This window comes from Hypomesus nipponensis, chromosome 21, assembly GCF_054491055.1.
Source record: "Hypomesus nipponensis isolate SF chromosome 21, ASM5449105v1, whole genome shotgun sequence".
In the NCBI taxonomy this organism is placed as follows: domain Eukaryota; kingdom Metazoa; phylum Chordata; class Actinopteri; order Osmeriformes; family Osmeridae; genus Hypomesus; species Hypomesus nipponensis.
In genome coordinates this window covers 12,566,500-12,637,527 of record NC_140381.1, presented here as the reverse complement: position 1 = coordinate 12,637,527, position 71,028 = coordinate 12,566,500, and the positions used below count along the sequence as shown (strand labels likewise).

General features: G+C 40.4%; 5 protein-coding genes and 1 long non-coding RNA gene across 22 annotated transcripts in view; 3 read left to right on the top strand and 3 right to left on the bottom strand.

Annotated features, from left to right (window-relative positions):
• aars2 (alanyl-tRNA synthetase 2, mitochondrial (putative)) overlaps window positions 1–6,376 on the bottom strand; it is a 19,546-nt gene extending 13,170 nt beyond the window's left edge. For 3 of the 4 annotated variants that reach the window (XM_084685370.1, XM_084685371.1, XM_084685372.1), the window contains exons 1-13: window positions 6,094–6,376; window positions 5,558–5,746; window positions 4,956–5,101; window positions 4,337–4,528; window positions 3,853–3,997; window positions 3,540–3,685; window positions 3,009–3,117; window positions 2,793–2,831; window positions 2,335–2,449; window positions 1,498–1,625; window positions 1,141–1,279; window positions 765–934; window positions 568–681 (exon numbers count right to left, since the gene is read on the bottom strand). In XM_084685370.1, coding sequence (XP_084541496.1) covers window positions 568–681; window positions 765–934; window positions 1,141–1,279; window positions 1,498–1,625; window positions 2,335–2,449; window positions 2,793–2,831; window positions 3,009–3,117; window positions 3,540–3,685; window positions 3,853–3,997; window positions 4,337–4,528; window positions 4,956–5,101; window positions 5,558–5,746; window positions 6,094–6,348 — 1,887 coding nt within the window. In that variant the 5' untranslated portion in view covers window positions 6,349–6,376. The remainder of the gene's footprint in view (window positions 1–567; window positions 682–764; window positions 935–1,140; window positions 1,280–1,497; window positions 1,626–2,334; window positions 2,450–2,792; window positions 2,832–3,008; window positions 3,118–3,539; window positions 3,686–3,852; window positions 3,998–4,336; window positions 4,529–4,955; window positions 5,102–5,557; window positions 5,747–6,093) is intronic. The other variant, XM_084685369.1, reaches the window with a different exon arrangement.
• Window positions 6,377–9,657: 3,281 nt separating this feature from the next.
• c21h6orf120 (chromosome 21 C6orf120 homolog) lies at window positions 9,658–17,268 on the top strand. Of its 13 annotated transcripts, none has more exons than XM_084685684.1 (4): window positions 9,727–9,744; window positions 10,921–11,042; window positions 11,825–11,942; window positions 14,739–17,268. In XM_084685684.1, exon 4 carries the CDS (start codon window positions 14,797–14,799, stop codon window positions 15,352–15,354), a length of 558 nt encoding a protein of 185 aa, XP_084541810.1. In that variant the 5' UTR covers window positions 9,727–9,744; window positions 10,921–11,042; window positions 11,825–11,942; window positions 14,739–14,796; the 3' UTR covers window positions 15,355–17,268. The 13 variants fall into 13 exon arrangements, with proteins under 13 accessions (XP_084541817.1, XP_084541821.1, XP_084541813.1 ...); XM_084685689.1 differs by having other exon boundaries at window positions 9,728–9,822; window positions 11,825–11,939; XM_084685693.1 differs by having other exon boundaries at window positions 9,728–9,822; window positions 14,811–17,268.
• Window positions 17,269–22,913: 5,645 nt separating this feature from the next.
• On the top strand, window positions 22,914–31,731 carry LOC146238047 (uncharacterized). The gene is made up of 2 exons (XR_014740608.1): window positions 22,914–22,959; window positions 31,563–31,731. It is a non-coding gene; the product is annotated as an uncharacterized LOC146238047 (long non-coding RNA).
• Window positions 31,732–34,103: 2,372 nt separating this feature from the next.
• Window positions 34,104–35,402, bottom strand: LOC146238046 (uncharacterized). The gene is made up of 2 exons (XM_084685361.1): window positions 34,818–35,402; window positions 34,104–34,549 (listed from the first exon to the last, which is right to left on the bottom strand). Exons 1-2 carry the CDS (start codon window positions 35,382–35,384, stop codon window positions 34,427–34,429), a joined length of 690 nt encoding a protein of 229 aa, XP_084541487.1. The 5' UTR covers window positions 35,385–35,402; the 3' UTR covers window positions 34,104–34,426.
• A 30-nt stretch (window positions 35,403–35,432) lies between these two features.
• Window positions 35,433–43,430, top strand: LOC146238045 (uncharacterized). Its single transcript, XM_084685360.1, has 2 exons — window positions 35,433–35,773; window positions 41,514–43,430. The coding sequence occupies exons 1-2, from the start codon at window positions 35,581–35,583 to the stop codon at window positions 42,872–42,874; spliced, it is 1,554 nt and encodes a 517-aa protein (XP_084541486.1). The 5' UTR covers window positions 35,433–35,580; the 3' UTR covers window positions 42,875–43,430.
• Window positions 43,431–55,522: 12,092 nt separating this feature from the next.
• Window positions 55,523–70,439, bottom strand: LOC146238044 (uncharacterized). 2 transcript variants are annotated; one of them, XM_084685844.1, is made up of 3 exons: window positions 70,021–70,439; window positions 59,554–60,754; window positions 55,523–56,181 (listed from the first exon to the last, which is right to left on the bottom strand). In XM_084685844.1, the coding sequence occupies exons 1-3, from the start codon at window positions 70,211–70,213 to the stop codon at window positions 56,160–56,162; spliced, it is 1,416 nt and encodes a 471-aa protein (XP_084541970.1). In that variant the 5' UTR covers window positions 70,214–70,439; the 3' UTR covers window positions 55,523–56,159. The 2 variants fall into 2 exon arrangements, with proteins under 2 accessions (XP_084541970.1, XP_084541971.1); XM_084685845.1 differs by lacking the exon at window positions 55,523–56,181 and having other exon boundaries at window positions 59,550–60,754.
• Between the last annotated feature and the right edge of the window lie 589 nt (window positions 70,440–71,028).

Sequence of the window (71,028 nt, the reverse complement as noted above, 5' to 3'; positions counted from 1 at the left end):
ATCTTGTTGTTATTATCAGTGACCTATGCACTTTGTAAAGTTCTCTCTTGGAAGTCGCTTTGGCTAAAAGCGTCTGCTAAATGAATAAATGTAAATGTAATGTTAACTGTCACTAAATAGAGTTAGCCAATTACAGAGACCGCTACATTGATTGACATACAGAATGACCATTTGTTACAGTGTGCATGGATGTTCTTTACCACTCTTCCGAACGACCTGTAGCTTATAGCCTACGTGTCCTTATGATGTTATAACGTTATGACAGGTCACAGAGTACTCTGTTTTGTACAGAGTACTCATGTTTTGTACAAACTAAATAAATTGTAACCGCCATCTGACTATTCAAACTATACAGCACCGTCAGCATTTTCCTTCACACAATCAATCTGCTCTTATAATTCAATCAGAATGATAATGATCATATAAATACATATATATTTGTTTGTTTCTATATGTTTCGATACCTTTTTGTCTTAACATATATACACAAATTTGAACAAAGTGATTAAAACACATATGAAGCATATCTAGTTATTACAACATGTATTTACAATACATACACTGTACCTCATCAACATACAGCTGAACTTGGTCTCCTTTCCTGAGGACTTCTGCAGTGGTGACTTGATGGACTACATACCCCCCTGCGAGCTGCACCGACTCCACAGGGTACAAGACGTCCTGGACAGGGAAGGAACACAGACTGTTTGTTCTCCCCACGAGCTTAAGCTTTCACAATTCTGCCAAAGTTTGTGTGTACTGACCTGCAGTCCTTCCCTGATGAAGTAGCCATGGTCATGTGACTGGCCTCCCTGCTCAGAGTAGAAACAGGTGCGGTCCAGCAACACGCCGCAGCGCTGCCCCCCCCCCACCTGAGACACCAGAGCCTGCCCACAGTACAGCGCCTGCACGGTGGCTGAGCATGGATGGAAGACTGTGGGACAGGGAAAAGAGTACCCTTAGCACTGCAGTGCAGGTAATAAAGTATCTTTGCGGGTGTTGGAAAAATACACTTGTAGAATGCAGCAAGAATATAAGCTATTATTTTCAACAAATACATAATGCTATATTGCATGTTAATTATAGGGAGAACCTAAAGGCGGGTAATAAAACCCTGGCAGGACATGCCCAGTTTCCTACCATATTTGCCGTGGCTGCCAAGGCTGTAGTTGTATTTGGGTGAGTCGTCTGTGTGAGGGACTGCTTGCCTCTGCAGTTCAGCCAAACTGTGGACGTCCAGGGGGGCCTCCCCATCAGAGGCCTGGGTCTGACATGTCAGCTGCACAGGGAAGATAATAAACTGTTACTAATAATAATAATGTTATTTTCTAATGTGGGTTTATTGTACTCATATCGCTAAAAAGGATGAGCAGAGGGTTGGAACAAACATTCCTATTTTGTGGTCAGCGCTCACAATAGAAAGCTGGACTAGAGAGAAAGATGGGTAAAATGATAAGGATCCTAATTCTTTATCTTAAAAGCAGTCTCCGTGTATACCTTTTTGTTGTTGGTTGCCAACCCGTCCAGCTGTTTCTCGTCAACAGTCACACCCCTCTCCTCCAGCATTAGCTTGATGAGATCGATGGGAAAGCCAAGGTTACGGTGTAGGGACCAGGCCACATGCGCTGGGGAATATAAATCATATTTTACATGCAATGTATTGTTACTGTTTCTAGTGATAGGGAAACCAAAACGCTCTGGCTGGACCCCAGTTTCCATTACTGGTGAAATATCACGACTATAGATCAACCCTAACACAGCCATGGGGGTTGGGTTGATGTGTGTCCTATTTATTCAATGGCATTAAAGTTTTATCAAATCTAGATATAAAATAGGATATAGGCTCTACAGGATGTTTTCTTTCCTTGGAAACTATCATGTTTCCCCCACAAAATTAAGTACAGATTTTAAGAAGTTCGATAATCAATTTAGCCTTTTTCATTCTCCAAAACTATTTTTCTAAACTGTGTGCAGCTCACCCCAGTTATGTTCAGTGGTTGTCACACTTACAGCAAACATTTGTAAGGATTTGTAAAGCAAGAACATTTATATTTTTCTAAAAACAACTGTATCATGGAAGATTCAATAGCCTAGCTGCCCCTCAGGACATGTATTAAGAGTAGTGTCTATCTGGCTAACATCTTATCGCCCACAACAATATTGGCGATGACCGAGCAGAACTAGTATGGAATCTTGGTTAAGCTTTGACTCTTTTAGTCTGCCACGGTCAATATATGACTTCTACTGTTATCGTTTTTTGTTAGACACCCTTATTGGTAAAGCTTTTGTTACAGTACATATGGTGAGGATGAGAGGACTTGAAGACAAACTGACCTGGAAACAGGTTGTCGCTTGTCTCTTTCCTCTGAAGAGTCCTGTCAATCACCCTGCGCCCTTGCTGCAGAGATGACAGGAACTGGGCCTCATTCTCGTTAATTATATCCATAATCTGTTCAAAAGGATCAATGGATAACCTCTTGCAGGTGATTTCTATATTATGAGCATCACAACAAAAAAAATATGAAAATAATTACTACACTTTATATCCCACTTATAGTGCATTCTTATACATGCACTGTGTGCACGTGTATATATAATGTATATACATTAGATATATACATAAACACATTAAAACTGAAACAACTTACATGTTAGTGTACAAACATTTTCTTTGGTGTCTTATTGTTATTAACAAATTGTATTTAAACCAGTAAACAATGAAAGCCATGGCTTTGGTGTCTTAAAAATCCCTCTGGTCCAAATGCTACTGGTCTGCCATGACATCAACTTACTCGGCTAGTCTCTTTATGAAGCTCAGGATAAGCATCACCCTGTGAAGGAGAGGAAGATAATCCACTATAATGGAACCAGGTGGGGCAAGAGGTAAAGACTAATTATCAACTAAAACGTCAATTTGAAGGTTGTCAAGAATTTTGTTTTTGTATTTTAAAATGTTTGAATCTTTGATGGTTAGTTTGATGTGATGGTGAGTAGGTTTGTGTTCTCACCAAGACGAGGGCCACAGTGGGGACCAGGCCTGCCAGCGACCCCTCCGGAGCCTGCAGGATCTCTGCACTGTACCTCACAGCTCGCCTGAGGATGTGGCGCAGCACCAACCTGTAGTCAACACGCACACACCACTCAAATCAGCTTAATGAGATTTTCAGTGGATTATATTGTACAGTGTATGCGTATTTTGTGTATCCAGTTGAAAAAAAAATGGCAATTTAATCCATTTTGAATTTAGGGTCTCAGTCAACAACAAAGAAATCTCTAAGTATACTTTTTATTGATGCTGTACACATGTGCTTTAAATAGCCACCATCGGAGGTAGCAGCATTTGCTACTAGAGCCATGGAGCTGGGTTTAAATACAAGCTCTCAGTAGGCTACAACCTACAAACTTGAGTTTCTTGCCCAACCTACCATGGTGTGCTACAATGTGCAACCAGAATGTGCTAGAACGTGAGGCCAGAACGTGGTCGAACGTGTGACCAGAATGTGCAAGAAGGTGAGACCAGAATCAACAGTGAGACTCACTCTGCCCCAGACATGCCTGGGTAGACGCCATCGGCAATGCAGACTGAAAGGGTTCGAATGTGATCTGCGACCACACGGTAAGCCATGTCCACTTTCCCCTCATCTGCCATGCCAACTCTTCCCCTGTACTCAGGGCATTTAGAGCACTGAGCAGATCACACACAGAAACGGCAGTCAGAAACACAGTACTAGGAGAGATGGTAGACCACACTGACCTTATATACAACAATATTTCATATTTGAAGTGAAGGAAATTATGAATGAAAATAAAAGGTCCAAGAGGAGAAAGGTTTGAAAACCATTCTAGGCCAACCTGGTGGATGGCAGAGAGCAGGGGGCTAAAGAGATCAGTGTCATAGTTGGAGCGCTTCCCCTGGAGAACTGCCAGCAGTCTTTCGAGTCCCATCCCCGTGTCCACACTGAACTGAGGGAGCGGCCGCAGGCTGTGGTCTGCCTCTCTGGAACATGTCAGGGCCCAGAGTTACGTTTAGGCTGGTATAGCCCACGCAATCCACACATACCATGTCCATATACAACATTGGAATTAAATGTATTGTTCGTATGTTTTTTAAATTAATGGGTTTAGTCTGGAAACTGCTTATTAACTGTGTTAATTGTATTCATCCATTTATATCAGGCTGCATATCCACTGAGCACAATCATTAACATAAGATACCTGGAAAATGCCACTTTTCTTTTTAAATATTGAACATTATTTTACCCTAGAGTACTCTAATATATGTTGGTACTGGCCTAACTTTGTTAGCATCGAGGAGTTTATGGGTATCTGGCTTCACCTGTTGTACTGCATGAAGACCAAGTTCCAGATTTCCACCACGTCAGGGCTGTCAGTGTTGACCAGTGAGGCAGCATTACGGCCACCAACATGGTCATAGTGAATTTCAGTGCAGGGACCACAGGGGCCCGTCGCTCCCATTTCCCAAAAATTGTCCTTCATCCCAAAAGGCAAGAGGTGATCCTGAGGCACCCTGTCACACAAAAATAACAGTGTTTGGAACCACAAAGTATAACCTGTGTATTTTAGACAACTAAAAACACAACAAATGCCTAAGGTAACCCAGCAGAGACAGGGTTTTACCCTGTATGTTATAAGTGGGTTTAAGCAGTGTCAGTTCCATTCACTTAACTCTACAACAACGCAACCTTGTCGTGTCTGTTCATACAACACACTTTCAGCACACAACTACCCTGTGTGGTTTCAAAGTATGCTCAGAAGCCATGCAGTGTCTAACATCGGTTAAATCCACTTCCGTAAATCTAATCAACAGTTCACCCCGATTTACCTGTACCAGTCCATGAGTATAAAGAGTTACTAGAGAAACAAATACTTATTTCCAAATTGTTGTGGAACTGGGCGATAGAAACCAGTTGAGGGACAAGATCTAGGACACATACCCGATGCTCAGCCAGATCTGCCGTGTTTCCTCATCTGCAGGTAACCCCGAGGTGGCATCGCCAGCAAAGTAGGAGATGTAAAGAAGCTCCGGAGGTATCCCATACTCCTTTGTGAGCAGACGCCAGGCCATGGCACAAGCTTCCTCCTTCATGGTGACGGGAATGTTTATTACATGAGCTGAAGTTTGTTACTCGATAAAGTTTTACAAAAATGCTAACTCGCTCACTACTATGGGTATTTAGGGTTAAGTATTTAGACTGCATGTTACACACTGAAACCTATTGTGTGAAACCATGTGTAACACAGTCTTACGACCTGTTACACATGCATACTGATCCATACTTATCTCCAAACTGAAAGAAGCTACGTATGGATCAGTATGCATGTGTAACAGGTCGTAAGACTGTGTTGCAGGCTGTAAGGGTTGAAAACATTGCCTTGAGAGAGGCCCGGAGCTTTAATCTACAGATGATTTTCAATCCTCCATCCTCAGTGTCTGCTTTCTTTCCATCTGACTGAAGAGAAAATGGAAGCAAAGGAACGTGGACTACCACGTGTCCAAAAAAGCTAAAAACAGATTTAGGTTACCACACTTTCACACCTTGAAGTAATCCCCAAAGGACCAGTTTCCAAGCATTTCAAAAAATGTATGATGGTAGACATCTCGGCCGACATCCTCCAGGTCATTGTGTTTCCCCCCAGCACGGACACACTTCTGACTGTTTACCACACGACGGTAAGTAGCCATTTCACTACGAGGGTCCACTGCTCCCAAGAATATGGGTTTAAACTAAGTGAGGGGGAAACAATACAAACGTAGTCACCTTCCAAGAAAGTGTCTGTAATTAAATAATAAAAGAACTTGCCCCTCACCAAGGTTATGAACATACATATGTCATGTCATTACATTGGGTGTTTTGTAGAATCAATTAAAATCACATTTTGATTAGAAAAATGACTGGGCAGAGAAAGGAAAGAGAAACAATGACTTGACTGATCTCTCCACAGTCAGATTCTACTAGGATTCAAAATGTATTTCAACTTTGGCATGTAGCCTACTATTGATTTTTTTTTATACCATTTCTGGCTAAATCAAAATGATTGTTTCAATAGGTAGCGTTAGTTAAATAGAGTTACCTGGTTCATGCCTGCGTTAACGAAAAGAAGACTTGGGTCGCCCCTTGGTCGAACTGGTGAGGATGGCACACATTTGTGCTGTTGATGTACCTCGAAAAAATCTATAAATGTCCGGCGCACTCTTTTAGATGTGAAATATCTTGTATTCGGAGAGTATGACCTTGGTATGCATTCTCTTAACCTTAATAAATGGGTTAAACTGACGTTTATGAATGCATTACTACGGCACTTTAAAATTCTCATGTGCGCCGCCATCTTGGCTGGTTAAGGTCAAAGGGTGAAGTCTAGCGGTAACAAATCACTCTTTTACCATTAACAAAATAAAAAAATATTTTGGTATAATTTAATATACACACAGTACAATACATTGCAAAAAGGATGTTTGAGTGAGGAATAACGTGGTCCCGGTTCTTGGCATATGTATATGGTTATTGGGACACCACCGGATATAGAATCAGGAAATGACGTACTCGAATGAAGAGAGTTCTTACAACTTCGGCCCAAGCCCCCACCCTTCGCCCCTCGGCTTGAAGCAACGGCCCCGGTGGATGTAGGTGGTATTGCATTACGGTTAGGTTTCCGACTTTTCCGGTCGTTTTTATTCTATTAACTCCAGTCAACATTTACAAAACTATCTCCCCCAATAATTTTTGTTCGATTCTCGAACCTGGCTCATACTACTAGCTTTTTCATAGAATAATTTATCCCGATTTTTGCTAAGTTTGAGACCAATCCGAAATGTGTAAACTAGCACCCCATTTATTTGCCTACGTCAATAAAAGTTGCCTGCAAATGTGCTTGCGGATACTAACAGGGCACGAGCACAATAGTTCACATTGGCCGATAGCCGATTTACATGGAGCTGAATGAGCCATAGACTTATATTAAATGAGCACAGGGAGAACTGGCTTGAGTTGCCTGCCCTGTTGCAGCAAGTTAAGCAAATGTCACACATACATGACATGTTGTTAATATAGTTTATTCCCGTTATTTTAAAACAGATTTGATTTTTCGTAAAAACGTTCATGACATGATGGCAAATATAATATGTTAAGCGCGAGCATAGATTGTTGACGTCTATCTGGAGCAAAGACGAAGATTAATACTTTAACCGGTAACCACAATAGGAAATTATATAGGCCTATATTTAAATAATATTAGTCTTGCCTTCAGAAGCTTTTGTTAAACACACCCATTATTCTTTTGTTGATCGTGTCATCAAGCCAGACTGCTTTTGTGGGACAATGAAGGTCCTCGGTGACTAAATGTTTCACCCCCACTTACATCTGATGGAAACGTCGTGTAGCCTATATGGTTCTTCGAATATTCCCCTTTCAAAGGCAAATGTCCAATAAAGTATATTTTAGACACAGTTCTCAAGCTTTAATTTATTACATTATTACCAAGTCTTGTTAGATCACATTATATCCATTAATAGGCGTTTGGTTAGGATGAACATATAAAACACATGGCCATATTTCTACACTGATGTTAAATTGAAGGCAGTGTGAAGAAAGTAAGCTATGCTAAGTCTGCATTATGGAAGATTTCGGTTACCAAAATAACTAGAAAGCTTTCTTTGCCTGGCGAGAACAAAGACGGAGCTGTTCATGCTAACAGTTTATTTCATCCGATACAATGCGTTGGAAATCATACTTATATCACAAAGAAGAAAAGCAACCTATGTGATGAGTTCCATCTAGAATAGCCCTATATTTAGCCCTATAGCCTATTTCTAAAAAACAAGTGAAAGGAATACTATACAGTGACAGAATACATTTCCGTTAAGTTTGCATCATGTGTCTGATTCTTATCGGACTTGTACCCCATTCTGCCACTGCAATGCCTTAGCTCACACGCTCGTAACATAGGCTCGTAACCATATCAATCTATGCTCGCGACTGGTTGTCGCAAAGTATGACGTGTACAGCTAATTGCAAGCGTGCACGAGGTCTCGGAGCTAGGCTACTAAAGGAGATAGACAAATTGATATTCAATTTCATCTGGAAAAATAAGACACATTATATAAGAAAGACTGTTCTTATGGATTCCTATGAAAATGGTGGACTAAATGTATTGGATTTCGGTACTTTAAATAATACTTTTAAAATAAATTGGCTGAAACAGTTTTTTGGAAACCCCTCTTCAGTTTGGAATTTGATACCTCTCCATGTGTTGTCTAATCTTGGTGGCTTAGACTTTTTTCTTGCTAGTGACTATGACATTGACAAAATTCCTGTGAAATTATCTGCGTATCACCGACAAGTTTTTTTGGCTTGGTCTCTCATATACAAACACAATTTTTCTCCTCACAACTATTTGATCTGGAATAACAAGAATATTTTATATAAACACAAATCTCTCTTTTTGGAAAATTGGGTCTGTAATAATATCTTGCGGGTAGATCAATTATTTAATGAGAAGGGTCGTCCTTTCACTTATGAGGAGTTTCTTGCTAAATACAGGATTCCAGTCACACCTGGGGATTATGCAAAAGTCTTTGGCGCAATACCCTCTGGTATTTGTATGCTTTTTAAATCTCAGCCAAGGGTTACACTCCAAAATTGTCCCCTTGTGCATAATCCTGTTACAGACTCCCCTATAGGCAAAACCTGCTTTTCCAATACTGGTAGAAATAATAATAGAACTATCTCTAATATCTATTAGAACTTTGTTTCAGAGAGATATAACTACGGTGTCTTATGTTATTCCTTACTGGAATCGTTTTGTCAATGATATTGTTTGGAAGAATGTATGGCTTTTACCTAATCTATATTTAGTCACAAATAAAGTGAAGGAAATTTATTTTAAACTTATCCATAAATGTTATCCAGCAAAAAGCTATATTAAGAAAAGATTTAAGAAAGACATTGATGTTGTTTGCACTTTTTGTAATGAATGTGAAGAAACGGTTGTGCATTTATTCTGGCATTGTCCAATTGTAAAAGAATTTTGGCAAAATCTTTGTAAGTTTATTACTGAAAGTATTGAGGCTGATTTTTGTTTATTCTGGAAGTATGTATTGTTTGGGCTTTTTGACAGTTCCAGGAAAAACAACTGTGTATATATAATTAATCTTATTATTATTATGGCCAAGTATCATATTCATAGATGCAAATTCATGGGAAGAAAACCTTGCTTTATTGCCTTGAACGGAGAGCTCAGACAGTATATTTTTTCAATAAAAAATTCTCTTAAACAAAAGGCCATTAAAACAGTAAAAATCTGTAGTAGTTTAAATATATTAATGTAATGGTTTATATCCCCTAGCGTGATTTTTTTTTTTTATGTTTACTCCGAACGTAAATGATGTTTTTTTTTTACTTTTTGTATCTTGTAAACTGCAATGCATTTGACTTTGTTGAAATTGCTAATAATTTTTTTTTTTTAAAAAGGTCTCGGAGCTAGAGAAAAAAAGAGCCACTGTTTAAAGCTAGACCGGAAGACACGGAAGTGGAAAGATGGCTGCGTCCAGTCTCGCGGTCTCGCTTGCCTCACTGCGCCACTGAGCACTTTTCATAGAAATGAATGGGGACGCCATCTTGGAAGACAGAAGTAGCTGTCTCTAGTTATATTAACTCTATGGTTGTCACCCGCCATTAAACCGAAGAAGAAGACACTTCCTGGTCCGGCGCGCACTGAAAAAAAACAGTAGGGTGTTTAACTATTTTATATTGTGTTGACGCAATTGAATATGTATTAATAACACAAAGTACGCAGTTATTTACGGTAAGATAGTAAACAATTTGAAGTTTAGATCAAGTTTAAATCAGAATCCACCACGTTACGTAATTTTTAAAAACCTTATTCAAATGCCAGCAAATGTGCCAAGCTTCTTCTAGGTGGTCGTTTAAGTACTAACGCTACCGATGGAGCTAGCTAGCAGTCTGATGACTCGTCTAGGCTCATTCAAATGTACTGGTAGGCATACGTAACCATGTATTTGAATGATATGCAAATCCTGCATACTTTTCATGTATGTGAGCTAGATAGCTGGTGTCAAAACTATTGACAGCAGAACTAGTTTAGCCTACTATAATAATAGTGCCAACGTGCTCCTGTAGTCCTAGGCTAGTACTAGCTAGGGCCCTACGCGTGAAAGTTTGGATTTACAAACCTCCCCCTGTTAATCCTCACTGTACAAATGATTTACATACATCGTTGAGATGTACAGTAACGGGTCAGATTGAGTTAGCTAGCGCTCGTTATTTAGCTGAGGTTGCAAGTTTGTTTTCCACCCGAACTATTTTGCATCAGGAGGTCTAATAATCGCCAGAGCAGATTGCGCTAGTTAGCTCTAGCTTTAGCCAAGTTAATGCTAGCTAGCAATAGTTTGTTTTAAAACCGATCTGTTTTGAATCAGGATAAAGGAATAAAACATTGCGGCTGACATTCTTTTTAAAGCTTGTTGTCAATCGAAACTATCCTTATGACAGTAATTCAAGCTGACTGTATAAAAAAATAAAAAATCTTACTACAGCCACACAACACTAACTCATTTGAGCTGCTCAACAAATATTGTGGAATTTACAGTCATTGGCCAACTCATTAGAGTATCATAGACTATGATTGATCCATCAGGGGAATTGTTATACAGTACAAGACTACCATGAACATGAATACAACATAAATCTACATTATAGAATAGTGTTAAAGCTTCATTGGCATGCTTATTAAGTGCTAAGACATTAAGGGAATGTAAAACTGTATTTCTTAAGGTATGTTATTGCCACTGTCCATACAGTGGTACGACCCTCATAGCTGGCTCAGGTCACAAGTTTTAGCAGTGTCCCCACAAAACATGATTGTTTTTATTTTTTACTTTAGGATGGCCACTTACTAGCTAGGCCTACATCAAATAACTTTGTGAACATTGGAACAAGTGAGTGATGCTCTGACTGCTTTACTAACTGCCGCAGGGAAACATCACTGGCCTTGTGTGCTGAATGGTATGCATTAACAATTCAATCGACGTTTCAAATGCAAAACAAATGCTCAAATGATACATTACTGTCTTATTTTATCATGCTTAAATTCTATATATCAACATCATCCATTTTTGTAATACAGTTATTAAAGGAAGGGTAGGCAATGTTGTTGAGAAGCACTTTTTGTCTTATTTGCCTAAAGTAACTTCACGTCTTGATGGTAACCAATATATATCTATCTACCTCTAAAGGTTTGACGGTAATATTAAATCATCTGTGGGCGTTGCAATACTGTAATAAACACGACCAATCATTAAGGGGTACCCTGACTATTGACTGGACGGGCTACATGTCTGTCTACCTACCGACCTGCGTACACTCTGCCCCTCCATTCGATACTCCTTACTGTAGTTTTGTGGGAGTGGCTTTTAAGGAAGAAGGTGGGATATTTTGGTTTGAATCGTGTCAAAAATAAGCTAAAATAGCTAGCTTTGCACAACTTGCCTACCCTGCCTTTATTCTCAAAATATATGCAACATAAGTATAATCAATAGCAATATACCATTTATGATTCAATAGGAAAAATGACTGATAAATAGAAAAATAAATGGTATCTAGTACCTCACTGGCAAATTAAAATAAATTGTACACATGATACCTGATGTGTCAATTGAGCAGTCATTTAGCAGTTGAAAATGTGTCAGAGTTGTAAGGTGGTGCAAAGTGCTGTCTCATAACATGCTGTCTAATGATTTTAGAGGCATTTTATTGGATTTGAAGACATTACATTTTTTCATACCCAGGTTACATCCCCTCCAATCATCAGCAGTCACATCAATGAGGACAAGTGATCTTGTTCCAGTGGCAGCAGGACATGCCCATGTGATAACACTACCTCCACCATGTTTCACAGATGAGGTGGTAAGCTTTGGATCTTGAGCATGAAAAATGTCCCCCACGTCCTTTCTTTTGGTCACTCCATAGGGTTATACAGGGGTGGGCAATACATTTTTTTCAAGGGGCCACATGAGAAACCTGAAGTGTTTTGGAGGGCCGCATCAACGATAACTTGAACTTAATTCTGCTCGCTATTCATTTTCTCCCATTGTAAAAAGCAGTACAGTATATATTTTGATTAGCTGCTACTGGTTATCAGAAGAATAAGGATATTCTGTATATATATTATTTATATAAATATATGAAATTGTGGTGTAGGTCAAATAGTAAAAGACTATAGTAAGTAATAAACAGTAAAAACAATCATTCCATCAGTAGGGATGGGGATCGATACCCGGTTCTCGAAGGACCCGGTTCCAAATTTCCCAAAACCCAAAGATCAATAAGGTTATTGAGACTAGTGGGTAATATAATGTAACATTAACTTATGAAGGCCTGTTAAGAGATGAGTCGTGTCATTTAATCAAATCACTGGTGCACAAACGTACATCGATTGTTTAATAAAATTACTAAATTCAATTGAATTGCCTGCCAACTGCCTTTAAACTAAACAAATAATTGATTTGCCTGACGCTTTACTTCGCTTCATTTCTCATTTTGTTGCTTGCTAGGACGGTTGAACGTACTAACTAGCGGTCACAGGCTTGGCTACATTTTAATCGTTGACAATAATAAGCCAATTCAGAGCTCCACAGTGCAACTATTTCACTCGCATATGCCCCTAAAATTAGATACGTGCGCAAACCGGAAATTTTTTTACGAGCTGTGTGCGAGTAAAGACTATCCTCCCCCGCCCCGCTGCTGATCATTCAAAAAATAGTCACCGGGAGCATGGCTCTGTGGGCTGCTTAAGCAGCACGTTAAACAAAAACAGAGACAGAAGAAAATACGGATAAGATAAGGAAGGTTTGGTTAGCTAGTAATTTAGGTATATCAGGTGCCTTTGGTTGAAACGTGTTCAACTTTTAATAAAATTGATCGTCAATGTCACTTTTCGTCAACCGACCAATCACAGTCATTTAGTTACTCATCCAGGTTGTCGATAATACATCTGCGGTGGACAGACACAATATGTGTTCCTTTTAGCCAGCCTCCTCCTGAGAGAAACAAGTTCCCCTTGTTCTATTTTACATCTGTTTTACTTAAGTTATTGTTAAATAATAGAAAAGTATCAATAGTGGTATTGATAAAGACTCGAATCGTTAAGCAGTCTCAAAATTGTATCAATATAAAAAAAAATGAACGATCCCCATCCCCATATATCAGTGTTTAATTTAATTTTTAACTAGTTAATCTTCACAAACACTGAAAAGGTGTTTTGCAGTATGTTAAAGATATGCAATTGATCAACTTTATACAAAAAGCAATAGGCATATGCTTTTTTTCAGTTCATTTTGTTCAGTGAGAGAAATCCAGTCTGGCTTGGGCTTGAACAAGTGCATCGAAATCTGACTGAATGTCTGAGGTGGATATGCGAAGGACGAAGACAGGTGATCATCGGGGTCTGCAGATTAACTAGCAAACCATCAGCAGCCCGCGCCCACTGAATCAGTCAAGCGTGTTTAGTCCCTTAGTGCCGATTCAGAATTAATAAAATATACAAAATTCAAAAATACAAAATGAGACAAATATAGAAGTTGGTGTCGTAGCCAGGTACATTAAAAACATTTACATTTTAAGGAATCTGCCTCTAGCTCTTTAAAATGTAAATGTTTTTAATGTACCTGGCTACGACACTAACTCCTATATTTTGTCTTCTTTTGTATTTTTCTAACTATATTTGTATGTATGCTGCTGCCGGTCTCCCTTGAAAAAGATTCTTAATCTCAATGGGTCTCTCCTGGTTCAGCATCTTCGGTGACATGCGGTAAAGAGATGGTGTCAAGTGCCAGTTCTACACATGTCATTTACTAGTTATCAATGTGACAGTTGACAGATTTTGATTTTTGATAATTTAATAATTTATTAGGCTCTGCCAACACAAAATAGTTCAGCAAATCCAATGGACCGTAGCCAAGCAACACAAACCTTTTCCGGCACAAATGTGACTAGTAGTAGGTACATTAGGTAGACATATTATAGATGTAGTATAGATAGATAACTAGTTATTATTATTATTCTTCCCTGTTCCACTATGAAAATTCATATAAAAATACAATTTGAGTTGTTTTTTAAATGACAAAACATTGAGGTGGAAATTAATATAATCTTTAATGGGTTTCAACATAGTGAGCAGTGATAGCTTTGGACATTCAATGCAGATGGAAAACCTATGCAATGTGTTCAAACCCATTAAGGATCGTATTTATTCTGTTCAGGAAATCTCACTGCAACATTAATTGTATGACTGTGATTGTTCAATCTTGATCAATGACATGCTAACAAATCTTGTTCAGTATACTCTCATGTGCCACCTGGCTGAATATCCTGGTTGCAATTCATTCAGACAGGGAGGGGGAAATTCTGAACAAATTTGTGCATCAGATTACAACCCGGTTCCAAGTGAAAGTACAATCGGTGTTGCCACTGTCTGTAAATGTAGGCCACAGCTGTAAAGGTGTTATGTCCTAATTGTTTCTTATATAGGTCCCACCATAGCAATGTTCTTTAACAATCAAAATAAAACTAGCAGCAATAATTGGCATTGATCACCATTGCTGATAGTTAAGAAATAGGGGATAAAAGCTCAGCTAGTTTTTACCTTTTTATATCTAATTAAATATCTCATATTTCAAATGTCCCTTTTATACTGTTCTCCAGGTTATCAACAAATGCTAGAATAATGGTGATAACCTGTCGGTGATTGAACATCTCCACCATGGTGTTGTCCAGCTGTCTCCTGGCAGTTGCTGTCTTCCTGTCCCAGGCCAGGGGATTCCTGCATCCTTCCGAGGAAGATGCTGTCTCTGAGGAATGGCTGCTGCTGCATGTGGTCCAGGGCCACATAGGAGCTGGTAACTACAGCTACTTGCGTCTTAACCACGATGGTAGGATCATTCTGCTTTTGCGTAGCCTGAAAGGAGATGCTGACCTATATGTGTCTGACAAGACCCTGCGACCAAGTTTTGACACTTACAAACTGCAGTCGGTGACATGCGGTAAAGATGCAGTTGTGGTACCCAGGGATTTTATAAGGCCAGTTGGGATTGGAATCTATGGACACCCATCCCACCAGGAGAGTGAGTTTGAGATGCGTGTGTTTTATGATCAGACTGCTCCCAAGGTTCATTTTGATAAAAGCTTTTACACCTCAGAGGACAGAATAAGGCCACAGAAATACCGCCAAGGACCAGATGAAGACTTTGAGGAGGAGGAGTCAATTTTCTGGACTATTTTAATTGGACTTTTGAAGATTATTCTTGAAATTTTGTTCTAAAGAACTGTAGTTGCTGCTATAATGTAAGAATCAAAAAATACGTTTCGGGAGGAGATTCAAAATGTAATAATAGTGTATTTTCGGTAATTGGTAAAATCTGAATTTTTCTTCTGAGTTTGTGGTGATGCAATTTTTTTCTCTATAATTTTACCAATACATTCTGACTAGTAACAAGAGTAAATGCCATGTCATACAAAAAAGCCTCGTCCAATTTATTCCTTTTCAGAAGGAATTCTCAAATTGAGAGATGACGCAAATGGATGGTCCTGCTTTTTCCATGAAAATTTGATTTTTAAATTACTCTACAAACATTTAGGAGAACATTTTCCTGAAAATTGTTTTAAATGGGTCATTATTTAAGAGCATTTCTGGAAGCTTCGAAAACGATTGGGCTGTACTGAGAATCATCTGTCAATTGAAGATCAGGATGAATTTATGTAGGAAGTAGTCCCACCATAGCAGTGCATGTCAAGATGTATGTATATTAGTCGGTTTTTGCCAGAAACGTTTTTGGCGGTCCAATCAGCGAACAGAGGGAGTGGCTGAAAACGATGATGTTGATGTTGTGCGCTAGTTTGAGGAGTAGTTCAGTAATGGCGGTGGAGGAAGATGTGAGCGAAGCCATTTGGTCCGTTGTGGCAACGCTGCTGACTATCCAGAAGTTAGTACAAGCAAGACCGTTAGTCCATAGCAAGAACAATCTTTGTTGAGTTTTGTTGGTGGCCATGATGTTGTGGCCCTCCTACCCACGGGGTTCAGGAAAAGTTCGATTTTCCAGCTACGGCAGCTAGCTGCTGGATATTCGGCAGCATTGCCACAATGGACCGAATAGCTTCGCTCACATTTTTCTCCACCACTGAACTACAACTCAAACGGGGGCACAACATCAAAGTCATCGTTGTCAGCCACTCCCTCTGTTCGCTGATTGGACCTACAAAAATGTTGTTTCCAAATAACGACTAATACACCGAAATCCCAGACCTAGTACAGAAGCAAAATGATAATTGAGCAGAAGTACGTAGGAGGGCAGAGCCAGGCTACATTAAAATTACCTTTTAGCAAGAATGTGGCATTACATTTTATCATTGCAATACAAGTTTGTGTGATGAGCAGCATATACACTTAGTGTGTGGGCTGCTAAGAATTTTGTTTCTTAGTTAAGAAAAGTATTTGTTATGGTTCTGAACATCATTTGTAAAGATGAATCAGAAACATTTTGTTCATATCTGCCTGCTTTAAGAAGAATTACCCATCTATAATACACATCTATGAGATTCTTCAATTATGCAAAAAAAAAGTTGTAAATGTCCCTAATGAACCAACATGTTCAGCAGTGCCTTAGATGAGATTTATTGGGTGAATGGCAATGCAATTTTTAAATAAAGATTAGCAAATAACTTTGCAAACTTCCATGTCAGACTGTTGCTTTCTACTCTGCCTAAGACGCTTTTCTAACCTAATCCTTTTTGTGTAGGTTTCTTAAATTAAAACCTTTTAAGTTTATTTACTGCAGGGTAGGGGTATAGCAAGATATTGTGGCAAAATACTTCACAATGCAAAATTTTACAATATGTATGATAGTAATGGGAATATTTTTTACAATATGACGTCTGTTTTATTCTATTGGTTGAGCTACCAAAATGCAACCAACTGCACCTGCGTGCATTCACAGAAATCGCTTGAACTGAGTTGACTAAGTTGAATGAACAAATACATCTCTTAATTGAATTTCAGTAAAAAAAATAAAACTCACACATATTATGATAGGTATTGTATTGTGAACCCAATATTGTAATAAGTATCAAATTGTAAGATGAGTGTATTGTTACACCCTTACTGCAGGATTGACAGTTTTGCTCTGAAATATTGATGTGGGTTTTGATTAGCCATAATAAATTATAGATGGAACTGTAATTACGGTGTAGTCTGCATTATGTTTTTTTTTTATGCCTAAACACAAGACAGTGATGGAAGAATCGTCTCAACTTTGACTGAAGAAAAAAATGTATACAAAACGGTCTGTAACTGTGTGCTCACCATCCTAAAATCTTTTCCATGCAGGCACATGTGAAAAGGGACGAGAAGGAGCCAAAACAGGAGATCAAAATGGCCGGTACATTGCAGACAGAAAATCTAAGGGGAAGACGCACACATATACAATCAGACACATCAGGCATACAGATTAACATTTTGTATAATTCCGTACAAAGGACTAGGGTAGGGTGTGTGGAGGAAAATTTGATTTCCTGTGTACCTATGGTATTCACTAATCAACAGAACTCTCACAAATCAATATGACTAGTCATTGGATACTAGTAAGTATACTATTAAGTATGTTCTCATGTGAGTTTGCCATTTATAAGAGTAGATTGTGTCTATTTGTCAGGTTTCATAGATGTTCAGGGACAGGAGAAAGTACTGGGTAAACGTCTCTTGTGATGACTACGGGGAGAGCTCCACCTATGAGCTCTCTCTGCCCTGAGAGTGGAGCTCAGCAATGCTGGCTCACATTCTGCTGAGTGTTCAGTCACAGATAGAGGAATTGGTGTGCAAATTCCCAAACTGCGTTCAACAAAAAGCTGTTTTGCTCCTTATCTGCCATGAATGGCAAGCTATATCCCAAGCCCCAGCAGCCCACTACTAGACAGTTTACCTTCTGTAAAAGACTGGGACGCACCAAAATGCGGTTAGATTATGTCGCACTTGTCTAAGAAGTCTCAGTCTCTGCAATTTCCCCACTGCGGGACAAATAAAGGATTATCTTATAAATGTGTCAAAAAGAGTCCAAATGTTGGGATCTGAGAAAGGGTCCTCCATTTTACATGTAACCTGGAGGCTACATCAAGACAAACAAACCTTAAACTTTTAAACGTGATTACATGCAATTCTAACTCGACTATCTCTTACTCTCTTATTTACTTAATTCGGGGCCAAGTTGTGAGATTGCTACATTCCTGTATTACCCCTGTTTGTTCTTTGATACAGTTAAAATAAATGGTAAGTTGTGGTTAATTTATTCGTTGAAGTATTGATAAGTATTGATAACCAACCAGCTACGAAGAGGCTATGTCCATGCGCTCCATTGTTTAATTTTTTTTGCAACCATATTGCTTGCAATGGTCCAAAAGGCAAGTTGGTGATCTGGAACAAAACTGAGCACCTAGAAATCGAAGTACCCTACGACCAAGGCTTTGTCCGGGGGCATATCATAAGGCTGCGCACATTCTACTTTGCCCACATGCTCCCGAAAAATTGTTGAGGATTTTGTTGAGGGAAGGTTACAGTTCTGCAGAAAATATCTCAGCATTTTAAAACCAAAATAAACTGCCAAATTTAAGTCATGCACACAGGAGCCAACAGATGTTCATTGTTTACATAATGCACAATTTACATTATCTCTTTATGCTGTGCAATATATCAGTGTGCCTGTACTGTTTCAGTAAAACGTTTTTATGTTCCTAAGAGTGCTACAATTTCATCTAACACAGTCATTATCATAGCATAACATATCATATCATCATTCATAGTAAGCTCATACTGTATATAAATAACACTGGATGAATTAATTGTTTTGAGGAAACTAAACAAATGGCTTCAACAAGAAAGACTGCGTGTTTAATCCTAACATAAGCGGGATCTCTTGTCGTTGTCTGTCCTTCACTAACCAATCAGCATTAATTAGCAGAATGCTAGCGTGTTATGGGCAACAACGACCCTGTGAGAAATCGAAAGGAAATAAGTACTCGTTCATTCAAGTTTTGACCTGTAATCCATGTTGAACATGCAAAAACTACAATCAAATCTGAGATTTATCAACGACAATCAGGCGAAACAGACAAATTTAGCCGTTTAGCTCCAGAGACTCCCATTCATTTTGCACTCGACCGCGATCACTCCCAATGGAACTCTGGTGGAACTGCAACAAAATTTGGTACAATGGGGCAGGGGCGCAAAAAGTGGGTATGCGCTATATGCGGCGCATAGGGGCGCCGCACCATGGGGGCACCAAAGCAATGGTAAAAATGTATACATTTAAAAATATTAAATCTTTTTTTGGTATTTTCTATTTATAGCTGCTGTTGTGCGTTTCTGCATTTCCTCAATGTTATAAAACATTTTAGAACCGCTAGGGTAGGCGCCCTATCTCATAAGATATAATTTTGACATCTAGGGAGCGGGGGCGCCATGAGCGCTGAGCGAGCAGTTACGAGTATTGAGTTGTCGTCTATGGAAAATGATGGATTAATCAAAACAGTTGTCGGGGGCTAAAAATAGAAAAAAATAGAGGGAAAAACAGATAACATGTTAAGGGATGCAGCAGTAGTAGTAAATAAGTGGATGGTTAAAGGCAACAGGTAGGATTTTAAGTGTGACGTTTGTGCTTGGAGGCTTGCAAATATTCATGTTATCAGACTAGCTAGCGTTTGCTAACACTGGGAATGTAGCAGCCAAATTTGGGTTTAAGGCTAGTTTAGAATATGCAAAACCGAGGTTGCTGAGCTGAAAACCGGAAAATATAAGGTAGCATGTACAATAAATGACAAGAATCTGGAAAACATAATGCAATAACTCTGGTTTACATCAATCATGCACAGTGTGCCATCATGTATAGATTTTCTACCAAACTTGGAGACTTGCAAATATTCATGTTTTCAGACTAGCTAGTGTTTGCTAACGTGAGCTAAAGTGGGGTTGCTTACAGATGAAGTATGATTAGTTCTAATGCCAAATCGAAATAATTTAATATGTTTTGTTATAGGCTAAGCTAATCTTGCCATTGCAAATGAAAAATGTATTTCTGTATCAAAACCCTGCATGTGGGAAATATAACAATTAGCCTATGTCTGACAGTGGGGACGTAGTAAACAAATCAGAACGCACATTTAAACATCCGCAAAGCATATGCTCGAATGCCATCAATGATGATTTATTTGTAATGAAAATAAAGTACATGAAAAAAATAGGCTACAATAATGTGGTTGCCAGGGGTGATGATTTGGTTACCACTTGTCACAATATGGTTGCCACAATTTGTCTAGCCCTGAATATACCTATGCTATATATAAATATATAATTATTTATAATTATTGTAGGCCTACAGTGACTGATATACTTTAAAATAAACCTTTATTATTTAAAGCCTATACATGATGATGTCCGGCGCACTTATTTATTTTTTGGGGGGGTGCCAAAATTGTTGCTGCATACCCCTCTGATACTGGGTAGTTGCACCCCTGCAATGGGGCTTAATAGGGAGTGGGCAGGCTCTCCTTAAGTGACTAAATGTAGTTATCTGGGTTCAGATTAAATTCCACTAAATTGGCAGAACTACGGCACCTGCTGTTCAAATGTGTACCTGCTCAGTAGCTGTAGCGCAGCATTTAATTCCTCATAGCAACGGAGGATTTTCAGAAAGGTAACGTAGTGAATGCTTGTGCAGGACGCTATAATGTAAATAACGTCAAAACTGAATAATTTTTAAATGTTGCATTAAAGATACATGCCCATGGATATTTTGAACTATTAAACGTTACCAAATGACTCGCCATTGAAATCATCAGCATTCTAGTTTTGTCTGACGTTCTTTGTGTGATAGACAGACGAAAATGTCCAATGATACTACACACAAAAATTGCTATATTTGATTGGCTTAGATGGTTTTAGAAGCAATGTTTTTAAGTTTTTTTTTTTTTACAAGTACACAAATCTTTTTCTTCTACGGACACACAAAACGGTTTTTTTACAAGTACACAAATATTTTTCTACGGAGACAATTTTTTTTTTACCATTACACAAATATTTTTCTTCTACGGAGACACAAAACCTTTTTTTGCAAGTACACAAATCATTTTCTACAGAGACATATCTTTTTTGCAAGTTACAAATCATTTTTACAGAGCTCGCTCTCCTGGCACTAATTTCACGCCATATTCCGGGGCCCGTTCGTCGTAACGGTGCGTGTCCACTACAGCGTTTTTTAACGCTCTGCACCGCTAGCCTTCCTGCAGTACACCACGCTCGGGGGCGTGTTAGAAAAGTTAATACAGAGTTGTAGTTCTCTACAGTCACTGTTGTAGTTTGTGTAAAACGGTGTCATGGAGAAGTGTGCAGACTTGGGTTCATGTAGGCTACTTACAAGATTGATCATTATTGATATGTATATATATATAGGCAGGGGCGCTGTATAGGGGGGGGGGGGAAGTTAGGACGATTCTAAGGGCCCCTGACTGACAGGGGCCCCAAAAAATAGGCAAAAAGTAATATTATATTATATAAACCATCATCAAGTATATAATACATTTAAAGTAGTGCTGTCAAATGATTACAATATTGAATCGCGATTAATCGCATTAATGTCATAGTGATTAATTACAATTAATCGCACATTTTTATCTATTCTAAATGTCCCTTGATTTCTTTTGGTCCCATTCTTTTTCCAACTGCTCTTTAATGCTCTTATCAACATGGAAAAGTGGTTTGGATTGCTTCGTGCAAATATTTTTTTAATTGAAAACAAATTGCAATCACCTGGCTTTGACGAGGGGGCGGAGAATTCGCATCAGCTGTGTGCTTGGCCATCAAGTTGTATTTCAGACTGGACGTGCTGCGATGATAGCTCAGTTTACAACGACAAAACACACAGATCACTTTGGTCTTGTCAATGGAACCATTTGGCAACTTTTTAAAAGTAAACGATTCAGAATCTTATTGGCATCCATTTTGGCGTCTCGCGCTCGCCACCCACTCAAAACGTAACGTTAACTTACTACCAGAGAATGTCTAATATCCGTAAACGGGCTCTGCTACTACACTTAAGCCGGCTCGCAAGCCAAGCAAGTGTGTGTGGCGTGCCTGTTGTTTTGTTTCCGGTCTAGCTAGATCCGGTGTGGTGTTGTAGTTTTTCTACCGTCGGTAGTTGTTGCAACATCATGTGAAAAAAACTACAAAGTTTGCTTGGCCAAAAAGAGCGTTAATCGCGCGATAAAAAAATTGACGCCGATAATTTGGGTTTGCGTTAACGCCGTTAATAACGCGTTAAACTGACAGCACTAATTTAAAGTATAATAATACAATGAATTATCTCTTTGTCTTTACTTGTGTTTGGCAATAAAGGTTAAATATCCCTATTGACCAAAAAGTAAACATCCATATTGACCGACCATCCCCCTGTATCTGCATGAAATGGTTTGATCCTGCCTTAGCGCACTTATCGGTGACGGTGGTCTGTGAGTGGTATTAACCTGTTGGTTTAATGTCCATATAAGCTAGGCTATCTAGCTACCCAACAAACAAGGGACGTCCTGGGGACGTCATTTTGTTAGCTAGGTACAGTGTCATCACCACCACCTTTGAAACAAGCTGAACCCCCTTGAAACAAGCTATTCTAACAACGTTGTCACCGGCAGTAGTCTATTACAATTAGATAGAAAAGCGATTGAAACAGTACCATCTGGTAACTGAAAATATGCCCCCAAAAATCGTAAATAAGTTTGACATTTATTTATTGGGAAATGGCTAATTCAAAGAAGTTTGCTGGATCAGTAATGCCAAATACGACCATTTGATCTTCGACTAGAGCCCTGCACGGTGGAGAAGCTGACCTGGGTAAATTGTGCTAAGCTAGACTAGCTGCTGTTGCTATAGCCAAACTTAAAGGTGACATGACATGCTGTTTTTTGATGCTTTTATATAGGCCTTAGTGGTCCCCTAATACTGTATCTGAAGTCTCTTTCCCGAAATTCAGCCATGGTGCAGAATTATGTTTGTGTCACTAAATCAAATGTATTTTTGAAGGATGGTTAAAACCTAATAGGCTTTAAGGTGATATGCCTCTTAAGTACCTTGCAAAATTTCACCTTGATATGTCAAAATATGACTGAATTACAGCTGTTTGAACTTGGACCAAATCTGACAATGCTCGCCATTGGAGAAATAGAAATATAAAAAACTACGCCTCTCAGTAACCTAAGCCAGGACACATCCCCACTGATGCTAGGCATGATTTGAAATTCCCTTCCATGACAAGTTATGGCACTCCAAACAACCTTTAAAAAAAAACTATAAGTAAATTATTCTTTACAGCAGCAACCCAGTCATCCTGTTGTCCCATTTTCATAGGAAATGTACAAGCAGTTTAAAATTTGGCTGATCCTAACAATGCTTACCACAGGAGAAACAGCTTACTTTTTAAAACAGTAACTGAACATGACACTATTCAACACTGACAATGGCTCAATGGGCTGGGATGGTGACCTGTAAAGTATAAGGTAGTAGATTGCAGGCCCTAGAAGCGCTTAGTCGAAAGTTGTGAAATTTGGCACACTCATTAGGGACAGTCCCCTGGTCCAATTCACAAAGTTTCATGTCCCATACTTTGGCACTCTAGCGCCACCAACGGGTCAAAGTTGGAGTTGTGTTTACACACGCAACCTTTGAACCGTATGTCCCATTTTCAAAAATGAGGTACCATTGGATTCCCTGGATCAATGCGAGTGCAATGCACACCATGGCAACAATTTCCGGTTATAAAGATTTTCCGCTATTTCCGGTTTTATCAAAAACCTCTGAAAGCCTACTCCTCCTACAATTTTTGTCAAATCTTCTTCAGAATTACCAGAGATGATCTTCAGACCAAGCGTCACAAAAGTTATCGAAAATAATTTTGATGCTCACAACCGTTTGTCCGGTACAGCCAATCAAATTCTGCAGAAACGCCGCCAAACAGGAAGTGAAGTCATATCTCAGCAGTTCTTTGAGGCATTGACACCAACGTTGGTAAGCCTACTCGGAACTTAATTCTAAGGATGTCCTCCAAAAATGGTGTCATGTGACTAAAAGGGGGCGTGGCCGGAAGCATAAACGTGTTTTGGCTAAGAACTGTTGAAGTGTTTACCTTAATAAAGTAATTTCTTTGTCTCTTGATGTCTTGTGTGATATCAAGATTGAGCATTTTTAATATTTCATATTAACCGAATTGCCGCGGCCGCCATTTTGGATTTAATGGAAAAGTGTAAAAACCTTTTACACGCCCCAAATTTTGTCCAATGTTTACAAAATTTGGCAAGATGATCTTCAGACCAAGCTTCACAGAGTTGTCAGATGGATTTTCCATTTTCAAAACCGTTTGTTCGGTAGAGCCAATCAAAGGCGGCGGCGAAGCCGCAAAAGACACGTGAGAGCGTAACTCAGCAACCATTTGTGCGATTGTCACCAACCTTGGGTTCCATCGTTCCCACGAGGGGCAGAGGAGGCCTGTGGTGTTATACCAGAAAAAAAACAGTTTGAAAACTTGGTGTGTTGCAATGAGTGCAACAGGTTATTGTGACTTAATTGTTGCGCAAGTGCTATGGAGGCCATGTCCTGCTCTGGACTGCTTGGCCCCTCCATTGCTGCTTGCAGCTATATTTAGGATTCCTCCGTAAGGAGGAAACCTATTGTTATTGTTAGTTTTATTCTTTTTTTAATTTTTATTCTTGTACCATGGAAGTCAATGGCAGCCCCTAGAACCATATGGTAACTTTTTGTGAAATTTGGCCAGTCACTTCTACAGTTACACCAAGTTTCATGTCTCCCATTAGACCACTCTAGCGCCACCAACAGGCCAAAGTTGGACTTGTGTTTACACATGCAACTTTTGAACCGTATGACCATTGGTACCATTGGATTCCCTGGATCAAGCCGAGTTCAACGCACACCATGGCGTCGATTTCCGGTTATATAGATCTTCGGCTATTTCCGGTTTTATAAAAAACCTTTGAAAGCCTACTCCTCCTACAATTTTATTTCAATCTTCCCCAGAATTGGCATACATCATCTTCAGAGCAACCCTCACACAGACATTACTTTTATATTGGATTTTCAAAACCGTTTGTCCGCTACAGCCAATCAAAATCGGTAACAAAGCAACCAAAAAGGAAATTGGATCAAATCTCAGCAAATCTTTGAGATGTCAACACCAAACTTGGTATGATGACTCGGAACTCTATTCTGAGGATGTGCGCACAATTTGGTGTCATGTGATCACTGGGTGTGGCCGCAGGAAGCAAAAATGTGTTTTGGCCAATAACTATTGATTTGTTTGCCTTTATTGATTGATTCCTTTGTCTCATGATGTCCTGGGACATCCCGTGTGTGACTCATAATAATTTGTGATAATAGCCGAATTGATGCGGCCGCCATTTTGAATTCATTGAAAAACGTTTTTTCTCTACTCCTCCTACACATGTTGTCCAATCTTCACCAAATTTAGCAGAGATTATCTTCAGACCAAGCTTCACAAAAGCTAACACATGGTTTTCTGATTTTCGAAACCGTTTTTCCGGTACAGGCAATCAAAATGTGCCATTAAGCCAGCAAACAGGAAGTTGGGTTGTATCTCAGCAAATCTTTGATGGATTCACACCAAACTTGTGTGTACTCGATACCCTCTGGTTCGCAATTTTTGGAGGAATCCGCCATTACTGCTTGCAGTTATATTTATTCTTGTAATTTATCTCATGAACACATTGGTAAAAAGTTTTGAAATTTGGCATATTGATACAACATGCCACAACTACGGCCCAAACACAGACTGGCCCACATCAGACAATAGGGGGCGCCACAGGCCACGCCCAAATGTCAATTTTTCAGAGTGGTTGCATTTCCACCCCATTGCTCCAATTTTTCTGAAACTTGGTGTGCATGCCTCATTTTTCATGAGGAACAAAAAAGCCTCAAGGACCCATAAGGTCCGCCATGATGGATTTTCCTGTACTGTGATAATTTGGGAAAACATTCAAAATTCCTCTTCTCTTGAACCAAAGGTTTAATTGACTTGGAATTTGGTACTTATATGTATCATTGACGTATTAAAAAATGTTACTTAAGGCAATTGAATCAAGTGCAAAATGGAAAGGGGTGTATGTATGTAAATTTCCACATTAACTCAATATGTTCGTATCACTAAATCAAATGTCATTTTCAATGATGGTTTTTCAAACCTAATAGGCTTTAAGGTGACATCACTCTGACGTAAACAATTTCACCTTGGTATGTCAAAATATGATTGAATTAGAGCTGTTTCAACTTTCGCTTACCACAGGAGAAACAGTTTACTTTTTTATACAGTAACTGAACATGAAAATACTCAACACTGAGATTAGCTCACTGGGCTTGGACGGCGACCTGCAAGCATAAGGTCGCAGGAACAAATCCAGCCAAAGTTGTTTAGCTCGTCTGAAATTTGTATATCTGTTTAGTTAAACAGGATGACATCGTTCTGAAGTACCATGCGCAATTTCACCTTGATATGTCAAAAGGTCATTGAATTACAGCTGTTTAAGCTTTGGCCGAAATCGAACAAGACATGCTACAGGATATACAGTTTTTTTTAAACGTTTTTTTTAATATTTTTATTTTTTTATTTTATTTTTTTACAGAAACTGACCAGAAATTCTCAGCCTTGAGCAGCTCAATCAGTTGAAACATTGTACTGTAAAGCATAAGGTCACAGGTTCGAATCCAGGCATAGTATTTTGGCCTGTCATAATTTTTATTGCTTGTTTAGTTAAACTGGCAGACATCATTCTGAAATACCATGCACAATTTCATGCAATTCAACCTTGAAATGTCAACCGTTTCTTAACCTTCGTCCCAAAGCTGACAAAAAACGAATACTCATATCACGCAGTCGGAGTACTGCTAGATAATCAGCGTCAGATCCCTTGGGTACCCAGCATGCAGTGCGGCATGTCCAAAAACGCAAAGACTTGTGGAAAATAGTTTGGTTACAACAGCCTTGCGAGGGATTTCAGTTGTTGTGTTCATTCAATTAGATGTTTGTAATGTTATTGTTGGTTAGTTAATATAATCTTGTTGGTCACCCTGATTGTGTATGTTGTGTAGTTTAACTATGTTACACTGGCAGTAAATAATACATTTCAAATGAAAATCACTATATTTTGCGCCAGTTCCCTATTATTTAGCTGCACATTGTCCAACTAATGGTAGGTTTAATGACTGGTTGTCTAATTAAATATCCGTATACATATTTACATTAAAGACTATACGACCTAGGTCAAGTGTGATAGACAGACGAAAATGTCCAATGATACTAGACACAGAAATGGCTATATTTGATGGGCTTAGATGGTTTTGCGAGCAGTGTTCCCGCCTTCTTCTATGGAGACACTAGGGCCATGTCTACTACCGCGCACTTTACGAAGTATACTGCAATACAGTGCACTGCAAAACAGTGTACTTACATATTCAGTGCACTCCGTCGCTGATAAGTGCTGTTTCAAATGGAACACTTGCGTTAAACACTTGGCGGAAGTGACGGACGCAAATCTGCTCGCGACACCCGCGAAACCTGCCTATATGAACGCGATTCTCCACCCCAAGTGGAAAAGGTTGCCGAAAGGGCTCCTCTTCTTCCGCTACGTAGCCAAGATGGCGCCCGTTTAGGGCGAGTAGTGTCCATCGTTGTACACTGTTTTTTTGGACCGTTTGCAGTGCGTCATCCGGGTACTTTCAGTGCACTGAATTCTGCTGGTTTTGTGAGTGATGCGCCCTAAGCACTGAAAGTCAGTGCTCGAAGTGCACAAGTGTGCGGTAGTAGACACAGCTAAAACTTTTTTACAAGTACACAAATCTTTTTTGCAAGTTACAAATCTTTTTTGCAAGTACACAAATTTGGCCTTCTTCTACGGAGACACAAAAACTTTTTTGCAAGTACACAAATCATTTTTTACAGAGACACAAATCTGTTTTTGTAAGTTACAAAATCTTTACAGAGCTCGCTCTCCTGGCGAGGTATAACATGGTCCCGATTCTTGGGACACCACCGGAGAGAAAATTAGGAAATGACGTACTCGAATGAAGAGAGTTTGTGCAACTTCGGCTCTTTATCAGGAAATGACGTACTTGAATGAAGAAAGTTCGTGTAACTTCGGCTCTTTAAATCGATTGTCAAGAGCGTTTCCATGGCATTCAGAAATAGCTTGTGGGAATTTTCTTTACTCAACGTTGTCCTGAGGGCAGAAACGTTTGTGATTGGTTTAATCTGACAACCAATCACGAGAGAGGAGAGAATTGCAGAGGCGGGGCCTCCATTTTCAATCTTCAGGCGGCATTTTCAGTTGCGCACAGCAAAGATCAGAACTGGATATCATTTCAAATTTATAGCATTTATAAATTCAAAAAATGTGTAATCTTTTAATACCTGCCAGTGCTATCAACATTACGTGTGCCCATACATGTTAACCATAAGCGCTAGCTAAGCTAGGTAGTTAGCTAAGATAGCTACTCAAGCTTATAAGGTGAGCTAGAAAGCTTAGCTAAGCTAGATAGTCAAGCTAATAATGTGAGCTAGAATGCTTAGCTAGCTAGTCAAGCTAATCAGGTGAGCTAGAAAGTTTGTTAATGTACATTGCATTAAGCTTTACTGTACTAGTTTTCAAAAAAACAATGGCTATTTAGGGCAGTGTACTCTAATTTTATATATTTGGCTTTTCTTCATGGCTGTTTAGTCTCATCTGGTCCAAGGGCAGAGACCTGAGAATTGAGTTTCCCGCAATTTTGTCTGAGCGAATCCTGGTCTCAGGGCAGGTTGTCTGAGGGCAGGTGAATCTCCTGGTCTCAAGGCAGTAGTTGTATTTTTCTGTTCTCAGGGCAGGGAGTCAACTGTCTCCTCTGGTCTCAGGGCAGGTTGTCTGAGGGCAGGTGAATCTCCTGGTCTCAGGGCAGGCTGTCTGAGGGTAGGTGTATCTCCTGATCTCAGGGCAGAAGTTGTATTTTTCTGTTCTCAGGGCAGGGAGTCAACTGTCTCCTCTGGTCTCAGGGCAGGTTGTCTGAGGGCATGTGAATCTCCTGGTCTCAGGGCAGGTTGTCTGAGGGCAGGTAAATCTGCCCTGAGACCAGGAGATTCACCTGCCCTGAGACAACCTGCCCTGAGACCAGAAGATTCACCTGCCCTCAGACAACCTGCCCTGAGACCAGGAGATACACCTGCCCTCAGACAACCTGCACTGAGACCAGGAGATTCACTCAGACAAAATTGCGGGAAACCATGGTCTCTGCCCTGGGACCAGATGAGACTAAACAGCCATGAAGAAAAGCCAAATATATAAATTATACTACACTGCCCTAAATAGCCATTGTTTTTTTGAAAACGAGTACAGTAAAGCTTAATGCAATGTACATTAACAAACTTTCTAGCTCACCTGATTAGCTTGACTAGCTAGCTAAGCATTCTAGCTCAAGCTCACATTATTAGCCCTACTAGCTAGCTTAGCTAAGCTTTCTAGCTCACCTGATGGCTTGACTAGCTAGCTTAGCTAGCTACCTAGCTTAGCCAGTGCTTATGGTTTGAATATATGAATGCTTTGAAATGATAACCAGTTCCGATCTTTGCTGTGCGCAACTGAAAATGCCTGAAGATTGAAAATGGAGGCCCCGCCTCCGCAATTCTCTCTTCTCTCGCAATTGGTTGTCAGATTAAACCAATCACAAACGTTTCTGCCCTCAGGACAACGTTGAGTAAAGAAAATTCCCATGAGCTCAGAAATATACAACCGCGCAAATCGCAATTTATATCTGAAATGCATGAGCAGTCATCAAACAAAACAAGTACTTTATGTAGCAAGTTTTTTGTATGTTATTACTAGAATTTGGTTGTTTTTGAAGTTAGAAATTGTTTGCGAAGCAATTTGTTTTGCGAGTTTTAAATGACTAATAAGGCCGTCAGAGTTCTCCTTGATGCTAGCTAATGTTGTTAGTTATTGGGTTGATGCTAACGTTGTTAGTCACTTTTTTGCATTTAGTTACATGTAGGAACATCTATCTGTATTACATGCTAGACATATCCAATGTTTATCAGTGTTTATTATGACCAGACCATCCTCAAATCTCAAAGCAGAACTGCTATTTATCAGCCTGCCTTTCAGGTCCACAACCCCTGGTACCCTGAGTGTGCTTCCTGCCTACCAGCCAGTACCCAGTAGGGGTACTAGTAACCCCTACCCCCTGCTCGGCATCAGGTGCTGGGCCCAGCCTCCTGCTCTGCATCCAGTGCTGGGCCCAACCCCCTGCTCTGCATCCAGCTCTGGGCCCAGCCTCCTACCCCTACCTCCTGCTCTGCATCCAGCGCTGGTCCCAGCCTCCTACTCCTACCCCTGCTCTACGTGCTGGTCCCAGCCTCCTGCTCTGCATCTAGCGCTGGTCCCAGCCTTCTACCTCTTACCCTGGCTCTGCATCCAGTGTTGGTCCCAGCCTCCTACCCCTACCTCCTGCTCTGCATCCAGTGCTAGTCCCAGCCTCCTACCACTCACCCTTGCTCAGGATCCAGTGCTGGTGCCAGCCTCCTAGCCCTACCTCCTGCTCTGCACCCAGCGCAGGTCCCAGCTTCCTAGGCCTACCTCCTGTTCTGCATCCAGTGCTGGTGCCAGCAGCCTCCTACCACTAACCCCTTCTCAGGATCCAGCGCTTTCCAATTATTTTGATGTTGTAATCGCTAACCACTCTCAAATGAATTACAGTCCATGTTTGTGTGATTGCATAATTTTGTAACAATTGCCTTTTTGTTAGCTCAAGAAAATAATGTCCATAAAGGCCAGTACAGGACTGGTTGCCAGCCTGTAATGCCAGAGCTTTCTGCAGCTGGTAAATGGTTGCCATGCTCGGCATCCCCGGAATATCAGGACAATCGGCTACACCTGTGTCTTGTTTAATATTAGTTTATAAGTGTCTGTTTGTGGGTTGTCTGGTGCGAAGTGATCTTGTTTTCCGGTTCAGCCCGAGCCTTGTTAAGAATAGGTCTACTGTTACTGACCTTAGCTATTTGTCTTACTCCGTTTTGGATCTCCTGTATTGCTCTGTTTACTGTGTACCAATCTTTGCCTGTCCGACTATTCTAATAAATCTGCACTCTGCGCTTGGATCCAACCCCGTTTGGTACATCCTTACACAGCCACGCTGGTGGCGAGTATAATATGCCAATATAGTTAATATACAGCTATCTGTCTTTGTTTTTATAATGGAGACATTGCATTGCAAAATCTCTCAAATTCCTTAAGTGAAAACAGGGGAACGTTTACTGCATCAACACTGTGAGGGATCATCAACTCTTATAATAGTTTATGGCTTGACTCAGGAGGTTAGATTTTTATGAATTTAGTATCTCTGTTTATCAATTCTTTGTTTTTTCTTTGACTCAGTGTGTTGTGTTTCAGAATGATATAAAAATGGAGGTGGTCAGCTTCCCAAACAGCCCTGAAGAAGCCGGGGAGACATTCACCAGCCGCTCTGCAGCAAAAACATCTTAATAAAGCATCATTTTTAACATTCATGTCAAATTATTTTATCAGAGATAAAATAAAAAATGCAACCATATGAGCCAAACCTCGATCCAACAACTTATTAGAATGATGAGACAAAGACCCTGCATAACACGTGTAACCTGACCAAGCTATTCCTAATAGCCTAGTTGGGGTTCCAAATATTGTAGGTTCTATCAAGATCTTTTTGAACTACGTGCAAGACCACAGGGACAAAACACATCAATACAACACAAGTATAAGCATTATACATTGCAGTTGACTTTTTCCAGTCTAAATGAATAGACAGCACACTCCTCGTCTGCTATAATGTGTCATTACAGTAGCCTATACAACTATGACTTTTCTGACAGGGGCAAAAGTTATTGTGAAACAAGCCTAGCTAGTGAGTACTGTTGAAGCTCCCCGTCTCACGATTGTAACTTCTACAAACAAACTGGTGAGGTGAGCAGAGCTCTTTTGAAGTAACATGGCATCCAAGATGCGAAGAGCGACTCCAATCATTCTATCCCATGCTCCTCCTATATGTGATACATGGGGGAATTGAAGATCTATGAACAGCTTTGGTCTTGAAGGTCTGTAACTATGTATTCTATATTTATCTTCAGCTCTTTGCAGACTCCTATTAAATTTGTACCTTGATCTGAGTGGAACTTAGCCTGGCTGCCAGCCCAACTTCTCCCCGTCCACAAAAAAAATTGGTCGGGAAGTTGGGTCTGGAGGGTCTCGTATTGGGGAACAACTACAGAAAACCAGAATCTGGGCGTACCAATGAAATTGCCAGGGCGGGCTTTATACGATGATGGACAGATGATCAACAGTAACGTAATCACCCACGTCACAAAAGAGCGCTTAAGTGGAATTCGTTGAACAACATATTACGTTGCTCTGATTGGTAGTAGGTCTATCCAATTGAGCGAAGAGGCATTTGTTTTCCAGGCTCGTTTGAAACACGCCCCGTAGTCAAAGCGCAACGGAGAGTTCTCAGACTCATATTCTGACTAGAATTATGAGTATGACAACGTCAGGCTAAGTGGAACTGTTTCACTGGTCATCTGATGGATGTGAATCTTCTCAAAGTTTTTATTAAACTAGAAGTGGATATTGATTCTATTATTTAAATATGCACAGCTCTAGTGCTCAAACATGTGAATTGGACAGCGCTGCCTCTGGTACGATGTGTGACACGTGGATCTGTCTGGAAATCAACTGCTTACTTTACACTATCCACTGTCCAACAGACCGGATGGCACCCTCTGTGAAGTGGCAACCCTGGTGTGCCACTTCTACGTGGTAATTGGAGGAACACCCCCTGCAGGCACTCCACAGCATTTTTATATGTGTTATACCGTACTGCATAAAACTCATACATTTTAACATCTGTTGGGACTAGGGTTATGAAATTGAAAGATTGTGTTTAACTAACCCCAATTATTCACTGTACCAAGCCATGACTATTTACCATAAAGGAACTCAAACTCCTAACCCCCAGTACCAACAGGGGACAAAACCGCACCACCAAGAATCCCACATTTTGGGCTAAAAGTCCAAGTTCAGATGTCCATATTTCACATCAGGAACCAAGTAGAGCCTTCAGACTGGCATTGTTGTGGCACTCTTCTGATCAAGACCTTTCCAATGATGTATTTGGTGTCTTCGTATGACAACATTTTAATTTTCACCCTGCTGCACTAGACCTTGTGTCAGGCATAGATTTCACAGAGACATGAAAAGGTAAAATGCTTTTTTTTTTACTTATTGTTAAAGATTTAACCTGGGACTAAATACAACTCCCTGCCTGGGATTTTGTATTTAGACCAATATTGACACTTCACATAATTTCGGAACCACTTTCAAAGAAGATTATGTTTAATAATGCTAAGTGAAGGTTACACATAAAGACAGTTAAATGTTGACTTGTCGAATATTGATAATTTATGGCTTGTGTGTATATTTTAATTGTAATTGTTGACAAAGATGTTTAAAATAATGAGTTTGAAAGAAAACTACATTTCCCAGACCGCCGCCAACAAGTTTGAAAGATAATAGGGACCATATTTGTAGTCTGGTTTGTTCACTTTGGTTTAAGTGCAGATGATATAGTTATTAAATAGGAAATTACTTTAAAAACGTACCCTATAAATCACACCACGTGTTAATTATCCCCAAAATGTGAATTTATAATTTATGAGTTATACAGCCTACCTACCTGCTTATAACATTTATGTTATCAAGGCGAGCATAAGACGTAATTGTTCCGTACTCACAGAAGAAGCGTTGCTGGAGTAACCCGCTAATGGATACAGTGAACCTTCAATGACTAATGGATCCTCATCGTGGTAAAAAACATCTTTCTTTGGTATTGCTAATGGGCCCTTACCTAAATTTCTTGCCAAAACAAAAGAGGAATACTGAATGGAAATGAATGACTGAATGAACGTTAATAATAAATCTTTACTTTTCAAATGTATTACAAATAACACAAATAAATGAGGGTGCTGGTTAGGTGGTGGAGGTGAGGATGGAGCTGTGGAGAAAAAGAAGCTGAGGTAACCTAAATCAACAGCTCTGTAACATCAACATCTTAATAAATATTTATTATTTATTTATGTAATCAAATTATTATTCAATAATGTATCATTAGCTATTCAATACAATTATTTTGGGTGTCTAGATTTTTAGAGAATTTGTATTTTTATTCTTGGGTCTGTCCCGATGAAGGGTCTGTCCACTCGATGTCGGAGGCCTCGCTTTAGGCTTTAGGTCCTTGTCATCTGTGCTTCTCTCTGACTGTCTGCTGGCATCCAGGGCTTGTCTTCCAGAGGGCGCTCTACAGGGGCATCTGCTGCCCTCTCTCCCTGACTGTCCTCAACACAAACACACTTACACAGACAAACAAAACAAATGCATTATTTCACACAAAGACTCTCTTCTACACACAAACACACACACACACAGACGAACACAAACCTAATCACAACCCCACCTTACTTGCTCTTGCTCTCTGACTCTCTCTCTCACACACCTGTCCACTCTTGCTTTCTGTTGCTATATGTTTATTGTATGCACCTTCCTGCCAAAGTGAATTCCTGTCTGTGCAAACTTTCATGTCGAATAAAATCCCTTTCTGATTCTGATTTATTAGTTTACCTCCTGGATTCTGGGCAGGGGTTCGTGGTAGGAGGCTGGGACCAGCGCTGGATGCAGAGCTGGGGTTAGTGGTAGGAGGCTGGGCCCGGCATTGGATGCAGAGCAGGAGGCTAGGACCAGCGCCGGATGCAGAGTATGAAGCTGGGACCAGCGCTGGACGTAAAGCAGGGGGTAGGGGTAGGAGGCTGTGACCAGCGCTTGATGGAGAGCAGGGGTTAGTGGTAGGAGGCTGGGACCAGCGCTGGATGCAGAGCAGGAGGCTGGGACCAGCGCTGGATGCAGAGCATGAGATAGGGGTAGAAGGCAGGGACCAGCGCTGGATGCAGAGCAGGGGTTAGTGGTAGGAGGCTGGGACCAGTGCTGGATGTAGAGCAGGAGGCTGGGCCCAGCACTGGATGCAGAGCAGGAGGCTGGGACCAGCACGTAGAGCAGGGGTAGGAGTAGGAGGCTGGGCCCAGCGCTGGATGCAGAGCAGGGGGTTGGGCCCTGCGCTGGATGCAGAGCAAGTACGTCATTTCCTGATAAAGAGCCGAAGTTGCACAAACTCTCTTCATTCGAGTACATCATTTCCTGATTTTCTATCCGGTAGTGTCCCAAGAACCGGGACCACGTTATTCCTCCTCCTGGCACTAATTTCACGCCATACCGGAACAGCTTGAGTTGTTTACATCCGGCTAGAAAGAAAGACCTTGAAGGAAAAAGCTAATTGACTCGAGCTACAATTATCATAGCTCGTAAACTATCCGATTTGTTCAACACCAAAATGTCTAAACTAGAGGTGTTCAGGGATTTTATCACTGAGCGATTAACAACAGCAGTTCTGGAGATATGCGCAGTCGTTGAAAAATCGTTTGACGAGTTCGATGAGGAGATTTCTCGTTCGAAGGAGGAGAGTGCGCGACTGCAACGTTTGTTGGACATTGTTCTTCAACCTGAAATCAAGATTCACCGAGCAGGTTCGATATAATAACTAGTTGATTATAATCTGCTGTGCTTAAATATTCATTAGCGTAAGGGGTCCCATTATCGTCCACTTAGCTCTCGACGTTCGTTAGCAATGTTACGAAAATGTCGTTATAATACAAATTAAAAACGTTATGTCACAACATTGTACTTGAATATATAGATACACAGCTATATTATAACATTCCGGTTCTGAAATCCAATCAGGATATGCCTAGAAATGTTACTTTCCTGATTTTAGCAGTTAGTCAGGGGGTCCCATTATCGTCCACCCAACCACTTTCAATGGAGAAATGTCAGTTTGACGCTGCGGATGGCAGATGCTACACATACGGTTTGAGAGCGTATTTGCATACTCAAATCTCAAAATAAGAAGCTGTAATTTGGTGTGCAGCAATATAAGATGTATACATATCGATGAGTTACTTTCTTTCGTTGCTGCTGCATATCTTCTTTAAGAAATTAACGGAAGAAACGGTTGTGGACGATAATGGGGCCCTTTCACTATATCTTATGTGATGTTGCACAGTCAGACCCAGATGTTTTGTCAACATTTAGGTCGTAGATAAAAGTCGGGATGGAGTCCCGTTTCTTTTGTGAATGGACGATGCAGTACTACAGCATGTAGCTAGTAGCCTAACCCAGCTGTCCCTTTAAAGCTAGCTCTATCATGAACGAATTACTGTTTGTAAGTTCAGTAAATTGCATTTGTTGTCGCTTGGAACTCCGTTGTGATTACATTGAGAGCAGAACGTTTTTGTATTCCCTGTTAGTATAAACTAGTACGCAGTGTTGGGAAGGATACTTTCAAAACGTATTTTACAGAATACATGCCCAAAAATGTATTTTGTAACATGTTAAGGCCTTTACACACTGAGTCCGAAATGAGTGTCTGAAATGTTCGCACGTTAAAAATAAATCGCGATTACACACTGTTTCAGAAACTTTCGTCCGTCAAAAAAAAGTTCGGATTGGGTTCGATTTTCTGAGTTTTTCGCTAGTGATGGCCAATCGGAGTGTTCTTGTGTCTTGTAACGTAGCAACCATGGTAAACATTTCTAGCTTTCAGTTTCAAGATGGAGGAAAAACAAATCGCCTGTGTGGCTGTATAGTGTGGCTGAGTCCTGTACGATACGTCTCTGTATTTGTATGGAGTCAGATGGCTGAGCAGATGGCTGAGCAGATGGCTGAGCAGATGGCTGAGCAGATGGCTGAGCAGATGGCTGAGCAGATGGCTGAGCAGATGGCTGAGCAGATGGCTGAGCAGATGGCTGAGCAGATGGCTGAGCAGATGGCTGAGCAGATGGCTGAGCAGATGGCTGAGCAGATGGCTGAGCAGATGGCTGAGCAGATGGCTGAGCAGATGGCTGAGCAGATGGCTGAGCAGATGGCTGAGCAGATGGCTGAGCAGATGGCTGAGCAGATGGCTGAGCAGATGGCTGAGCAGATGGCTGAGCGGTGAGGGAGTTGGGCTAGTAAACAGAAGGTTGACAGATAAATTCCCCGCCGTGTCAAACTGACGTTGTGTCCTTGGGCAAGGCACTTCACCCTACTTGCCTCGGGGGGAATGTCCCTGTACTTACTGTAAGTCGCTCTGGATAAGAGCGTCTGCTAAATGACTAAATGTAAATGTATTTGTACAGAGCAATTAATAAAAAAAATGAGGCCTAGCGAAGGGTTGCCGACGTTGTCGGTGCTCCTGGTGTTTTTTTTTTGTACTTTCAAATTCAGTCTTGTCACATTCGCAACCAATGGGCCTATCTGTGATCTATCTGTGATCTCGCCGACACAACCAATGAGGGTTTTCACCGACGTCACATTCTGGGCAGTAACCCGGATGCGCGGCCATTGTGGAGGCACTCGGTGTAAATAGCTGAACGGAGTACAATGGAGTATTATGCGCTTTGGATACTATAAGTGAATGTAGCCATGTCCAAACAACCGAAAAGCTCATCAAAACACGGCCAAGATAAAAAGGCATATAGGGAAGGACTTGGACCACAAGAAAATGCGCGATATTTCGAGAAATTATGATTTATTGGCGGTGTAGATCCCTAAGAGTTAGCTCCCTCTTGGATCCGTGATGACCCTGTGATTCTTCCTTTAGTTGCATATCCCAATATAGTCAACTAAGCTACCTGGTTTTCTCGCTGAGCCCATACACAGCAGAAGACCTTAAAGGGGCAATTGACTGCAAAACCGATTTTACCTTGTCATAGTTGAATAACGACAGTTCGGTGGGGAAAATGAACATACCGTGAATATCAAAGTCCATTGACACCTCTTTCCTATTCAAATCTCAAAAATAAAATAATTGGCTGTAAAACGCTAGCTTTTCAACAAAGCTACCGGTCCTACATAGGACCGTTGATCGCCCTCTTATTGGCTCTGGTCTGTATCTTTGTCACGCCCCAGAATTTACATCCAGACCAGCCCGAGGTAGCGTCTATCTCCGATACTAGTTTAGCTGTGCGCTGCTCTGTGTAAGCTACTTATAAGGAATTACAAAGAAGAACGTTTTGAATTATAACAAGGATATTGAAAATGGACCACGGTCGTAAATGCTGTGTTCCAGGCTGTAGCCTACAGGGAAGGCTAACACTCACAGTCTTTCCAAGGAGCCAAACATTCAACATTCAGGCATGGCTGCTGTTGTCTTACGAGAAGATCCCGGCGAAGTTTAACATTCTTCCCCTGCTAGCATAATTGCATGCCTGTTGATTCGATAGCGATTGCGAAGATATATGAAATATTACATTTGTTATTAGACTATTACATCAATCTACTCCAAAATATAGGGTTAGAACTTTATTTCGGCCGGGGGGGGGGACAGACCTGCCCCCACTGCTATAAAAATCCTAGAGGAAACACTGTATGTCTGATACTTTATTAACATTTATGTATTAAATTAACTCACTAGGCAGCAATATTCTGAAGCAGAAATAGAAATTGCTATGCTAGCTACTAGGGGTGGGCGATACTGCAAAATTTGGTATAGATCCGATACCAAGTAAATACTGGGCCAGTATTGCCGATACCAATACCAATATGATACTTTTTAATTTGAAAAGCAGCTGATCTACTTATATGTAGGGTAAGGCCATATCTCATACTTTATGAAGTCAATGCATCATCAATATGCACATTTGAATTAAAATAGAAAATCAGTATGTAATTATCATAACAATTATGTTTTATGTTTATTGTATGCTCACCTGCCCACCAAGGTAAATTCCTTGTTTGTGTACACTTACTTGGTGATTGAACACATTTCTGATTAATCTGATTCGCATTTTCATGATCATTGAGCTTCTCTTTCTCTCTGCCAGTGTGCTGCTGACTGAGTCATGTACTGCACGTGCACGTCTGGGGCAAAGTGAGTTGCACAAGTACATCTTATTGAACATAATTTATTTTCATAACCATTTATCAAAGTAGAACAGCTTTCTCAAGCAGTTTGTGATGCATTTTGGAAACAGGAGATGAGCCCCTGGTCTAATGCGCCACCTGGCTTGAGAAACCCGTTTTCAAAGACTTACTTTTAGTCATTATTTGGGTAGAACACGTATTCTGAATGCCTTCGGCGGAATTCAAATGAGCCATTTTAATCTAAATTAATCTTGATTAAAACAGACACCAGAGTATCTTAACAATGTCTGGTATATTTCCACTGCCAAATGTGGCTTTATTTGAAACTTACTTAAGTTTCAAATAAAATGATGATAAAATGAATCACTAATCTTTGAAAATAGCTTAATCCTCGCAAATCAAGTTTTTCTTCAAATATGTGTCAACAAATCTTTAATATACACCAGATTATTCTAATAAATTCTGGCCTACTTCCAAAACCTTTCACCTTTCAATAAGTTTTAAACAAAAGCTCAAATAAATTGCTCATCTTTGAAAATAGCACGCTAATATTAATAACTTTTCAAAATTGTGAGCCTATTTGTGCACATTCTGAAGATTTTTTGCACTGTGAATTTACACTGTTTTACACTTCTGTTACACAGTTCAGTTTTTGAATAAAGGGTCGGAAATGGATGCTTTAAAAAAATTTTTTTTATCCGATTCATCAATTAATCGAAAAAAGAATTGACAGATTAATCGATTATTAAAATAATCGTTAGTTGCAGCCCTAGAGAATTGCACGGACACCCGCTTCACACTGCGCGAGGGGAGTCGGCTGCTGTCCGTAGGATAACTAGCCAGTTGAGATCGCGTGTGTGCATCCTTGAGAACTGTAAATCGTATAACTTATGTTGTCAGTTCATTTAAGCCTGTTATTGATTAATTTACATTTGCAAGAACTATAGAATAAGTTAACTGGTGATTTTCGTTGTTTGTATTCTTCACCTGCTAGCTAAATTGCAAATGGCTGTTGATTCAATTGCGATTATTGAATGTTCTTGCTCACGTTTGAATGGTTTCATTCTATACTCTGGTTTTTGGTTTCCCTATGAAGAAGGGGGGGGGTTGTTGTTTGGACAGACCTGCTAAAAATATCCTTCTATGTTAGCCTTTGCCAGCCCCCATTTGGCTCAACATCCTCTTCCGTCCATCCGTCTTGCTAAACGTCCCTCTCAACATCATCGACTTGCCATCGCCATCCGTCCATGCGAAGACCCCTAGCGACGACGTCCATATGGACGTCCACAACACTCTGAGGGATTTAGCTGCCATTCCCTACTTAGTTGAATGTATGACTAATGAGAGTCACTCATTAGCTTATCAGAAGGCTAGATACATGTTTAGATGTTTTATCCCTAACCTTAAACAAGTCATATGTTATATGACATCAGAACTACCAGTTGTATGTGCTGCAAACAATAGTGGTGAAAATTGGGTTGAGTCAGAACATCTTTGGATAAGGGTTGGGTGAAGTGTTCCCTATTTGGGCGACCATCCCTTTGACCAGGGTTCCCCAATTAGATTTCCAAAAGGGCCAAATTTGGTCCAGCATGCCAAGCTAAGAGCCAACATGTTTGTTTGTTTTTTGGTGTCAGTTTTATGCACGGATGTTACTTTTATTATGATTTTATAACTATTGTATAAATGTATCATTAGTAATGGTGTTGGGAGTCACACAAGAAAAAAATGTAGCTACTCTTGAAACAAAATTAGTCTAAAACCAACGAATGTATTATGAAATGCCCCTGGAGTATATTCTGTCAGCAAACAAAAAGTCCAGCAAACATAACAGAAAGCTGTTCCATGTCGGTTCGGTCACAGGACTAGTCTATTGCTAGTGAGAATGCTTCCGTTTTCCTCAAATTGGTGTTTGGACTGGAAAAAACACTCAGCTAAAACTTTGACTCTTCTGGTTGCCGTGTTAGCCGACAGCGGCACTTGTTTAACAGCTCAACAACCTTTTTGGGGGATTTTTCCTATTGGTTTAAAACTTCGGCAGCCATCCATGTCAATTGCACATTGTTTAATTAACTCGGCATTGGCGAATGGCTTCTTAGCTCTTGCAAGCTTCCAAGAAACGTGTAACAAAGCAGCTGTTGCGCTTTCTTGTGCCAATGTTGTTATACACAAAAATTGCGTTGTTTTTTCTGGGTAGTTTGCAATTAAACTGGCAGCATGAAGAGAGTTATAGCTGTCAGCTTTAGTAGATACTAAAGTATCTACGTACTTAAGTTTTAATTGGTCTCTTGAGCTGTCAATCTAGGTTGCATAACAATGAAGCAGGCCACATCTAACTGTTGTCTTGCCTCTTCTTCCCCCCAGATGTGCAGCAGCTCTCTCTCCCGGAGCCCCCACAGATTAAAGAGGAAGCGGAGCTGTGGACCAGTCAGGAGGAAGAGCAGCTCCAAGGACTGCAGTCTGAAACTACAGACTCCATGTTCACTTCTACCAGCGTGAAACATGACTGTGATCAGGAGGGCTCCTCTGAATGTTCACATCTTGACCAAACTGTTAAAGTGGAGAACAGAGAAGGAGACTCTCTACCCACCAACACAACTGAGGAGCAAATCAAGATGCTTGATGGACAAGACAACGTAGCACCAGAACCAGGCAGTGACTCTCAGCCCCTCTCTGTTATAGATCCAGACTGTCCTACAGCTCAGAGTTTGGAGGAGGAATATGGAAGACTGCTGCTGTTTGGGAACAGAAACAATGAGGCTCTGACAAGGGAAAATATGCCACAGAGACGTCACACAGGAAAAACAATACATCAGTGTCAACAATGTAACAAACGGTTTTCTCAGAAGGGTAATCTGGTTATTCATATGAGGACACACACAGGAGAGAAACCGTATCAATGTCAGGAATGTAGCAAAAGATTTAGTGTGAAATCTTATTTGGTTGGACACATGAGGACACACACAGGAGAGAAACCGTATGAATGTCAAAGATGTAACAAACGGTTTGCTCAGAAGAGTAATCTGGTTGAACACATGAGGATACACACAGGAGAGAAACCGTATCAATGTCAGGAATGTAGCAAAAGATTTAGCGGGAAGTCTCATTTGGTTCGACACATGAGGACACACACAGGAGAGAAACCATATCAATGTCAGGAATGTAGCAAACTCTTTGCTTTACGTGGTTATCTGGAACAACACATGAGGATACACATAGGAGAGAAACCTTATCAATGTCAGGAATGCAGCAAACTCTTTGCTCATAGTGGTTCTCTGGAAAAACACATGAGGATACACACAGGAGAGAAACCATTTCAATGTCAGGAATGTAGCAAACTCTTTTCTCAAAGTGGTTCTCTGGAATATCACATGAGGATACACACAGGAGAGAAACCTTTTCAATGTCAGGAATGTAGCAAAAGATTTAGCGTGAAGTGTCATTTGGTTGGACACATGAGGACACACACAGGAGAGAAACCATATAAATGTCAAGAATGTAGCAAACTATTTGCTCATAGTGTTTCTCTGGAACATCACATAAGGAAACACACAGAAGAAAAACCTTTTCAATGTAGAGAATGTAGCAAAACATTTAGCGGGAAGTGTCATTTGGTTAGACACATGAGGACACACACAGGAGAGAAACCATATCAATGTCAGGTATGTAGCAAACTCTTTTCTCAAAGTGGTTATCTGTATAAACACATGAAGACACACAGGTGAAAAACTGTATCAATGTCAACAATGAAACAGATATTTTGCTGTGAGGCCTATACTATGAAGCAAGTTCAATATACCTGGGAGGTATTCCAGAAAGTGGGTTTTGTGAAAACCCTGAGTTGGGTAACCTTAAAATGAGGCAAACTCTGGGTTTTCCGTTACAGAAAGAGAAGTAACGCAAACTGTTGGTCAGTGTCCATGGTAACTGCCTCTGTGAACCTAACATACTCGCTCGAAGGTTTTCCATGAAACACTCTGCATATCTACCCATCCCCTCTCACTTTCTGAGCCTGATACAGTTGGCAGACTCCTTGGCTTTTCTGGTTCAGCCGACCAATCTCAAATAAAATGTAATTTGCTTAGTTATACACATGGAGAGGATTTTAAGACTGCGATTCGATGTGCTTTTATTCCCTGATGAATACCATTTCCCATCACATTCCATGATTTATTTTAGCATCATTCTCAGCCATTCCATCGCTAATGTAACACATCGTGGATGTGCAATCAGAACCGACCAAATCTTTTTTGGCACTGAAATAAAGACAAATCATTGAAATTGTATTTGGTCTTCTTCATTGCCTACAAATAGAAATCCAACAATGAGTATTTTTATCGTTTTTTATTCCTTCAATTTACATGATTTACCTGGGACCATGTACCCTCCTGTAACTGGTGTTCCAGCAAATCAATTTCAAGATTGTAAGGCCGAATCCCAATACTTCCCCTTACCCCTTACCCCTTAGTTTACCCCTAGCCCCTCAAAACTGAGGGGTAAGGGCTACATATCCCTAAGAAATGGGACCCACTTGGTTACGGGTATGTCATCTAGCACGTATCAATATCTCCGAAGCAAGTAGTGTTTTGCACTGATATCATACGAAATTTGCTGCTAATGGAGTTTACTTAAAACTGTAGACATGCTAGTAAGAGAAATGCGGGACTGTTGTGCAAATCAGCACTGTAACACTAGCGTACCTAACTAGCGATTTTTAGAAATGTTTCAATTAGGAAAATGGTTGCAAATATATAAGTACAGGACTGTGTATACCACAAAACAAGACTGTCATAATTTTTTTATCAATTAATTAAGCCGAAAATATTACATTTGATAATGATCTGGCCGCCATTGTTGCCGGTCGCGCAGTATTCACATAGCCCAAGGTTTCAAGAAAGCTCCCGATCTTACTTGGTTTTAACCTTTAGAGGAGTGAGTTCTAAATATTACCGACGCTGCCACCAGAGTGAGTTATTTTTTCAAAACGAAAGCTAGCTAGCCTTAGTTTGCTTCCGTTACCTAGCAACCTAGCATAATACTCATAGCAATGCTACTACCTGCTAGTGTTACTTGTTAGCCTCTTAATTGGAAATTTTGAAGCCATACTATAGCGTTTGTCATATAGTTTTTGTCTATCGGAAAATAGTCGGTTGGAATGTTCAGAATCACATATGTGTGACGGTACTCTGTGGGGCCCGCTTTCGAACGATCACATATATGTGACGCTACTAATTAACGGGTTAAGGGCTGTATAGCCCTACCCGTAGCTCAAAAAGAGTCTTGGGACACCACTAGCTCTCACGGGAACGCGCAAAACTAAGGGTAAGGGGTAAGGGGGAGTATTTGGATTCGGCCTAAGGGGTCAATATTGGCCAAACTGAAAATTCCATCTCCTCTCCTCATCCACACCTCCTCTAACTCACCGCTATCCTCCTTTCCCTACCCCTCCTCTCCTCATCCACACCACCTCTAGCCTCCTCTCCCTACCCCTCCTCTCCTCGTCCACACCTCTTTTTTTAGGGCAAATAATGCTAGTTTGCTGTTTACTTGATTATTCTCATGACAAGCAAACACAGAAAGTGCACCAGAAAGGAGCAGGGAGGTCATACTGTATATAAACAGGTAGCACCTAGTGGACAGGTGTGCTTCATGCAGCATGCAATATGTTACGTGGTGGCGGTAGTGGACCCAAGCGCACCAAACACAGACACAGTACTAGGAGTCTCTTCCTGTCTAATAAGATACCTTGAAATACGTCACATAACGGTCATTTTTTAAGAGAGAATATGAGCTGCCTTGATGTCTTAATGGCAGCACGTATTATCCATAACTCTGTGCGCGGGGTTACTGTGAGCAACAAGTTAAACAGAATCCTTTGACCGCCATTGCTCTACGTTTTTACAATTCATATTTCAGCTAACTACATTCTAAGCAGACACATTTAAAAAACGAAATTCACGAAGTTACATTTGTATTTCGAACAAACGGCAAACTTATCAGCAAATGTTAACACTATTTACCGCCTTGCATCATGGGAATTGACTAGCCAATGAGCCACACTATCTGCATTATTTCACGTCGTTATTTCATTCTTCAGTCAGTTTGACAGTATAACCTTCAAATTCTCGAGTAGCTTTTTCGTTTTTTTCCATTAATACTCCAATTGATAATTATTTGTATAAGAGTATATGGGTTTCAGAATGTTTTAGCAGTAATTAAGGTTAGAGCTTCAGTAACAAAAAAAGATTCAATGTGCAATGCATTAGATTTTCATAGACATGAATAATTAGAATGAGATGGATCTAAAAAATGTGACCTGTAATGTACTTTAAAATTATTTTTGACTGTTTTTGCTGTATAATAATAGAAAACATACATCTTACTCCAGAATTCTTTTATACCATTTTCTGTTTCTAAGCATACTTCTTAAAAGTACGTTATTGAGTACGTAGTGAAGGGCTACAAATCTGCAGTAAACTATTATGAGGGCCCCGTTCTCGCCAAGTGACTCAAGATCTGAGGCGTTTGAGGGGCCCATAAACATTTTAATACATTAGTAAATAATAGTAAAATTAAATTTAGAAGTTTACTTGTTGACTTACTTACATTAAATGAAAGTGCACTTGAAAGTATTGCAAAGTATACTTTGAGGTTCTTTAGGAAGTATACTTCATGAACTCAAAGTGCACTACACAGGTTACTTTAGAGTATTCCAAAGTATACTTTGAAGTACTTGAGGAAGTATACTTGATGAACTGAAAGTGCACTTCACAGGCTACTTCGCAGTGTACAAAAGTGAACTATTTTCAAAGCATACTTAAAAGTATATTAAAAGTAAACTATGTTCTAAGTATACTTCTTAAAAGTATATTAAAAGTGAACTATTTTCTAAGCATACTTCTTAAAAGTATATCAAAAGTGAACTAAAAGTGTACTATCCATATTTTAGTATAATTATAGTATACTTTAATATACTTCTTTTTTGTAAGGGATGTGATAGCTTTTGTGAGGCTTGGTCTGAAGATAATCTCTGCCAAATTTAGTGAAGATTGGACAACATGTGTAGGAGGAGTAGAGAAAAAACGTTTTTCAATTAATTTAAAATCCCATCTCTGTTCTGCTTTTCTGAATGGACTGTTACCAGAGATAGCTGCTGCCGTCAAACTCTCCTGTGTTTGTTATGAGAAAGCCCGCTTGGATGAACTACGACAACACAGTAGACATAACCAAGCCTAGCTGATGGCCAAGAAACAACAGAGGACCGTCAAAGCTGAGAAGGAACTTCATCAAGCCACACTGACTCTTCTTCAGACCGCATCCCAGCAACGTGGAGGCAAAGGCGGCTTCAACAAGAAGGGCAGGAAGGGAGAACAAGGGCGCAGTAAAGGACACTACAAGGGTCGGCATTTCCACAAAGACCCTGATACCTGTTTCAAGTGTGGGGAAAAAGGACAATGGACAAGGGACTGTCCTAATAAAGGGGGGGAGAAGAATGAGTTCTCCCACCAGAAGAACGGCTTTCATTCATCCGATTGACTAAGAGGGCAGGAGACGGGAGCTGAGCGTAGACCACTGGCCTCAACAGCATGAAAAAGGTACCTTGCACACGCCTGCACACTGCAAGGAAGAATTGCTTGCTACACATTCCATTTGCGATAAAGATTTGCTTGCTTGCTGCAATGAAGAAATGCTTGCTGATAATGCTGAGGGACAGCTAGTATCCAGATGTATTTCAATTTCATCAGAAAAATTTGAACCCCAACTTATTCATTCTTTTTGTCATTCATTCTTATTGTCTTATTCATCTGAAGCATACAAGAGTTTTCCTCAGTTTACCATGATGATAGCAGAACGCTCTATTACATTTTTTGTAGATTCAGGTGCTACAAATTCAGTCATTAAAAGTACAGAGTTCCCCTGTTCGCCCAAGCTTAGTGGTCGTTTTGTTTATTCAATGGGCGCCTCAGGTCAGGTTGTTAAAGAAAATCTTACTGTACCCTTACCCTGCAACATTCCAATTGACCCTTTGAAGCATTCTTTTTTGTTATGAAATCTATGTCCTATTAATCTGATGGGTAGGGATTTCATGTGTTGTTGGGTATTTGTTTGTTGTCTACACCAGAGGGCATCAAGGTTACTGAATTATCTGAGGTTTTTTGTACTATGGCACTCTTAAGTCAGACAGATCTGCTGTTTGCCTATCAGTGGAAAGTAACAGACCCTCCAAAGAGTGGGAGACTGTTTGAGATAGCCAGGTCACTTGTCTCCTCTGTTCATGTTGATTTTATGATGCCGGATGATTTGCATTGTACTCATATTAGTATTGGAGCAGATACAGTTTATGAAACCGGCTGGTTTCAGGCTGTAAAATCAGAAAGTTTGCAGATTGTTAATTTGTATTATATGGATTCTTGTTGTGCTGCTGAAGTGTTGTTAAACTGAGATCAACTTAGTTTCTTTGATGTTTGTGATTCTACTTCTCATGTCTCATTGGTCAAGATTTCCGACATGACTTGGCAAGATTTGGGCCTGTTTCTTGCTGAATGCTTATAGGTCACTGACTGGGTCAGTACAACCGACCCTAACGTTTCTTATTCACTTACTATGAATTGTTTTAAGAAGTCTTTCCTTGCTGATGTGCCTGTGGTCCATCACGTACAAATAGTAAAGGAGTCTGTTCACTTGCCTGTTCTGACACTGACAAAGTCTGATTTATCACCTGACCCAGCACTTGACTCAGTTCCTAAAACTTTGTGGGCCTCTGGCAAGTATGATGTTGGTTTGATCAAGAACTGTGAGCAAGTGGTTATCACTCCAAAGTCTGATTTCCGGCCCTGTCGAAAACAATACCCACTTAAACCTGAAGCTCTTGCCGGTATCAGACCTGTTTTTGAGTCTCTGCTCAATGCTGGAGATATTGTATCTTGTGAGTAATCTCCTGTCAGATCCCCTTTATTTCCTGTTGAAAAGATTTGTGACGTGGGCCTTCCTGTTGAGTGGCGCTTTGTTCAGGACTTGCAAGCTGTCAATGCTGCTGTGCAGCCACGTGCTCCACACGTGCCTAATCCTTACACCATTCTATCACAAGTCCCACCCACAGCAAGATTCTTTTCTGTTGTTGACTTGGCCAATGCCTTTTTCAGTGTTCCTGTTCATAAAGACAACCAGTATTGGTTTGCATTCAACTTTGACGGCAAAGCTTACACTTTCACCAGGTTATGTCAGGGCCATGGCCGTAACTACCATTGAGGACACAGAGGTTGTGTCCTTGGTATTTTTTTTCCTATTTTAGTTTTTTTTTGTGCTTAATTTGTGGTAAAAAAACTGAGTGCAGGACGATGATCTTGGTCTCCCACAAACCGTAAAGTGATTTTATACTTGAAGAGCCAAGCTCAAGAGGTTGGACATACGTGCTGCGCGTCATCAACAAAACGCACTGTTGCTATGGTAACCACCACACACAAGTCGGACGCTGATGTTGTTACCGCTATAGACACACCGCTACCGTTAGTGAGTCAGTTAGTTACAGTCACTGGAAGAGGAGCGCATCAAACCAAACATGTAGGATGAGAGAAATTTAAGTGGCAGATGACTGTGAGAAGAAAATTCATTTTCATGTGGAAATATTTTTATTGCAGCCCAGCGTACTACTCAGATAAGGAAACATCGAATCAAAGTTTGGTTAACTCCGTCAGTACCGGTCGTCAATCAATTTTCCACCGTTGGAACAACATTCATTTTGTGATTGATATGTCATTGATGTGATTGATTGAAAATGAAACGTTTATTCAGTGTTGATTTCTCAATGTCGGATGTTGAACCTGTTATATAGATACAAAATAAAACATCCGGTTAATTTTCAAAATAATAATAAATATTTTTGGGTGGTAAATTGCCCTTACTTCATGAGTCAATGGTCCTTCAAAAAGCCTCAGAAAGCCCCATTTTTACCTCAAAATTTCAAAAGCTCCACACCGCCCTCAAGGTTTTTTTTTTAAAGATTTTTGACACATCTGAATACATGATGTTGAAATGGCATATTGTTTTAATTTCTATCAGTTTAGGATTTGACTGTGTTTATATTCTTCACTAAAAGGAAAACAGGATAGGGAGGAAAAGTTTGTGTCAAACCAAGCTCATCTTTGGGCCAAGCAGCAAGAAGAGGAGCAGTGAAGAGAGAGATAGAGGGAGAGCAGATACTATAAAAATAAGAGACTATACCAGAACTGTATAAGTTTTAAAAATCAGATGTTTAATGCATGATAATTGGGTGATGTTCTCTGATAACAAACAAATAAACCTATTCAAAAGTCATAATGATGATGTTTTTGCTCCTTAAAACTCTTACGAAAATGGCCAGGTTTAAATAATGTAATTTAAAAAAAATTTGGGGAGCATGCCCCGGACCCACCTAGAAGTTCTGACTCATGACCACAGTATTTTTGGGGCCCTGCGTACGGCCCTGGTCAGGCGAACTGTGAAAGTCCTACAATCTACAACGAGGCCATAAAGACCAGCCTTGAGACACTTGAACTTTCTCCAGGAACAGTTTTGCTGACCTACGTCGATGACCTCATGACCTGCTCGCCAACTGCTGACCAGTTCAGAAAAGACACAATCACCTTGCTTAAACATTTGGTCTCAGAAGGCCACAAAGCCAGTTTGTCAAAACTGCAGTTTGTTAAAGAGTCTGTAACATTTTTGGGACATGTAATCACAGCTGAGGGCAAATCTCTCTCTCCCAAGAGAATAGCAGCAATTAAAAACATCCCAAAGCCAATTACAAAAAAGCAAGTCATGTCATTTCTTGGAATTTGTTCTTACTGTCGACAGTTCATTCAAAATTATGTAATCCTTGAGGCCCCACTCAGTGCACTGATTCATGGCCAGAGCCTCTCCTCAAATGACAAAGTTACATGGACACCGGAAGCGTATGACAGTTTTTGTGAACTGAAACTAACCCTACAGTCTTCACCCACTCTAGGTCTTCCAGATCCAACTAGGCCTTTCATTCAAGCTGTGGATGAGAAAAATGGGTGCATGACTTCTGTTCTTCTGCAGGAGCATGGGGGCGGGCAACGTCCAGTTGCTTACTTCTCTGCTAAACTTGACCCAGTTGCAGCTGGACTTCCGCTTTGTCTGAGAGCTGTGGCTGCTGCAGAGAAAGCAGTCATGGCATCAAGAGACATAGTCGGGTATTCACCTCTAACCCTCCTTGTCCCACATGCTGTTTCATTAATTTTGCTCGAACAGAAAACTTCTCATCTGTCTGCCGCTAGGTGGTTACGTTACAATGCCTCATTGTTGAATATGCCGAACATCACTATCAAGCGTTGTAATGTTCTTAACCCTGCTACCCTTTTACCCACAATTGTGGATGGTGAACCCCATGACTGTGTGCTTACCCTCCAGGAGGCCTACACTCCCAGACCTGATCTCCATGAAACACCATTAGTCAACCCCGACTTCATTTTTTTTGTGGATGGGTCCGCCTCTCGCGACCCCTCTACGAGTGTTAACAAAGTTGGATATGCTGTTTGTTCTGCACATGACACTCTTGTTTCAGGCTCTCTTCCCAGCCACCTCTCAGCCCAGGCAGCTGAGTTGATAGCTCTAACTGTCGTCTGGCTGCAGATAAATCTGTTACCATCTATACCGATTCCCTGTATGCCTTTGGTGTCGTTCACGATTTTGGTGCCCTATGGAAACACAGAAAGTTCCTCACCTCCTTGGGTAAACCCATCTCTCACCACACTAAAGTCGCTGCCCTGTTGGATGCAATCCTCCTTCCATCTAAAATTGCTGTGTGTAAATGTCAAGCCCACACCCATTCATGTGACCCTGTGTCTTTAGGGAATGACAGAGCTGACAAAGCTGCTAAGGCAGCTGCTCAGGCTTCAACCACTTCCTTCCTCTTTTCTGAACAAGCCTCGAACTCTGAGGTTCCCTCTTCTGAGGTTCCCTCTTCTCTCGCAGCTCTTCAGTCATTCCCCACCCTCCAGGAGAAAGCCCTGTGGAAGTCATCTGCCTGCACCCTAACAGAAGGAGTGTGGCGCAGTGAGTGTGGAAAACCCTGCCTTCCCAAACATGTATTTCCCCATTTTGCAAAATTGACACATGGGCGGGACCATGCGTCAAAAGCGGGGATGATAAGTATGCTAACACAACAGTGGTTCACAAAGGGATTTACAGCATATGCACAGAGATTTTGTCAGTCATGTATGATATGTGCAAACCACAATGTAGGACGAGGCATACCCACTACACAGGCCGCACATCTACCCCCATCACAGCCATTTGAACACCTCATGATGGATTTTATTGAGTTAACACCATCTGAGGGAAAAGTGTACTGTTCCGTTATGGTAGACTTATGGTCAAAATGGATTGAAGCTTTCCCTGCAAAACATGCCTCCAGCCATGTTGTTACAAAAGCACTACTAACTGAGATTGTTCCTAGATGGGGTATACCAGCAAAGGTCAGTAGCAACAATGGTGCACATTTTGTCAACTCTGCTCTCGATCAGGACAGAGAATATCTAGGTATTGACATGAGGCGTCATTGTGCATACCATCCGGCCAGTGGGGGAGCAGTCGAGCGGGAGAACGGGACCTTAAAGATGAAGCTGGCCAAATGCTGCGAGGACACTGGTCTCTCATGGACCAAAGCACTGCCCATTGCACTGACCGACATGAGAATGAGAAAGAGAACCAGAACTAATCTCAGTCCGTTTGAGATCCTTTTTGGGCAACCTCCTACACTGGGGGTGAATGCAAAGAGAAGGCCTTTACCTTCCACCTCTCTCTGTGAGGATGCAATTTTACAGTATTGTAAAAACTTGTCGGTTGTGCTCTCTCAGATTTCTACACAGGTAAAAGAGGCATTGCCCCAGCCAGCTGAAGGTACTCTACACAACCTTAAGCCAGGTGACTGGATCGTGGTGAAAGATCTGCGAAGGAAGAACTGGAGATCGAAGAGGTGCTTAGGACCGTTCCAGATCCTGCTCTACACACACTGCTGTAAAGACGGCTGAAAGAGCGACCTGGATCTACGCCAATCACTGCAGAAAGGTTCCTGAGCCTCCCGAGTAACCACACACCTGCCACACACTTACACGGCAGGGCTGACTCGTCACATTTCTACAGTGTACGAAGAACGCTGCTCTGAACTGCACCGGCGAAATACATCATGCACATACACGTTACAGAGAATACGCCCACATGTGTTGTCACCGAGCAACCTCCGAAGGACAACGTTGGACCGCCGATCACCATGAACACCGTTCCAGGTTAAGATGGCTGACTCTGGCTAATGATGGTTAAGGCCATTGACAGATCTGTTAACACCCAGTTCCTCAATCTTGCGGCTACTGACCGCAACCCCACTCTCGCTCCTCTACCAACTGACCTTTGGAGGCCCTGGGCAAGTCCATCTGATTTTGATTTTGGTTCTGATTCCAACTCTGATGATGCCTCGGTCATTGTCTAATTTGTTTTTGATCATGATTGTGTCACATTCTGATTTGTTGGAACGTTTGCCTATTGGTTCTTGGACATTTTACCCTTCTGAATTACGATATTTGCATTTTGGCCCGTATGATAAGATATTACATTACATACTGTATCCTCTGATGACACATTTCTTTTTCTTCTGATTGCTTTGATTTTCCCTTGTTTCCTACAATTTGTGTAGTACATCATCAGGCTAAAGTACGTGCTCTCATCAGTTTATCACGACCAACTTTTATTTGGTGATGATTATAATAGGTGACTGTCCTTTTATTTCCATATATGTTGGACACCTTTGTGTCTTCTCTGCCCTTCCGTGTAGATGGTAAAAAAATGAAAATCTGTATATTTTTCTGCTTGCTCAAAAAACTCAGAGACATCAATGTCTCACAAAAACAAATTTTGCTTATTCTACTGGTCAATGATGATGTGTTTTCAACTGTAACAAGGGTAACACATTTGATGTATTCCATGTAGTTGTATTTTCTTTGTTTTATATAATTTTTATGTTGATCAAGGGTTTGATCAAAAGGGGGGAATTGTAATAGAAAATTACTATTCTTTAAGATGTTGATAATATTCTTTGGCCTAGAACAATTATTGCTGAAGTTTTAACTTCTGTAAAAATGGCATAACCTTTTACATTTACATTTAGACATTTAGCAGACGCTCTTATCCAAAGCGACTTACGGTAAGTACAGGGACATTCCCCCCAAGGAAAGTAGGGTGAAGTGCCTTGCCCAAGGACACAACGTTATTTGGCACAGCCGGGAATCGAAACTGGCGACCTTCAGATTACTACCCCAATTCCCTAACCGCTCAGCCACCTGACTCCCTCCCTTTTAGGCTAAGACGTATTGATTAAGTTTCCGTTTGCTGACAAACGTCTAACAATTTGACTGTTTGACCCTGGTTGTTTTGCCCATACTCCAGGGGTGTTTTGCTGACAAGTTCTGCTTCTGTCGTCTCAAGCTCTGTTTTTTAATATTGAGCATCTGTATCCAGTTCTGCAACCTATTCCCTTTTTATCTTTCTGTTATTGAAGAATTCCTCTTTTGATAGACATTAAATTATGATGTAACTGTCTGGAATTACTGTATCAAAGATTGTTCAGATCATGACACATTTAGAGAGCCCTTCTACTCCAGAGATCATTTATGATACTGTTTTGGAATTGCTCCTCCTTGATTTCAAGAATAAACAGATAAAGACAAATTCTTCTGACTTCAATCATAGAAAATTTCACCACAAATCCTAAATATAATTAGCCTGACGTTGTCATACTCATAATTCTAGTCAGAATATGAGTCTGAAAACTCTCCATTGGGCTGTGACTACGCGGCGTGTTTCAACCGAACTCGTAAAACAAATGCCTCTTCGCTCAATTGGATAGACCTACAACCAATCAGAGCAACGTAATATGTTGTTTGTTGAAAACGAATTCAACCCAAGGGCTCTTTCGTGACGTTGTTGATTACATTACTGTTGATCATCTGACCATCATCGTATAAAGCCCGCCCTGGCAATTTCATTGGTCCGTCCCGATCCTGGTTTTATGTAGTTGTTCCCAATACGAGACCCTCCAGACCCAACTTCCCGACCAAATTTGTTTGTGGGCGGGGAGAAGTTGGGCTGGCAGCCAGGCAAAAATATAATATTTTAGCAACAATTAGCTTGTTAACTTGTGAATGTGCTGCCTGAATAGGGGTGCATGATATATTGACTCATTATCGTTTTTGCAGTATCACATTGTGCAATATCAAAATGTCCCAAAAAGTATGCAATGTTACGTTTATTTGTGGAGAGATGCGCCGGTGGCTTAGCCTGGTCCTAACCAGACCCTCGTACATTACATTTGTACAGAGGGTCTGGGATCTCTCCATTGACAAACGTTAACTTCCTAGAAGGCGGGTCCTCTTTTGAAGTTTAAAACTATTGGATCCGCCCAGAGCCACTCTGATTTGCCATAACCAATCGCAAGCGTTCGCCTTAGCCAACTCCTTCACCACTACTGTAACGGAGCTAGCTGCCGTAGCTGGAAAATCAAACTTTTCCCGAACCCCGTGGGGAGGAGGGCCACAACATCATGGCCACCAACAAAACTCAGCAAGGAATGTTCTTGCCCTGGCTTTTACCTATGGATATTCGGCAGCGTCGCTGCCACAATCGCAGAATAGATCTTTCTCCGCCGCCATTACTGAACTACTCAAACTAGTGTACGACATTAACGTCTCAGCCACTCCCTCTGTTCGCCGATTGGACCTACAAAAAAATTGTTTCTCGAAACCAACTTCAGAGCCCAGCTCCCAGACCTACTACTGAAGCGAAATCCAAATTGAGCTGAAGTACGTAGGAGGGCAGAGCCAGGCTACCGGTTGCTGTGTGTTGTGATCAATTTAGAGCCCGCATATTTCCAGTTGCCCTGTCACACATGCACACTTCGACAGCAGAAGTAGAAGTACAATGTAAATGTGCCATATGGTGGTACAGCGCGTAAGAGGCAAAACAACCATGTTGATGTGTTTTCCCATAACTTGAGTTTTATACATGTTTAAGAATATCGAAATTAATATCAATGTCGCAATATTCATGCTCAATATCGCAATATCACATTTTGTCAATATCGTGCAACCCTATGCCCAACTATAGGTTGTTTTATTGAATTTTCACCAAAATAGCTATTTGTTTTCAATTCCAATGTCTGGATCATACCCTCAATTGTAACTTAAATGTACAAACTTCCTTTCCATGCTGACAAGTGTCTTGGAAACAAATTCTTCCCAATGTAGGATCACAAATCATTTTTCAACTAAGACAGAAAGAGTAGGTCACAAATGTATTTGAAAATATCACCTTTACAAACATTCTTACAAAAGGGCTTTGCATTTATTTAATTCAACAAAGCCAAAAGACAAACTGAGTGATTATGAAGACAACACTATCAACGTGAATCAATTCTGTAGATAGAAAGTACAGCATGAATAAAGTTTATAGTTCCAAATTAAACAGTATTTTGGTGATCAACGTCAATAAAGACAGACTCAACATATTCAGGAGTCAGAGTCATCTGAAATATATTCAGTACTGAAAACCAAAAGCAAGTGACCACTTGGTGAGACACAGTAACCATCTGCATCAGAACCAGTAAGTCTGGTGTCCCTGGAAATGCTGATACATTTTCAGGGTGTGTTTACAACAACACATGTACTTAGCTCCTATAATAACATTACCAGCCACTTTTAACAAAACAAATCAATGTAGTTTAAAATGTGAAAGTGTCAGTTATAGTTTTACCAACATTCTATGCAGTATGAAACAGCTTCCCTCCATAACTACAGGGGTAAAGTATCTTTCCTGTGTCCTGTCATGTTGGACTGCAGAGCTGGCGTTACTGCATGTGCTGTCCCAGTAGGTGTAGGCCATTAGTTCTTCCAGCCGTGGGTCATACAGAAGTTCTCTGAGGTGGTGACTGCTGGGACAGTTTGGCCCCAGACACACACTTCACTGCTTTGAAGTTTTTCTACTGTAAATACAAAAGTGAATTTTTAATTTGCTATTTGTTTCACATAGATAGTCACAGTGTGGGCAGCAGTAGGGTTTCTCTCCTGTGTGGGTCCTGCAGTGAGCTCTGAAATTGCCAGCCTGGCAAAGGTTCAATCACAGAGGTCACAGCTGTAGGGCTTCTCTCTAGTGTGGGTCCTCATGTTAACTTTTTGCCAGCTTTCCTTCCTGCTTTTTATATTTTTTAAATTACACATGTGTAATGTTATAGTTTGCTGTTGTTAAGCTTAGTGAAGACAGCCCACTACAATATATACCAGGTATATTGGACCTGCTTCATACATTTACATTTAGTAATTTAGCACTTTTATCCAAAGCGACTTACAAGAAAGAGCAAAAGGAGCATAGATCAATGATCATAAACAACAAGAAGAGCTAAAACATGAAGCATGCGTTGAGAAAAGTAAAAAAGAGCCAATAGGTAGAACCAGAAGAGCATGTAGCTAAACAAGTTACAATGAAACAACATGATCCTCGAAAGTGCTCGAGCAGGGGTCCCCAAACTTGTTTCTACGAGGGCAAGATCATTTTTTATTTCTTTAATATGGGGCCGGGTCGGTCTGTAACAGAAGATTACATGGGCGTGAGTGACTACCAGTATTATTGTTGAGATTTTATTATGATTTTAAATGTATTAATTATGCTAGATTACTTGATGTTGTTTTGCACCATACATCCGTACATATCAAGGGATATATACAGTCTATTAAAAGAGCATTATAATAACCTTTTTTTTTTACAAAAACAAATCATTTGCTTATGCATATTAATCAGTGTAAACTGGTTTTATTTTTAATATTCATTGCTTTTGAAATCAAAACATTTACTTACTTATGCATATTAATCAGTGTAAACAGAATTATATATATTTTTTTAATAAACGTCTCTGGCATTGTTCAGAGGGCTGGTCCAAATGCGTTGGTAGGCCATATTGGGCTTGCGGGCCGTAGTTTTTGGACCCCTATGCTAGAGTGTGCTGGAGGAAAGCAAGCAACAATAATATAATTCACAGCGAGTACAAGTAGTTAAGTCAGTACAACTAACCAACAGGTCTCTAAATAAGAGTCATTGTGTTCCTGGAGGAAATCAACATCTGATCCAACAAATCTTTCCTAAGTGCCGTTGTACTCCAGGTACATGTACGTCTTTAGCCTTTTCTTGAAGGTGAAGAGGCAGTCAGTGGGCCCTATTTTAACGATCTGAAACGCAAGTATCAAAACGCAAAGCGCAAGTAACTTTGTGGGTGGGGCTCCGGCACGGTTGCTATTTTGTGCGGGGTTAATGACTTTGTGCCTGGTGCAAATCTAAAAAGGTTTGGTCTGAAGTAACTACATTACTAATGGGTGTGTTTGGGGCGTAACGTGCAGTAAACCAATCAGAGCGTCATCTCACATTCCCTTTAGGAGCAGGCGCGCTTGTTACATGGCGGATTGCTATTATAACGGCGGATTTGCCAGGCGTATGCCAGGAGCGGTTCACAGCCAAGGAGACCAAAGTTCTCGTCAGGATAGAGAAGTGACATTGTATAGGAAAGGCAGAGCAGTGTTCTCATTGCACTAAATTGCCCGCTCATGATACTCATTCAAATTCGTATTCTTATTTTTATATATATTTAATTTTTTTAAATTGTACTTAGTTTAACTATTGTACTTTTTAACTTAATTTAAGACCCGTATATGTTTATTGTTTGCACCTTCCTGCCACAGTAAATTACATGTCTGTGTTACATAGGCTACATGGCGAATAAACCAAATTCTGATTGTGATGGGAGAAGAAACACACATAAATTAGCTTGGTTAAACAGGCGTGGGAGGAAATTGCCACAATTGTTACAAACCAAGTTCACATACATGGGCTTATCGCAATAGTCAATATATTGACTTATCGCACGGTATATGGAAATTAGCGCAATCATTTTTGGTGCCGTGACATATTCAACTGATCATTTTTATAATAAAAAAATAATTATCATATTCATTTTTACATAAGAACGAATGTCACCAACATTTTAGTTGATCCCGCTCCTTCAGTCATCTTGTCTGCTTTCTGTGTCGAAAGCGTAGGCGGAACTAGCGTCTCCATTCACACACATGGACACCGTCAGGTGAAGAGAAGGCGTGAACTCACTGTGTTATAAAGTGTTCTGTTTCGTGACACCTGCAGCTAGTTAGGAAGAATAAGTAAAAATTGACTTGGTTTCAAAGCCGCAATCTTCAGCTCCGGTGTGGGAACATTTTGTCTTTAAGCCAAATGAGATGAGAGCCAATTAACGTGAACGAGCCGGTATGTCGACTTTGATTAAAAACAGTGGAAACGGAAAGAGGCAACTAACCTAACATCTCACCTAGCAATACATAACTATCCCACACAGTTTTTCAACCAGTGAACAACAACTGCAGCTGGAGCTGGAAAGGGGTCTTCCATACATTTCTGTTACAGAAGCCTTTTCCCAACAGTGCAAATATAAACGTGACAGCGTGAAATGGCGCACACTCACGGTTAGCGTAAATCGCTATTTAGCCAACGAGATGCAGCCATTATACACATTAAAAAACAGCATTTACAAATATGCTGCAAACTCTCTGGCATTGGCTGTGAGACATGCATTTTAACCATTTCACACGCTCTCTGTATATCTCAAGCTGAAAAGGCAACGCCAACCAAGTAGACCTGTTAACACGTCAATTACAATTGACGTGTGTGCAACAATATCGTTTATCGAAATTAATATTGGTGCAATATATCGCACAAGAAAAAGTAGTTATGTGACACCCTACACATATAGATTTCTCAGGAAAATATTTGTATAATCATTGAAGAAATGTAACAGGTCATAAATCAAAACAATGTAACGTAGCTTCGCAGAAAGAAGACCATGGCCTCGCCAGCAGTGCGTACGGGCAAAGCTTGCGCCATAAAAATAGCATCTGAATAACGTGCCATTGACTTTAGACTACGTTTTTCCTGGTCAGTGGCGGAATTGTTTTTCTGAAACTGCAAAATACCACCAGGGAACATTTGCGCTGGAACAAGCCTCCTTTTTTCCCTGAACCGCCACCGGGAGCGCAATGTCATTCCCTAATTTATTGACGTGCGTCTGTGGAGGGAAAAGTCTGCTTTGCGTCGAGTGCAAACTAGGAATGATACTTGCGTTGTTGACAAAGTCAATTGCGCTGGGTGCAAGATAGGGCCCAGTATCTCTGATCTGTGGAATCATCTCTGGGGAGATTATTCCACCAGTGGGGGGCAAGACAGGAGAAGATTTTCATAGTATAGGCCTCAGCCTCACAGCAAAAGATCTGTTACATTGTTGACATTGATACGGTTTTTTCACCTGTGTTTCTTCATGTGTTCAGCCAGAGAACCACTTCGGGCAAATAGTTTGCTACATTCCTGACATTGAAAAGGTTTCTCTCCTGTATGTTTCCTCATGTGTTCAACGAAAACAGACGGACGATGAAACGATTTGTTACATTGATGACACTGATATGGTTTCTCTCCTGTGTGTGTTCTCATGTGTTCAGCCAGAGTACCACTGCGAGCAAATAGTTTGCTACATTCCTGACATTGAAAAGGTTTCTCTCCTGTGTGTGTCCTCATGTGTTCAGCCAGAGTACCACTTCGAGCAAATAGTTTGCTACATTCCTGACATTTATAAGGTTTCTCTCGTGTGTGTGTCCTCATGTGTTCAGCTAGAGTACCACTTCGAGCAAATAGTTTGCTACATTTCTGACATTGATATGGTTTCTCTCCTGTGTGTGTCCTCATGTGCACAACCAAATCTGACTTCATACAAAATCTTTTGTTACACTCCTGACATTGATAAGGTTTCTCTCTTGTGTGAGTTCTCATGTGTTCAGCCAAAGTACTACTTCGAGCAAATAGTTTGCTACATTCCTGACATTTATACGGTTTCTCTCCTGTGTGTGTCCTCGTATGAATAACCAGGTGACCCTTCTGAGAAAACCGTTTGTTACATTGTTGACATTGATAAAATGGCCCTTCTGTGTGTGTCCTCATATGAGAAACCAAATTACTTTTCTGACTAAAAGTGTTGTTACATTGTTGACACTGATGTATTGATTTTCCTGTGTGACGTTTCTGTGGTATATTTTCCCTTGGCTGAGCGTCATTGTTTTGTCTTCTGTTCGGAAAAAGCAGCACTCTTCCATGTTCCTTCTCCTCCTCCAAACTCTGAGCTGTAGGACAGTCTGGAGCTAGAACAGAGAGGGGCTGAGAGTCACAGCCTGGATCTGGTGATGCATAGTCTTGTCCATCAGACTCTGCTTTGATTTGCTCCTCAGTTGTGTTGGGTAGAGAGTCTCCTTCTCTGTTCTCCTCTTTAACGGTCTGGTCAAGATGTGAACGTTCAGAAAAGCCTTCCTGATCAGAGTCATGTTTCACACAGGGAGAAGTGAACATGGAGTCTGTAGTTTCAGACTGCTGTCCTTGGAGCTGCTCTTCATTCTGACTGGTCCACAGCTCCTGTTCCTCTTTAATCTGTGGGGGCTCCGGGAGAGAGAACTGCTGCACATCTGGTGGGAAGAAGAAGCAAGACAACAGTTAGATGTGGCCTGCTTCATTATTCTGCAACATAAATTGACAGCTAAAGAGACCAATTAAAACTAAAGTATGTATATATAGTAGTACTGTCAAACAATTAAAATATTGAATCACGATTAAGCACATTCGTCATAGTTAATTACATAGTTAATTAATCACAATTAATCGCGCATTTTAATCTATTCTAAATGTCCCTTGATTGATTTTTGTTCCATAATTTATTCTCATTTTAATGTTATCAACATGGAAAAGTGGATCGGATTGCTTGGTGCAAATGTTTTTTTTTTTTTTTTTTTTACATTATTGCAATCGCCTGGCTTTAACGAGGGGGCGGAGAATTTGCATCAGCTGTGTGCTTGGCCCTTAAGTGGTATTTCAGACTGGACGTGCTGCGATGATAGCTCAGTTTACAACGACAAAACACACAGATCACTTTGGTCTTGTCAATGGAACCATTTGGCAACTTTTTAAAAGTAAACTTTCCATTCAGAATCTTATTGAAATCCATTTCGGCGTCTCGCGCTTGCCATCCACTCAAAACGTAACTTTAGCCTACTATGGTATTAGGGCTGCAACAACAAATTGATTAAAATCGATTATTAAAAGCATTAGCAACTAATTTAATTATCGATTTGTTGTGTCGCGCAATTATTATGCCACTCAATGTTGCGGAGATGTTTGAGTATTAAAAAAAAAAGTTTAGTTGAGCGTGGAGCGGAGGTAGAGGAAAGGCCATCGGAGAGACATTGAGTAACATTGTTCTGAAACACATGGCGGAGGCAGAGAAATCAGCACGACCCAAGTCATCCAAGGTGTGGGAGTATTTCACTCTACATACATTGAAAAGTGTGTTAATTGACCGAGGTGAAGTTAGTTTCATATTCAACATTCGTCTCACATGCGGAAGATACTACTTTGCAGCATCGCGTTATAGGACCGGGTGAAAACAACCCATACAATTTTTTTACCAACTTTTATAATATTTTTAGGAATATAAAACCTCAAACAGACACCAGAGTATCTTAACAATGTCTGGTATACTTCCACAGCCTTTACTTTTTCAATGAAGTTTCAAATAAAATTATAGAAAATCACTAATCTTAGAAAATAGCTTAATCCTTGCAAATTGTAACTTTATAAAAATTGTGTCAAAAAATCTTTAATATACACCAGATTATTCTAATAAAGTGTGGACTACTTCCACAAACTTTCAATTTTGCTCATCTTGGAAAATAGCATTAAATCCACGCTAATATTAATAACTTGTTTGTGCACATTCTGAAGATTTTTTGCACTGTAAATTTCCACTGTCAGTTCTGTTTTTGAATAAAGGGTTGAAAATTAAAGCTTTTTAGTTTTTTTTTAAATCCGATTCTTCGATTCATTGAAAAAAGAATTGACAGAATTCAGATTCATAGTTGCAGCCCTATACTGTACTCCTTAGCCCGCTCGCAAGCCCAAACAAGTCTGAGCGGTGTGTCTTGTTTTGTTTCCGGTCTAGCTAGATCCGGTGTGGTGTTGTAGATTTCATAACGTCAGTAATTGTTGCAACAGCATGTGAAAAAAACTACAAAGTTTTCTAGGCCAAAAAGACCATTAATCTTGCGATAAAAAAATTGAAAAATAAATAGAGAACACTCCACCCAACCCAGATATTAAAGGTCACATTACATGAAAATTTCACTTTAGGAGATTATTTAATATTAATATGAGTTACCCTAGCCTGCCTTTGGTCCCCCAGTGGCTAGAAATGTGGATAGGTGTAAACCAAGTCCTGGGTATTCTTCTCCGCCTTTGAGAAAATAAAAGCTCAAACGCTCGGTTTTGAAAATCCCCTATTGTGATGTCACAATAGGGGATACGTCACAATAGGGGATTTCCAAAACCGAGCGTTTGAGCTCTCTCTGCTTTGACAGAAACTGAGCAACAACCATGCAAGTGAACAAAGCATTACATTTGCTCAGTTTGGATGTACAAAAAGAAAAGTATTTTGACAGTACCTTCATCCGAGCCTCTGAAGACCCAGGGCCTCATTTACTAATAAGATTGCGCCCATTTCAGGCGTGAAATAGCGGGTAAAGACATAACACCGTATTTACAAAGGCAGCGCACTTGAGTAAAAACGTAGATTACCGCTGCTGGGAAGGTGTAAGGGAAAAAGGTTGTGTATATTTCTAGCTCCTGTTTGCTGAACTTTTTTTTTCTTTTCTTTTTTCTAATGGGCGCTGATTGCCCTACGAGGATTTGGTTTGATAAATACCATAAAAAATTCGGAAATACACCGTCCAATACACCGTCCACTATTTGCAGTTGGGCAAAGGTGCAGATTAAGCTGCGGTCGCAATGTTAGTAAATGAGGCCCCCAGTGTCTTAACCCTTGTGTTATCTTCGGGTCATTCTGACCCATCAGTCACTGTTTCCTCTACTTGAGCTAATACAAAGCTGGCCTTGCTGAAATTAAATTCTAGATTAGTACTAACTCTCCTTGGTCCAGCTACAAACCTTGGACAAGTAAGTTAACTAACGCTATATCATTTTGTTGCTTTATGGTTAATGAACTTGCTGCCCTTAGAATGTGGCTGTAACATTAGCTCTGCAGCAAACAGCTGAGTTACTGTTGTTAATGTAAAGGTAGATGGCGTCAAGTGTGTGTGTGTGGATACAAACGCTGTAACGCCACTGTTGTACCCTTCTTTGTTATTTGGATGCCCTAAATTTTACATCACAGGGACACCGACAACCTCGGCAACCCTGCACCAGGTATATATTTTTTGTTAACGTCTCTTTAATCTTACAGAGACGTATAAAACAAGGCTGTGTGTGCAGACACATTTACGATAAGTTTCTCCTACATCTTGGACCTAGAAAATGTTTACCAATACCAACGGTTGCTACGTTACCAGAAACAAAAACCAATCCGATTGGCCAACGCTAGCGATTTCACGCTCCTCATTTTCATAAAGTTGAGAAAATCCAACTTGCAACGCTCCGCTTGCCTTCCCACAATGCCCTACGCGAGCGTCAATGCTCCGCTCACCTTCCCACAATGCCCTACGCGAGCTTCAACGCCTGGTTTCATTGAAAATTAATTGGAAAAATAATCAGTGCACCCTTCTTTTTTTTCATTTTTTCGTTTTTGGGTTTTTCTGTTTTAAAACCAGAACGGAAAAACAACAGAAATCACTAGTTCTGTAGCGGTTTTTCTGTTTCAAAACCAGAAAGGGAAAACAGAAAATCAAGGCATATAAATTCAATTCAAGTTTGGTTTTCTCCATAAATGCAATGCGTGGAACCTCCACTATGTCCTTTATTTTTAAACCATTTAATAAATAGTTTTCTCGAACGGAATGTGGATGGTTGGTCGTCCCCGTCCCATTTGAGGCTCCACAGCATCCAGCCGTTGCAGGACTGAAGAGAGGTTTACTATGGCAACCTCATTATTGTGTACGTCTGTGACGGCAGAGTATGCAGCCAAGCTCTCTGTGACTTGTTCTACTCGGTCACGGGCATCAGACTCAGATATATTATTAGTTTCTACCAGCTCAGCTAATTCTATCAGTGTCTGCACAATTTGAGGGAGCGCCATGATCTGTGATGCGTCCTCTAAAGACCCGGCAATTCAATCAATTTCCCGGCACATTTGCCATGTAATGCTATGCGTATGCGCACACCGCTCCCTACCAAACAAGATGGGTACCTCGGTCAGCAGGGAGCTGAAGAAGAGCGGCTACTGACGTCACTCTGCTGCGCCGCTCAGAATGCATTTTCATTTTCAAATTATGGGCAGTTCTTTGCGGGCAGAACACGAAAATGAAAATGCAATGTCCGCTCTGTTTTCTTTTTGATTATGGCATAACATGTGCAGTCTTGAGGAAGAAAATGCAAATAGGATGATTGATTACTAATTGTATTTATGAGTCAAATAATGCAGCCACATTCTTAAAATGAAAATGCATTTCTGGAAATGCATTTGAATTTGAATTGTGGTCACGATTTTGCTAGCCTGGTTCTGCCGTCCTACGTACCTCCGCTCAATTTGGATTTTGCTTCTGTACTAGGTCTGGGAGCTCGGCTCTGAAGTCAAATTCCAGAAACAAAGTTTTTGTAGGTCCAATCAGCGAACAGAGGGAGTGGCAGAGAACGATGACGTTAATGTTGTGCACCAGTTTGAGTAGTTCAGTAATGGCGGATAAAGATGCAAGCGAAACTATTCTGCGGTTGTGGCAACGCCACATATCCATAGGTTAAAGCCGGAGCAAGAACATTCCTTGCTGAGTTTTGTTGGTGGCCATGATGTTGTGGCCCTCCTCCCCACGGGGTTCGAGAACATTTTGATTTTCCAGCTACGGCAGCTAGCTCCGTTACAGTAGTGGTGAATGCTTGCGATTGGTTATGGCAAATCAGAGTGGCTCTGGGCGGATCCAATTGTTTTAAACTTCAACAGAAGACCCGCCTTCAAGGAAGTTAACGTTCGTCAATGGAGAGATCCCAGACCCTCTGTACAAATGAAATGTACGAGGGTCTGGTTAGGACGAGCCTACGATTTTGCAGCCACGTTCTTAAAATGAAAATGCATTTCTGGAAATGCATTTGAATTTGAATTGTGGTCACGATTTTGCAGCCACGTTCTTGAAAATGAAAATGCATTTTCAAATTTTACATTTCAAATTGAATTTTGGTATCTATTTGCTGGGGACATATTTTGACAAATAAATTTCAAAAGTCTTTAGTTTTCATTTTAATTAAGTGAAAGAATGAGCAGTCTTGAAGAAAATTAAAATGCAAATAGGATGATTGATTACTAATTTCATTTATGACTCAAATAATGCAGCCACATTCTTAAAATGAAAATGCATTTCTGGAAATGCATTTTCATTTGAATTTTGGTCACGATTTGCTTCCATAAAATCTAAGCTTGCAATTTCGATTTGTCCATTTTGGATGTCAGAACCAGATGATGAGGAAATGCGTGAATTCCGTTTTGTTTCATATTGGAATTACAGAATAACCATATAACCCAAACGGTATAAGGAGCCATTTACTCGTTTGTTTAATAATTCCATATCCTATATGCTGGTATCTGCAAAAAAATGCAAAATAGCCTCGTAATATCGTTTTTTCCATTTTGGATGTAAGCAACGACCTTTGATCTGTAGGCCTACACTCTTGACGACATAGCTGCAGGTTCTGTAGTAGAAGACACACACACCAATGTGGAGGCACATGTTAACCGAGTTTGCTAGTTGCTACTTAGTTAATAAATCTTTGATGAACCCAAGTTTCTGTAATATATATTAGAAGCATTACAAGACGGGGCTCCAGTGTGTGTTCAAACAAGGCCAAAAGTGCCAGATAGTATCAGTTGAAAAAGACAATCACACCTGTGCAAGAAACCCTCCCCAACCCTCCCTCCCCTCACCTAAATTACCTTTCAGCTCTGTTGTACGTTTTAATGAAGTGCATTGAGGCAATCAGTGAGCAAATCTTCCCTTTTTATTCATAAAAAAACAATATTTTTCCATCAATGTACAACATGTTTTAGCCAACATCAATGCATTTATACCCTGTTACACACCATTTTAAAATGTCCTTAGAAAGAAAATTACTGTTCTGCTTGTGACGATTTGTATATTAGGCTACACTTCTGTGCTTAAAGTTAGTATACTAGCTTGAGACCACCGTAGCTATGGGAATAAGAGCGAATGCAATTAGAGGGGTGCTGTGTCTACATAAAAAAAATTATTGTTGTTTGTTCATAATTTAAATATAAAGTTAGTTCCAACCAAGTAGGCCAACTCTAATTGTACAGGAGGCATTCCATGAGTGCTGATATTTGACAGCCTCAGACAGCATGTCTGTCACTGGGCCTTATGTAAAGGCTCTTGTCTTGATTTGCAATGTAGCTAGGTGAGGTTCTAGACCATGAAGGGGGGGGGGGCAGTTACTTTGGGGCCAGTGGTGCTGTTAGAGGGGCCAGTTATATTAAACATTGTTGTTGTCATATAGTTTTCTTCATTGCAGTGCAAGCATTAAAAGGCAAAAGCAGTGGCACCCCCAGAAATGTTTTAAAGGAGTGGCCAGATGGGGCCACTGAAATCTTGGGGTGGCACTCAAAAATCAAAAGCCATAACTGAATTTCAGGGATTGTATTATGCTGTTGTAGTATATTAGTTAGTTGAAAACAGCAGTGGGCAGGGGAAGGGTGATAAGATCTGAGTGTGAAGATATATGGATTTGATATACAGTACAAAGTCATCTTTTAAGCAGGATACAGAGAGAATAGAGTATAGAGACTTAAACAATTGGAGAGTGTGAGAAGGTAGTGAAGGAGTGGAGAAAATGAAAAGCAGAATAGTGCAACACCCTCCCATTACCATTATCTCTAATTCACTCTCCTCAGTCTCATCTGTGTTGTATGTCTGCAAACTGCTATAGTATGGGCCTACACACAAGTTATTAAAGTCATTGGACTTGTGTGGGGAGGATTTGACAAGTGTGATGACTGTATTCCTCCACAGATACCATGGGCTTGGATATGGAGTTGGACCAGTTACTATTCACTTTGACTTGATGCTGTGACCTGTGAAGAATGAATGGCACCATACAATGGTGAAGGGCTATAACCCAGGGTTGATTGCAACTGGTGGTGGAAAACACATGTAGTAGGGCAGAATAGCGGAACTGGTTTGGTCCCTGGTTAGTCCCCCAAAATGTTGCAGAAAAAGCTGAAAATATGAAATGGCATTGCATCAAGGCCCAATTGGAGCAGAAGTCATAGGATATTCACAATTGTAGTATGCCAAAAGATGTGTTTTAAAAGTCCAGGGGTGTAATTGGTTGGATATAAAAAGGTGTAGCACAGACAAAGGAAGTCTGATTTTCCTGGGAACACTCTCGTTGCTGCTCCGTGCTGTTTTTGGACTTTTTTTGGAAGTTGAATTTGGACATAGAATATGACCAGAACTTTGGAAAAAGTATCCACAACAGTTCCTTTGTCAGTTGTGTGTTTATGTAAAATGCATAGGTAGCCCTCATGACCTCAACTTGCTCACTATGATGGCCTCAATGCACTTCATTAAAACGTATAGCAGAGCTGAAAGCGGTAATTTAGGTGGGGGGAGGGAGGGAGGGTTGAGGCGTGGAGTGTTTCTTGCACAGGTATGATTGTCTTTTTCAACTGATACCGTCTGACACTTATGGCCTTGTTTGAACACACTGGAGCCCCGTCTTGTAATGTTTCTAATATATATAAAAGAAACTTGGGTTCATCAAAGATTTGTTAACTAAGTAGAGACTAGCAAACTCGGTCAACATGTGCCTCCAATTTGGTGTGTCTTCTACTAAAGAACCTGTTGCTAATTCGTCAAGATTGTAGACAGGAAAATGTTTTAAAAAGCTAGTCGTTGCTGCCCTCTGGTGTTCAATAGTAATAACACCCCCAATCAACGTCTCTCCCCCTCTCTCTCTTTCACTTGGGCCAGTATGCACAATACGGCCGATCAAACAAATGAGTAAATGGCTCTTTATACCGTTTGTGTTTGATGGTTATTCCGTATTTCCAAAATGAAACAAAACAACAGAAACCAAGACTTTCCCCATAATGTGGTTCTGACATCCAAAATGGACAAAACGATATTACGAGGCTATTTTGCATTTTTTGCAGATACCAGCATAAAGGATATGGAATAATTTAACAAACGAATAAATGGCTCGTTATACCGTTTGGGTTATATGGTTATTCTGTAATTCCAAAATGAAAAAAAACAACGGAATCCACGCATTTCCTCATCATCTGGTTCTGACATCCGAAATGGACAAATCGATATTATGATCTTATTTTTCATGTTTTGCAGATATTAGCATAAAGAATATGGAATAATCAAAACAACGATTAATGGCTCGTTATACCATGTGTTATATGGTTATTTCATTTTTATTTATTTTTAACAACCAAAAACAAGCCGTAATACTTAAATGTGTGTTTGAGTTACTAAAATGACAAAACGATATTACGGCCCTATTTTGCGTTTGTCAACACGGGTTGCAAAATAGAAAAAACAATGGCCACAAGGTACACGGACCCACAAGGTACACGGACCGTACACGGATTTTATACCATTTGTGTTATATGGTTATTTCATTAGTAGCCTATAAAAAACGAAACCATAACAAGCCGTTATAGTTAAATGTGTGTTCAATTTACTTAAGTGACAAAACGATATTACGGCCCTATTTTGCGTTTGTCAGTTGCAAACTAGAATAACCAATGGCCACAAGGTACACGGGCCTTTTATCGATCAACATTTTTACACTATACTAGTGATGGGGGAAACGAAGCTTTCCGAAACAACGAGCTATTTGACACAATTGTCTCGAAAAAGTATCGCTTTTTCAAAGCGTTCGATAGGGCCTACATCTTCTCCATAGGACATCTGCTGGTCAGTTTATGGTATGGCGACTTTATCGAGCGAAGGAAGGAATCAAGTGACGTCAAGTCCTCGAGACGTCAATCTCAAAATCGTCAATGACAACTTGATAAATAAGTTATGTGACAAATGTTTCGATTTGCAAGCGTCAAAAATATGGTATCATATATGTTGTTGTTATAAACAACGTAACGTCTTTGCTACTTTAAGTTTAGAACATTTATTTTTAGGTTCTTAAAACATTAATTACACAAAGTGCTCAACTGAGTATGGCTTCTTGGTAAGAGCGCAGCCTCTCACCCAGAGAAAGTGAGATCGCATCCGCTCACCCGTTTTAGTTGAAGAATATGCTAAATTAATTAATTATTATATGATAATGTAAGCTAGCGGTTAAGGATTTGGAACATGCTTTTGCAACCGGGAAAAGGATGGCCACATTTGGCTGGTAAAACTAGAGAAATATGTAAGCTATGTGCTTGTGTACGATCTCATATCAGTATCTATCTCTGTCTATCTAGCTCTGGCAATCCATCTGTATCTCTGGCTCTGTCAATGAATGTATTCTATAGCGTACGTAAATAGGCCTCTATGTCTTCTCCCTATAACCTACGAATGTAAGTGATTTCTGATGTCTTTTAAGCGTTTGAATAAAACGCCGTTTGTCTCAGCTGCTCACTTCGACACCTCTACTTTGATCACGTGGTTTTTAAGTAACATCACTATTTTACAAAATACATCTGGGTCTGACTGTGCAACATCAAATACGACAAAATGAATATAAACACAGCAGATTATAATCGCCTATATCGAACCTGCTCGGTGAATCTTGATTTCAGGTTGAATAACAATGTCCAACAACCGTTGCAGTCGCGCACTCTCCTCCTTTGAACGAGAAATCTCCTCTTCGAACTGAGCAAACGATTTTTCAGCTGCCCTAAATATCTCCAAAGCTGCTGTTGTTAATCGCTGAGTGATAAAATCCCTGAACACCTCTAGATTGGACATTTTGGTGGTTAAAACTCAAATAGAACGAAATTGTAGCAAGAACAGCTAGCTTTTTCCTTCAAGCTATTTCTTTCTAACCGGATGTAAATAACTCAAGCTATTCCGGTGATAAGTTCACTGGCTTCTTCGAACCTTCGCGGCATCAGCTGTGGTTGATTTTGATCAATCGTGGTTTGACTGCTGCAAATAGGCTACTGTACGCCAGTGGCAGCTCCTGAAAAAATTCTCGAGGGGGGGGCAATTTTTTTGATAACGATTAAGGCGACCCACTCGGTATGTACCTTAAGCAGGACAATTGTATCTATTTGTTGTGAGGTTATTAACTCATACATCAATGCCTTTTTGTCCGGTAAATAGCAGCACACAACATAAATATTTCCCCTCTAGCTACATAAGTTACAGGCGGAAAGCATGTGAATGACCCTGTAAGAAATCGAACACTGAGATTTATCAACGACAATCAAGCGAAAGAGACTAATTAAGCCGTTTAGCTCCATAGACTCCCATTCATTTTGCACTCGACCGCGATCACTCCCAGTGAAACTCTGGTGGAACTGCAACAAAATTCGCTACAATGGGGCTTTATAGGGAGTGGGCAGGCTCTCCTTAAACAGGCCAGAGAATGTCTAATATAGAGAGAACTGCCACTCTCGGGAAACTTCCGGGTTCTGAACTGGTTGAAGTTCCATGTGAGGGCGCTAACGAGCGAGTGCAGAATTAATGGAAGTCTATGGAGCGGTACCCCTCAAAATCCACTTTTCTCATGATATAATTTTTTGTCTAGAAATTTGAATTCTGAATTCGAAAGGAGAGGC

Excerpts from the sequence above, each read along its gene's own strand:
- c21h6orf120 (XM_084685691.1), top strand. The coding sequence starts at position 14,797 with ATGGTGTTGTCCAGCTGTCTCCTGGCAGTTGCTGTCTTCCTGTCCCAG.
- LOC146238046 (XM_084685361.1), bottom strand. The coding sequence starts at position 35,384 with ATGATGTACTCGAATGAAGAGAGTTTGTGCAACTTCGGCTCTTTATCA. Across the intron at positions 34,550-34,817 it reads CCCTGCCCAGAATCCAGGAG|TGTGTTTGTGTTGAGGACAG; the intron begins GTAAACTAATAA and ends TGTCTGTGTAAG.
- LOC146238045 (XM_084685360.1), top strand. The coding sequence starts at position 35,581 with ATGTCTAAACTAGAGGTGTTCAGGGATTTTATCACTGAGCGATTAACA. Across the intron at positions 35,774-41,513 it reads AATCAAGATTCACCGAGCAG|ATGTGCAGCAGCTCTCTCTC; the intron begins GTTCGATATAAT and ends TCTTCCCCCCAG.
- LOC146238044 (XM_084685844.1), bottom strand. The coding sequence starts at position 70,213 with ATGTCCAATCTAGAGGTGTTCAGGGATTTTATCACTCAGCGATTAACA. Across the intron at positions 60,755-70,020 it reads AATCAAGATTCACCGAGCAG|ATGTGCAGCAGTTCTCTCTC; the intron begins GTTCGATATAGG and ends TCTTCCCACCAG. Across the intron at positions 56,182-59,553 it reads GAACACATGAAGAAACACAG|TAGAAAAACTTCAAAGCAGT; the intron begins GTGAAAAAACCG and ends TTGTATTTACAG.